This window comes from Odocoileus virginianus, chromosome 12, assembly GCF_023699985.2.
Source record: "Odocoileus virginianus isolate 20LAN1187 ecotype Illinois chromosome 12, Ovbor_1.2, whole genome shotgun sequence".
NCBI lineage: Eukaryota > Metazoa > Chordata > Mammalia > Artiodactyla > Cervidae > Odocoileus > Odocoileus virginianus.
Window position 1 is genome coordinate 31931788 of NC_069685.1, and position 72089 is coordinate 32003876.

The 72089-nt window shown below is 39.3% G+C and overlaps 1 protein-coding gene across 2 annotated transcripts; it reads right to left on the reverse strand.

Annotated features, from left to right (window-relative positions):
* Positions 1-29848: 29848 nt before the first annotated feature.
* SPRY1 (sprouty RTK signaling antagonist 1) lies at positions 29849-37832 on the reverse strand. Of its 2 annotated transcripts, XM_070474869.1 has the most exons (4): positions 37668-37832; positions 36698-36929; positions 36039-36335; positions 29849-33274 (listed from the first exon to the last, which is right to left on the reverse strand). In XM_070474869.1, exon 4 carries the CDS (start codon positions 33217-33219, stop codon positions 32260-32262), a length of 960 nt encoding a protein of 319 aa, XP_070330970.1. In that variant the 5' UTR covers positions 33220-33274; positions 36039-36335; positions 36698-36929; positions 37668-37832; the 3' UTR covers positions 29849-32259. The 2 variants fall into 2 exon arrangements, with proteins under 2 accessions (XP_070330970.1, XP_020745101.1); XM_020889442.2 differs by lacking the exons at positions 36039-36335; positions 36698-36929; positions 37668-37832 and adding an exon at positions 35050-35854.
* Between the last annotated feature and the right edge of the window lie 34257 nt (positions 37833-72089).

A 72089-nucleotide genomic window follows, 5' to 3' on the forward strand; every position in this document is an offset into this window, starting at 1 on the left:
TCTGTTGTTCTATGTCCGGTTCTAACTGTTGCTTCTTGATCTGTATACAGATTTCTCAGGAGGCAGCACTCAATAAACAACAAACAACAACAAAAAACACTTTGGCTTACTCTAATGACTTTTGTGATTATATACATAATAATCAGTACACCTGTTCTGTGGCCTTTACTACCAAGGTTCTATGCCCTCCTTAAGGTCAACTTCATCAATAATTCGCTAGTGTGTTACTTTTTTCAATGAAAGTATGCTTTTATCTTGATCTTTATATGTCATTCCCTATAAAAGTCAAAAGCAGACATTGCTATGTTAAGTATGCAGAAAGTCCGCTTTCTGGCATGGCAGCAAGATAATATAGTTTACAGCTTTAACATACATTTAAATTTTTTATAGCATTTCTGTACTAATATTTAACTAATAAATATTTATGGAACACTATGATTACATATAGTTCTTTTGTTTGTGTGTTTGTTTTTGCCTCTGTTGCTATACTGGGGGTAGTCAGGAATATCACATATATCTTACTCAGTTTTAACAATAGTATAAGTTAGGGGAACATTTTTAGTTTTTTGAAGAGATAATCAACAGAAAATCTTGGTCTGATAAATCCTAGTTGTGTCTACTCTTTTTCACATTTTTAAAAAAACTAAAGTCCTCTCATGAAGAATTTATTATTCTAATTATGAAACTATTAGTTTCTATAACATCTCCATTAAATAAAGAAAAAGAGAAGTATCCTTAATTCAAACAGAAAGGTTTTAAAGAAAATAAAGTAAGATAAGCAGTACAATGATGCTGTTGTCTGTAAACCACAGTAATAAACAGCATTTCCCTTGCTACCCACCCAAAGGCCCTAAAGGAATCTTCCAATATTCTCCCTGATCATTCATGCAATCTGACCAATTCTCAGAACAGTATGGAGCTAAGGATGCCCTTCTTTGGAATAAAGGTGAAAGTGGAAAATGAACTCAGAACCATCTACTATTCTTTTCTAAAAGTTCAAATGTTACCACTCAGACTTACCATCAACCCTCTAGCATATTTAGAGGTCTGCCCTGCCAATAGAAATTCAATAGAAAATTGAAGCCAAAAGAATAGCTGATTTTCAGTTCCCTCAATAGTGGCTCAATATCCTTCTTTCCTTGGTCATTCCCCACTCATTTCCTAGGCTTAACCTGGGAAACTCACCAAATGGCAAGTTATCCGGCCAAATGTTTATCCTGTCTACTAATAAAACTGTTCAACAATATCCATTGCTTTTAAAAATTTGGAGATATACACACATATACACACATATATATATATGTATCAACACATTCTCAAAATTATTGATCAGTAAATTTTGCATGTTTCATCTTGACTTTTTTGAAAGATACTTAGTCAATAAAGCACAAATACCAAACACTGGAAAAGATAGGACACACTAATTGTCCTTCCTTTTGACATCCACACACACAATATTTAAGAAAAGGACCATTCTTATAGCATGGAAACAAGGCAATTAGGAACCCTGGAGTTGGTCTGGGTCCTTCCAGAATATTTGCATGACTGAGAGTTCCTGCTGCTTCATCTATAAAATGGAACTGGTAATACTTACTCATCCTGCACTTTACATCTTTTACTTCCTTTGTGGTGAAGGCTGATAGACATATTTCCACACTGAATACAAAGATCGTCCCTTCATTGACACTGGAAAACAGCTGCAATAACTTCTCAGGTGTCATCGCCTACCACTATAAATCTCTGAAACAAGCAATGGACCAGACCACCTGAAGTAAAGCAGAGAGGTGGCGTTCATCTTAAACCACCCAAACTGGAAGGCCAAGAGTTAAGAACAGTATGGCCATTAGCATTAAGAATCACCTACTATAAAAATTTAGGGTTGCATGGGTTGTAGGAAGGGCAGGAGTGAGGAAGAGAAGGCATTTACCCTCTTCATGTTTAGGGTTAGGAAACCTCAAATTTTCAGATATTAGTATGTTTGTTGTTGTTTAGTTGCTAAGTCTTGTCCGACTATTTTGCAACCCCATGGACTATAGCCCACCAGGCTCCCTTGTCCATGGGATTTCCCAGGCAAGAATACTGAAGTGGGTTGCCATTTCCTTCTCTAGAGGATCTTCCTGCCCCAGGGATCAAACAGAACCTCCTACATTAGCAAGTGGATTCTTTACCACTGAGCCGCCAGGGAATCTGGAGAGTATGTTAATAAACTTCAAAAAGAATTCCCCAAATTTACCAAAGCTCTCCAGCAGAATATTCACTCCTAGAGTGAAATTGAAAGTTTTAAAACAAAAATTTTTAACTCACTCATTCTGTTAGTTCTAGCAGATATTCATGCGGATTTGAAATCAAAAGAACTGGAGAACTATTATGAAAGATGCAGCATCACAATTTCCTCTATTTAATCCAGGAAACAATTTAAGTCATGGACATTTTCCCTAATTTTTAAAATAAAAAATGAGTTAGCTTTTAGTGATTAAGCACATTCTCTATTTCATGGTTTATTACACTTGTTACTTAGAATAATTGGGACCTTCTGGAAAATTGCTCTCTGAGAAATTCAATAGTATGTTTGATTAATATTTTAATGTAAGACTATACCTTCCAGTCAGCTTAATAGTATATTAATATACTTAAATACTACACAGTGAAATCTTGAGGTAATCTATTCCTCTGATATGTATGGTTATTAAACAAGGGTGAGTTAAATATGTACAAGTGGATTTTAAAATATACCATTTATTTTTCAGCTTACTAAAGAAAAGATAGTTTTGCAACTAGGATCTACCAGGCTACTTTATATAACCCCCAATCTCCCCACCCCCACCTATTCCACCCGAGGCCTGAGCTATACTAAAATTTTGCAAAGCCTTGCATTGTTCTCTCTGACACCGGATCAGCCGACACAGAAAAAGCAACTGCCAACTCGAAAGCAATCCGGTGATAGAGCCTGGTGCTATCTAATCAAGGGCAAAAGGTCACTTCCGAACAACTGGGCAATAAAAGATTATTTCTAGTGACAAAACCGAGAGGCCCAGAGGTGGGAGGTAGAAAGTGGGAAGGGGCTGGGGAGGAAGGAGGGCAAAAGGGCTCCTGTCTGTGGGAGGAAGTGCATTGACTCAGGGCAGCAGACAGGAACCATCTGGCTCCTTTAAGTTCTGTTCTTCAAGACAAGAGAGAAAGTCCCCTTTAAAGGGGCCAGTGACTCTGGTCTGTGCAATCCTAACTTTTTAATAATATAAAACCAGCTTTCCCAGGCATAGAAAAATGAGAGAGAGAGAGAAAGGCAAGGACAGAGGGAAGAAATCTTCCAAATAGAAGGTGACTTCTCCTCAAAGCTAACTAGAGAATGCATTGCTTTTCAGCTCCTATCAGTAAATAAACCCTCTCGATAAACTACTAAGTCGTTGATCCAGCAACTGGCGCTTAATTATTACTGAAGTTAACCTGAAGTTGAAACGCACACCCAGAGACACATCATTTGTAAAAGAAAATCAAACCCTTGTTTAATGGTGCGGTTCGACTAATGTCTTTCTTTGCTCTCCCAGGACAACTAAACTCATCCTTCTTCTACTTTACCACTCACCTCCCCTCTTCCCAATCCCTCTCCCTTATTTTTATTGAAGCACTTTTGGAAAGGGTGCAAGAAAAGTCAAGGGCCCTATTACATTCAGCCTAGAAGCCTCAGTGTGAAAAAAAGCTAGAATTATAAACAGTATGCCCCATTTTCCCCGCCCTCCCAAAAGAGTCAGTACCAAGTCAACTTTGTCCTCAATTCCCTCATCTGTGATTTTTTTTAAACACTGAGTAATTACCAACTGAAATAGAAAGTGCACAGGCTGACAGACCAATGCTAGCTGTGTGGCTGCAAACATGAGATCCTAATGACAGTAATTCAAAATCCACAGGACAGGAAGCCTAAATCATTTTCAAACTTTTTTTTTTTTTTTTGGAGGGGTGCAACATGGCTCACAGACCAGTTGATCGGAGACAGTTCTGGGTGGGCCTCAGGATGATATTCATATTTCTAAATGTGAACATCTTTCAAAAGTGGCTGTGTGCAAGAATTGGGATTTGGAATAAGTGTCTGCCAACTTCTCCAGCAGTAGTGTTAGAAACAAAATCGAGCATTTCAATTTTGTCTACTTCTCCTAAGACAACTAAACCTTCATGCCACCCACTAGCTGAAAAACTGGTCTACAGAGGAAATTTCATGTAAGTAGGAAACAGAAACGTAGATAAGAAAATTGGAACTTGTTTTTCAACATCAACATAAACATGAGAAAAATGTTACAAAAATATATTGAAATGACAGTATGAGAAAATTATAACACAAAGGTATATTTATGAAGATTTCCTCTCAAGAAGAACTACCATAGGATAATTTAAATTATAAGTGATGATGATGATGCTATTGGCGGCAGTGGTGGTAATCAGAAACTTTTATTAACTGTCCACTGCATATTGACCTCTTACCAGTAGGTATAACAGGATTGCCATAGAAAGTTACACCAGATTCATTCCTCAAGGAGCTTATAATTTAAAAGTGGGTGGGATAAACCCACTTGGAAAACATGCCAAAGAATATATAAGTAAGCCTAACAGTAATTGTTTCTTAACATGTAAGGGACACCAGAATATAATATACACTGGATTCGGCCAAATTCCTTTAAGGAAGACCTAGAAGGTGAATTTCCAACAGAGTTTTTTTTTTTTTTTTTCTGAACAGAATTTTAAAGTAGAGTGGACACATGTTTTGGCAAAATGAGGAAGACATTGGTCTTTTCTAGCCAAGGATATTTAAAGGGGGAATGACAAAATCTGAGAATGGTTAACAGGATGTGATGCTCTGAACTGAAATAGACAAAATAGATGATGATGGTTTAGACAGGCAGGGCTTGCAGCAGAGATGGGCACCTGAAAGTGTCTTGTTTAAAATTCAGGGGCTTCAAATGCAAATCAAAGCCAGAACACATCCATCAAGATGGATTTTTTTAATTAGAAGTGTTGATGGGGATACGGAGAAATTGGATCCATTATATACTATTAGTAGGAAAGTAAAATGGTACAGTCACTATAGAAAAATATATGGCGGTTTCAAAAAAATTAAACAAAATTAGCATATGATCCAGCTCTTCAGCTTTCGGGTATATACCCAAAATAATTAAAAGAAGGGACTCAAACAGAATACTGTACATCCTTGTTCATAGCAGAGTATAAAGCTTCCATTGAAATAATGAAAAATTTCTGGAAATGGTAATAGTGAGGATTGCAGAAAAATGTGAATGTACCTAACATCCCTGAATGGTATGCTTGAAATGATTAAACTGGTAAGATTTATGTTATTATTTTAGCACAGTAAAAAAGTTACATTAAGATAAAAAAATTTTTTTTAACTGATCTTCATTTAATAGCCATGTGAGCAAGGCCAAGATATTTATTCTTTGAGATCCAAATTCCTCAACTATAGAACAGGGATAATGGCATCCACAAAGCAGATTTATAAATACAAGAAATAATGTGAAGTGCCTACCAGTTAGAATATGAATTAACTAGGCTTCTTGCTTGCAAGAAAAGGAACCACAAATGAAGTAGCTTAGGGAATTTATTGGCTTATTGAAGCAAACTTCTAGAGGGTCAAGCCCGGAAGCTGGTCCCAGGAACAACAGGAACTAAAGACTCCAATGCAGCTGGGTTCTTCTAACCTAGCCTGTCATTTCTGCATGATAATTTCTCAGACTACTAGAGAATATGACTAATGGGATTCCAGGCACACATTCTCACACCTTCACAACTGGACAGAAAAAGGTCTTCCTTTGGTCCTGCTTGGAAGACTCTGATTGGACTATCCTTGCTCACATGTCCATCCCCTGCACCAATCACTGTGGCTAGGGAAGTGAAAAGCTCCTCCCTAAAGGCACAAATTAAAGCGGAAGGATGGAGCCAGCCTCTGGGAGAGTAGATGTGAACCAGGTAGCCTTCTGACTGGGTGACTATTTAGCAAACTCAGCAAACGGTAAACCAGATTTTATACATAACATAAACAGAAGACACCTTAGATACCTGAGCAAAGATAATTTTATCTAAGAAATATGCATTTTATTGCATGAACTAATCAATTAAGTTGCTCATTTATTAACACTATCTTGAGATGCATTGCTATATATAGGATAATTTTCTGAATAACTGAAATATTCTCCCAAGTATTAAGATTTTTAGGTTGAATTTTGTCTATTCTTTTTATGATGAAATATAAAAACACATTTTTTATAAATTTGAGATCATTTGTTATGAAAATAAAATATCCTACTGTTTTGTAATACACCAATACTCTTAGGAACCACTTTGGTGCTTGGAACTGCTTAAACTCTTCACTTGAAGGCCCAGAGGGCATTCTTTGATCAATAGCTGTTCTTTCTCTCTACATTTTCCTGCTTTAAAAAAATCTCTTCCTTTCTATCATCCTTCATCCTGCTTCTAATTGCTGAGTATTGAACATCCAGATAATTAGTGACTATAAGTAAAATCAGACATTCAGGGTGTATTTTATAGGGAAAAATGAATTGGCTTTGCTCCAAAGAATTATTATAGGTGTTTGAGGATCTGTTCTTCAGGTTCACAGCAGTGTTTTAGAAAATTAGAAGCCAAACTCTGCCTGAAATCCAGGTAGTTCAAAACACTGAGTCAAGAGAATTAAACCTTATAGTAGAATCAAAGATCCCTGAGGCACTGAAAGTTTCTAATCCGGTTATTGAAACACATTTTAAGAGAATTATGTAGGGAATATCCTTAAGCTTTAAGCTTGCATTTGTAAGAATTCAGAAGACGTATGTTAGAATATTTGCCAAGTGAGTTTAATTGGCCCAAAATATATTGGTTATTGAATTTCTTAACCAGATTTTCTGAAGAAATATTAACCAGATTAAGAAAATCTTGACTCTAAGACAGATCATTAGAGTTACTGTCAAATTAGCTACTAAAACAGAGAAACTGCTCACAGTCAATACAGCAGTCCCTATTGATATTGATTTTTACAGTTTCCCTTTAAGGAGACTTTGATTCGGCTGTTGACCAAAGTACTGATGTCTGTGGCAACAATGTGTCTAAGGGAAACGACCAAGAGGGACCCTGAAGAACATGTGTGTTCTCTACACCTGTTTTACTCATAAACATAATGTGCACGCCCTAGTATTTTCAGCAGCAAATGGCAAAATACCTAAAGAATCAAATCAGTGATTGCACATTCTGAAAAGAGGAACTGTGTGTTGAAGGGAAGGTTAAGGAGGACAGGAGAAATTCCAAAGAGCTCTCTTTCTTATTTGCTCTTTCTGAAAGCCTAGTGGGCAAAAAAGATATTATTTTGTCATGTGATTAAAAGAGGAAATAAGTGATAAAACACCAACATTGACCCATAGGCAAAAAGAATGCAGTTCCTAAGTTCCTACATAAACTAACTGCCTGCCATTCAAAGAGGCGAAAACCCACAGATAAAACCTGTGCCCCTGCCAAGGCATTAAGTCTCTGCAGCTATGTAAACTGCAAAGAGTTTGCAGAGGAACAAATCCAGGACATAACCCCCTTGAGAACTACAAAAGGGATGCTTGTCCAGACATTCACATTGCATCATGCCACTTCACAACTTAAAATGAGTCTAGAAAAAGAGGCATGATTTTGGCATGGCCCGATCCTGTTACTTTCATTTCATAAGACAAGGCAAGCATATCCTTATTTTCTGGTTTATATTTTATCTGCTTGAATCCATGTAGTGAGACATTTGACAAACCAGTTAAATCAAAATAAGCCAATCAATGCAGGGCAGCCAAGTAACTTACAACTTCCAAAAAAAAAGAGTGGTGGGGTGGTTTTGCTATAAGCTGCAAAACTTATTAGCAATCAAAGCCTGATACTTAATGCTAGTGGCTTATCTAAGCACCTTTTCTTTTCCTTCTCTATGCTAAGTGAAGTGAGAGTCACTCAATTGAGTCTGCCTCTTTGCAACCCCATTGACTTACAGTCCATGGAATTCTCCAGGTCAAAATATGAGAGTGGGCAGCCATCCCCTTCTCCAGGGGATCTTCCCAATCCAGGGATGAAACCCAGGTCTCCTGCATTGCAGGCGGATTCTTTACCAGCTGAGCTACCAGGGAAGCTCTCACTGATAATTGGCTTCTAAAAGGAGAGAATTTGAAGAACTTTTGTGTGTGTCCAGTGTATTCAGTTCACACTGCTCTAGCTCAAGTTGCAAGATATTTTAACAGCACCAATACTTAAACCCAAACCTGTTACAGTGAGAAACAAGAATTTTGCAGATAAAAACATAGGTAGGTAGGTAGGTAGGTAGGTAGACGATAGATAGAGGATGACTACATAGGTACGTAGACTGACAGATAGATAGCTAATAAATGTGCCTGTGGCCACCATGAGATTTAAGGTATAATCTTTCACTCCTAGATCTTTCATATTTACCCATGAGGCCAAATGTTTATAACTTGTGTATTTAAAGTAGCTGCCACATGGAAAGAGCCAGATCTGACATTCACAGCATTAATAAAACAGTATCTAAAGTGTCAAAACATATCCACTATATGAATGTTTTTCCCCTGGTGTTCTAAGTTTACCTAAATTTTGCCAGATTTAATACAATTTTAGTTTCAGGTTAGTATATATTTAGACTCAAATTCTATTTTAGGTAAACTTGGGAAATGTTACCCCACTATTATTTGCCATGTAAAACAGTAAAGGAAATAGCAAATTATAAGATTTTTAAAATGTAATATAAGAGATGTATTGTATTCTTTTTTTTTCTTATTTCCTTGAATCTGTTATTCAAAAGATTAGAGGAGAATTCAGAAGACTGAAGGCACAACTTTCTTTCCACCAACTTCATTTTCCTGCCTTCTCTGGTCTAACTACTTATACTGATGAGAATACAAAAGGAAAATACATTACTCACCATCTTAGTACTTCAACAATACAAAAAACATTTAGCTCAAGAACCTTTCTCCTGCTCAATAATGAAGAAGAGTTTTATCAAGATAAAGAAAGTCACTGGCGAGGAGTTTATAAACCAGAGTGTCAGAACTAACCTACAGTAAGCAATACATTGCTGACTGAAAGAAAAGTGTTAGTCATCAGTCGTGTTGGCATCTTTGTGACTGCATGGACTGTAGCCCACCAGGCTCCTCTGTCCATGGAATTCTCTAAGCAAGAATACTGGAGTGGATAGCCATTCCCTTCTCCAAGGGATCTTGCAAACCCAAGAATCGAACCCAGGTCTCCTGCATTGCAGGCAGATTCTTTACCATCTGAGCCACCAAGGAAGACCCATCCTACAATAAGTAATATGCTGCCAACTGAAGGCAATCTGTTTGCTTTGAAGGTCAGGAGCCTTGATAGGGCTGACAACCTCTTATGAAAGTTACAGAGCTGCCTAACAGATGCTTGCTATGAAGCCACTGCACTTGTCTGCATACAGCTAAGTCACCGAAGTACCTCCAGATGAAAGAATTCTCCCTGTAATGTTTGAAGAATTACCTTCTGTCCTAAAGCCATACTGTGTTAGTTAGGTAGGGCCGCTATAACAAAATACCACAGACTGGGTGGCTTATAATAATAGAAATGTATGTTCTCACAGCTCTGGAGGCTGGAAGGCCAAGCCCAAGGTGCTGGCAGGGCTGGTTTTTGGACCTCTCTCCCTACTTTGTAGATGGCCACCTTCTTTCCTTGGTCCCGGATGAGACAGTCACAGAGTCAAAGAGAAACAGACAGCGAGAGAGCAAGAGCGCTCATGGCTCTTCCTCTTCATTTGACACAAGTCCTACTGGATTAAGGCCCCACTGTTATGACTTCACTTAGTTTTTATTGCCTCCTTCTAGGATCTGTCTCCAAATACAGTCATACTGGGGGTTAGAACTTCAGCATAGGAATTTGGGAAGAATACAATTCAGTCCATAGCACACACCTTAGTCTTAGAGATTTATGGGTGACTAACACTACCATGGGCATGAGTTTCAGTTAACTCTGAGAGTTGGTGATGGACAGGGAGGCCTGGCGTGCTGCAATTCATGGGGCCGCAAAGAGTTGGACATGACTGAGCAACTGAACTGAACTGAACACTACCACAGATCATGACTTGGTCCACAAAGTTTCAGTTCAGTCGCTCACTCATGTCTGACTCTTTGTGACCCCATGGACTGCAGCAAGCCAGACTTCCCTGTCCCTCACCAACTCCTAGAGCTTGCTCAAACTTATATCCATTGAGTCGGTGATGCCATCCAACCATCTCATATTCTATTGTCCCCTTCTCCTCCTGCCTTCAATCTTTCCCAGCATCAGTATCTTTTCAAATGAGTCAGTTCTTCATATCAGGTGGCCAAAGTATTGGAGCTTCAGCTTCAACATCAGTCCTTCCAATGCATGTTCAGAACTGATTTCCTTTAGGATGGACTGGTTAGATCTCCTTGCAGTCCAAGGGACTCTCAAGAGTCTTCTCCAACACCACAGTTCAAAAGTGTCAATTCTTTGGTCCTCAGCTTTCTTTACAGTCCAACTCTTACATACATACATGACCACTGGAAAAACCATAGCTTTGACTAGACGGACCTTTGTCGGCAAAGTAATGTCTCTGCTTTTTAATATGCTGTCTAGGTTTATCATAACTTTTCTTCCAAGGAGCAAGTGTCTTTTAATTTCATGGCTGCAGTTACTATCTGCCATGATTTTGGAGCCCAACAAAATAAAATCTGTCACTGTTTCCATTGTTTCCCCATCTATTTGCCATAAAGTGATGGGACCATGATCACTAAGATGCCATGATCTTAGTTTTCTGAATGCTGAGCTTTAAGCCAATTTTTTTTACTGTCCTCTTTCACTTTCATCAAGAGGCTCTTTAGTACTTCTTCACTTTCTGCCATAAGGGTGGTGTCATCTGCATATCTGAGGTTATTGATATTTCTCCCAGGAATCTTGATTCCAGCTTGTGCTTCATCCGGCCCAGCATTTCTCATGATGTACTCTGCTTATAAGTTAAATGAGCACGGTGACAATACACAGCCTTGATGTATTCCTTTCCTGATTTGGAACCTGTCTGCTGTCCCATGTACAGTTCTAAGTGTTGCTTCTTGACCTGCACACAAATTTCTCAGGAGGCAGGTCAGGTGGTCCCATCTCTTTATGAATTTTCCAGTTTGTTGTGATCCACACGGTCAAAGGCTTTGGCATTAAGTTAATAAAGCTTAGGCCCTTGTAAATTCCCTGGAGGGGAAGAAACAGTTCCTTTCACCAAAATATGGCTTAGTTTTATATCGCTGACTTTTAGTGAAGTTGGCTATGAGAAATAACCACACATACTCTTTCTACCTTTTTTTGAGGATACTGCCCATTCCCAAAATTCAATTCCTTCTACATAAGCTCTGGGTAAGTATTGCCTTTTAAAACTTAGTGTTGGGGGGGCAAAAATTGTCTTCCATGAGAATTTCCTATAATTCTTAAAAATCTCAAGAACCTCATACTACAATAGTTTTATTTCTTCTTCTAATCTGGCAGGAAATTTTGGATCATAATAGAAGTTCAAACATATCAAATCTATTAACTGCTTGTATTTGTAGTCATCCTCTTTTCTTTTTTTTTTTTTTTTTTCCTGCTTTTTAACCCTGATTCTCTTATTTCTCTTTTAGTAACAATTCTCTATTTTTTTTTTCTTTTTGTTTTTTTTTTAGCTGACTCAAAAATACCTTTTTACGAAAAAGACAGTGTTTAAACACATTAAAGTAAACCTCTGGAACAACAAGCATAAGATTAAACCATAAAACCATCATAAGATTAAACCAGATTTTTTTGTTTTTAAATCAGATGGCAGCTACTGAGTTTTGTTTAAAAAAAAAAAAAAATTGAAAAGAGAGTGAGTACCAAAAAAGAAAATCCTGACTGCCTCTTGGGTTTTCACTCATCACACCCAGGAAAATGAATACCTAGCAATGAATATGAAAATAAAATTTGAAAAGTAGCAAAACTCATTTAAAAGTGGAAGGCAAAGCTTCCAACAGAGTAAATGGATAATTTTGAGTCATTATATGCAAATTAACTTTCACACTAGTTGGTACTCTTCAAAGTGAACTTTTATCTTAGCTACTCAGAGTTGCTAGGAGATAAGCCCTACCCTACTGTTAATGTGAGCCCACTGTTTTCCACCCTGGACCTCAATCAGATGGTAGTCCACTGCTAGACAGTACAGTTTAAAGATTAAACAAAAGCAGCAACAGAGCATCCAGGAGGCAAAGGACAGATGCCCTTTCTGAGTCTGCACATGTGCTAGGATATGACTTCAAGGCCTCTCTCTGATAAGATTAATGCCTAAGGAAAAAAGCTGAGCATTTTAAGGTTTAGAAAGAAACTGTAGTTTCTGGAAAGGGAGTTTGTGGAAGGAGAGGTCAAAGAAATCAGAAACAAAAATACCTAGTTCTTTTAGTGTGGTACGGAAATAGTGCCTTCAAATATCATGCTGCACTATGTTATACAAATGTTTTGCACATGTTGTGTGAAAGTCTAGAGGATGCATTCTCAAAATATCAGCAACATGTGTTAAGATAATGTTTAAAATCTATCAATCATGTATGGATGTCAGAAAACAATATGCTTTGGGATCTGTTGGACAAGAGAAAACTAATGCAAAGAACTGAATAAGGCCTTCCAAAAATTCTTCCCAAATAGGACAGACCTCCATAAAAATTGTCCTGTACTGTGGTCTCAATTAAATGAGAAAAAAATAAGTGAAGTGACTTACATATTGATAGGACAGTGATAGTTGGTCTCTGGAAAAATAAGTTTTTACAAAGTAAGTGAAAAAGACCAGGCTAAACCATATATGGAAAATTAGATCAAGATGGAGACAGGGCACAAGCATCTACCTTCCCTATGCAAAACCCTCTGAAAGAATAGGCGAGATTGTATGGGAGAACAACTCCTGAAGAATGTTAGAAAATGAGAAAAGGTACAATTTGTAGACAAACAGTTGCTGACAAGAATGCAGAGCAATAGGAATTCACATGTATTGCTAGTGGGAAAGCAAAAATGATATGCTGTTGCTAAGTCACTTCAGTCGTGTCTGACTCTGTGCGACCCCATAGACGGCAGCCCACCAGGCTCCCCCGTCCCTGGGATTCTCCAGGCAAGAACACTGGAGTGGGTTGCCATTTCCAAACGATATAGCACTTTGGAAAAGTTTGACAGTTCCTTTTAAAGTTAAATGCACACTTTCTGCTGTGGACTGAAAGTTTTTATGTGCCCCTAAGATTCACATATTGAGGCCTAGTATGCAAAATGATAACTGGAGGTAAGGCCCTGGGAGGTGATTTAGTCATAAAGGGGGAATCCTCATGAATGAGATTAGTAAGTGACTCTGTAAAGGCGATTCCGGAGAACTCCCTCACCCCTCCCACCACGTGAGGACACACGGAGAAGGTGGCCTTCTGGAAGAAGTCCTCATCAGACATTGCGTCTGCCAGTATCTTGATCTTGGACTTCTATACTCTGGAACTCTAAGAAATAAATTTCTGTTGTTTATAAGGTACCTAATCCATGATATTTGGTTATACCAACCCAAATAGACTAAGACAATAAGTAAGTTTATTTTTCCATATTTCGTGACAGAAAAGCCAAGAATCCCAGAAAAACTGCTGTTCGTCTTCTTAGCAAACTCACATTCCACACTCTATCTACTACCACTGTACAATAATGCTTTTATTAACATGTATAAGAATAAATGTATATCTTCCAAACTAGAAATTCAAGAAATGGAGATTACAGAGAAATGCTAGTAACCTTTCATTGAGGAGACGTCAATCACAAAATAAGCAAAGAGTTTAAATGCCATATTTGGCAGTAAGAACTGAAATGCAAGGACCCCAGCCTAGGATTCCACTTGGTAACCTGGGCTCCTATATGAAAAAGGAAAAGTGCCTAGTCATTTTGCACTTCATACAAGGAAAAATCCCAGAAGAGAAAGAGAACTTTGACCTCTTAAAAGTGGTAATATATGAAATATAGAGCAAGGAGGTTACTAGTGCTGAAATTGTGATTCCCCTCCTCAACCCCACCCTGAAAATCTTTTGCTCCTGTAATTAAGAGGAAAAAAGAAGAGACCAAACTGGAGGCAATAGTTTGTCTTGTTTGATACCAGGATCTCGGAACCTGGCCCTCTGCCTTCCCCGCTCGTGCTTACTCCCTCATCCCCATCCCAGGAAATAATCATTTTCTTCTCCAGAGACTCAGTATTTCAATTTGCTTCTCTAAGAGAATTTAGTGCATTTTAATTCCTTTTTATGGATGTGTACAGGTTGGGCTTGCAAAACATTTTTGCTGAATTGCCCAATTACTGAAAATTATTGTATTCTGTCTTTTAAAATAATCATACTCTATAACTTTAATTTGTCACGTAGTAGAACTTCCTCTCTAGCAATCTTAAGTTTTACCAGTGATTTATGCAGGTTTCTCAAGTGTCTAGTTTTCCATAATATGTTCCTTTTTAGCTTTTTTCTTTAAGTCATAAAATAATTATAAGTAATTGCACAAGAGCAATACATAATGCCAATTTTTTTTTTTATTCTTAAAGGAGCAGGAGAGATTCATTAATTTTTCTTTATTTACCACACTATTAAACACTTCAGTCCTATAGCCACCATCAGCACTAAATTCTAATTCCAAGTGATTTACTGAGCCTGAAAACCTCGCCTCTCCCTTAAATGTCCCTTTTTCAACTGAGAACACAAAACAAATTTGCCAACATGTAGAGTGCTAGGCTACCTGTGTTTAGGAAGAAGGAAAAAAAATTTTTTTTAAAGCTGGGAACCTTTAAAAGTGAACAGCTTAATTAATCATTTGCATTATTCAATACTCTGTTTTAACTTTTACCCTTCTTTTTGGAGGGCAGGCACGAGGGAGGTTGTATATTCCTTTGGTTCACCAATATTGTGGTTTTAATACTATTACAACTTTAAAAAGTTACTGTGCTTCTGAAGCTTCTGGTCAGGGGGTTTTTGTCCCTAGAGTTTCAAAGCTTAGGGCAAATGGTTTTCTCTAACTCTGCTTAACTCAAATATGAAACAGGAAACTGTGATGTCGTGTCTAGTAAACCATCAAAAGCACTCTGTTTAAAACAGAGAAATTAAGTGAGCTCACTGCTGCCTTCAAATACCTGAATTTTTGGCAAAACACTTGACCTATCTAGGAGTCATTGTAAAAGGTTAATTAAATAAAATCAAAATAGGGTCGTCACTTCTTCCTAAGGGCATCAGTTGTCTCAGCAAACGAGTTCTTTCATCATGGAAAATGAAACATGTCAGCCTTCGAGTATGAGACTGATGAACACTGAAGAAATCTACCTTGCTTACAACTCCAAAAAGGCCTTCCATCTGTGGAACAAAAGAATAATTGAACTTGAACCTTCCAACAGTGCCATTATGGCAGCACTATTTTTATATTGATAACTTTGTGGGTGTACAGAGAGCTCATCACAACTGTGTGCGACGGGGCAGTCCTTTAGAGCACTTAAGGAAAACAAATATTTCTCTGAGGCTTTGACATGATAAACATACAAGTTCACTATCTAAACATTAAGTCATACTTTAAATGGATACTTTAAGTAATCACTTCCTACACAATCAGAATGAAATATACACTGATTTTAATGACAGTGATAATAAAGTTGGTTACATAATTCGAAGCCGATCACCATGGGGAAAATGATGAACATTAATCTTTAGAGACGGTTTCTTAAGGTAAACTATTAGTCCCGTTAACGTGACTAACATAAAAAGCAGGAGATGGGGAAGAGAGGGGACAGCAACCTAGCTCTCACAGCAGCACTGTGCTTGATTTTTTTAAAAAAGTCCTTTCTTTACAAGATTATCTTGCTGTAGTTATTGGCAATATCAAATAACTACAGTTTATTTTAAATAAGAATCCTGTATTTCTGCTACTGAGCCTTTACCCTTCCCTGGCAACCCCAATTTTCTTAGTTCTCTTTTGCTTATCTTATCGAGTATCTTAGTTTTCCTCCAATAAACATGTGTAGCTGAGTAAGAGCTGGAAAGCTGAAAAGGACAAGCTGAGGTTTTCTCCTTCTCAACTCTCTGAAAAAAGGGCTCCACTTCACTAAGGAGACAGAAAGGAGGGAAGTAAATAAAGTAAAAAACAAATTTTGGTTCATTTCAGAGGGACTATTTTCTGAAACATTGCTCTGATCTATACCATATTTTGGAACCAATGCCTCTGGTCTAAAAGATTCAGTGAGCAATAGAAGATAATAAAGGGAGATCAGTAGAGGCATGTGTCTACTTCTAATTTTTTTTTTTTTTTTTTTAGAAGGTAAAGAAAATAGGCGACAAGAATATGCAGAGAACTGTTAAAATCCCTTTTAACTAAGAAATAGGTAGCAGGATTGTGCGTGGTTTTTGTTTTCTGCCTTTTTCTTTTTCTAAATTTTCAAAAAACGGTGTTACAATAACACATGTTACTTTTATCAGCAGAAAAGAGGATTTAAGCACTTTCCTATTTCCGGTTGCCAGGTCAGCCTCCTGATCCAGCTCTTAGTGGAGATCAAGAGCTTAGAGTTTTTCCTTAAACCCACACCCCTGGCACAGTCTGCACTCCGTCTGGGCGTTCAGCAAGTCTGGACTGACTAATTAATTGATGTAGGGCTCCTTCACCTTTGTACACCTCTGTACTTAAACACTGTTCTCCAGGGTGTCTAAACACACTTAGAAAGAGCTGCTCTGGTTTTAAATGGTATATAAATTCTCTACTAAAGCCACTTCTCCATATTCATCATCTCTAAAGAGCAGATGAGTAAGGTGACATTTTCATGTTGTAGCTAGAGCTGGCTTGGAACAAAAAGTCACTGAGTTTGGGTTTGGAGTTATGTTCACTCTAAAAATAAGTTACTGGGGGATCTCAGACATGACCCAGTCTTTAGATTTTTATCAAGAATGCTGTCCACACATCACAATTATAAAGTTTAAGTATTAAAATTGAGATTTTTTTTTTCTCCAAAGAGAAGCCTCAACCTTCTTTAGGCAACAATGCTGGGAAAGAGAAGGCCATAATCTCTTTAAGGACAGGGCCCCCACTGTCTTTTTTATCCTTAATGCTTCTGCCAATATGTGGGGGCAGAGTAGGTGTTTATAATTGTTGAAGATTGAATAAATCAATTAGTCTGTCAACACAGCTACAAACTTACTATGTCACGAGGTAGATATAATACATTTCAGGGAGAAGGGTAATCTTAAAAAATACTATTTATTCAGAGTAGAGTATTAAAATTAAAAAAAACCCATGACTACCAAACATATAATAAAGGGTAAAATACACTGCTTTCTACAACGTATTAGGTAGCTAAGACCATTTCATAAGACGGTCTTATGTTAATGATTAAACGTGATGGCAAGTAAAACTTCTTAAGCTGACATTATTTTAAACAAGCAGGTGGATTCTAGAGTTGAATTTATAAAACATAAAAAATTATCTTGAATAAGTATCAACAAGTGATGAAAACTGTTCACCTCATAAAATAGACATGGATATAATAAAAGCACCCTTAACTAAAATGCATGGTTTAAAGTGACAGTTTCTTTTAGTATCTCTAAGGAGTGCTTTCTTGCTTACCTGTCAGTGTTTTAAAATTATTCCTTTTTCTTCTATTTTTTAAAAGTTTTGTGCTCAGTCATATATGTGACCCAGATTTCAATGCCACCTTGTTGATGCTAAGACAGCTTTTGTATCCATAAAACCACTGCACAGTGTCTAAATCAGGAGCTGAATATGTTCTTCTACCTTTTATCGGCTCTAAAAAATGCAGAGCAAACATTATCTATTGTTAATTACCTGTAAAGTAGGGCTTTAGCCACTTCCCCTGTTTCTAAGAGCCCTGAAGTGAAACCTAAAAGAAGTCACCCATTGTTTTCCGCTGTGCAAGGGCCAGGAGCAAACAGGGCTCAAATTGCAGCTCTGAAAGGCCACAGGAAATTGGCATACCACTAATCTGCACTCAACTATTCAAAGAAACAAAGGCTGCATTCCTGCTGAAAAACTCACCAGCAGAAACCCAGGGCAGATCTGTTCAGTAAGGACCCCAGAATAAATCTGCAGAAATAAAAGTTTTAATTAGAGTACCATGAGACCTGGCTCCAGTTTCCTAGCTCTAACATGCATCATTTAGGTTTCTACCTACTCTTCCCAGTTTTCCCCAAAATGAGATTACATAATTAGAATCCTTTCCACTTAATCATTTGAGCAGGGATAGAGTAGGAGGGGGACAATGTAATCAGAGGCCAAGGGTTCACTACAGACAGCTGAGTTGTGGTTAACTAGTATTCTAAAATAATCAAAATCCAAAGCACTTAAAATTTGCTTTTGTGTACTTGGGCTATACATATTCCTTGTAAGTGCAAAAACATTTTTTTCTAAACCTTGGGAATGAAATGCGACTAAGAAATTGGTCAGATTATCTTTCATAAAGCACAGCACAATTTAGAATGAGACTCCATGTAAAATTCAAGGATAAAATTAGTGATTTTTTTTTTTTAACTGGCTGCTTCACCACAGTTGAAGTCATGAGTAGACGCGGATGCCTCATCGGCTGGTGTGGCACACCCACTTGTTCTTTCTTAAAGGTTATCAGAAAGGCTGGGGCTTCAGTGGTAAAGAACCCACCTACAGTGCAGGAGACTCAGGTTCGATTCCTGGGTCAGGCGGATTCCCTGCAGAAGGGAATGGCAACCTACTCCACTGTTTTTACCTAGAAAATCCCACGGACAGAGGGCCTTGATGGGCTACATCCATGAGATCGCAAAGAGTCGCGTCGTGGTCCGGGCACGGGTTGGAAAAGAATTTCCAGACGTGAGGCAGAATGAGAGGAGAATAGTTTCTTAGAGTGGGAGACGCTGTTAGAACAGCAGGCCAGCTCAAGGGAGAACCGAAATTAAACAGGGGTCCTTAGTCCACTTTTACACCCAGGGTATGAAGAGTGGGATAGGGGTCTTCCGGGTCATTTGCTGATTGGATGAGGCACGGATACTGGGTGGGGGGAGAGTAGGGCAAATACCTTCTCCCGATGGGGTAGGAGGGGAGACAGGTTATACTGTTCCATGAATAGTTACAACATGGGAGAGGGAAGGACAATAAGGGTCTGGTTTTTCTGTTCCTGCATTCCAAGACCCTCCTTGGTTTTATCTGCTCTTTCGTCCTTGGGTCACCACAGGTCGGACACGATTTAGCAACTCAACCACCAAACACCACATCAGAAAGGTCACAGAGTGAACTAACAGAGTCAGGGGTGTTATGTTCTAGTCTTAACTTTATCAAGAAACTGGAAAATCATATTTCCTCCCTAAGTCAAACTTCCTTACCTATAAAACTAGGTGAACAATTCAGTCCCTCCTTAACTCACGAGTTTGTTGAAATACCAAAAGTTTGTATGCCTAGGTACTTACAAAAATATTATGTGCCATGTACAATTTGAGATATTACTGTATTGGGTAAAAACAATGTTTTAACTGAGTGATAGGTTATATGGTATTATTATAGATCTTCGAAAACACATTGTTGTTCAGTCACTTAGTCATGTCTGACTCTTTGCAAACCCATGGTCTGCAGCAGGCCAGGCTTCCCTGTCCTTCACCATCTCCCGGAGTTTGCTCAAATTCATGTCCATTGAGTTGGTGATGCCATCCAGCCGTCTCATCCTCTGTCGTCCCCTTCTCCTCCTGCCCTCAATCTTTCCCAGCATCAGGGTCTTTTCCAATGAGTTCTTCCCATCAGGTGGCCAAAGTACTGGAGCTTCCAAAAACATATATAGTGTAGCCATTATACATTTGAAAAAAGGGACATTTTGAAGAGTTTTGTGCCTATGCAAATTGAACAAGAAGTTCAGTATCTAAGAGAAAGAGTATTAGCACCTAGGAAGCTGAGCAGGGTTCTTACCTCCTCCGGGACCCTCAAGTCAACTCAGTATGAGGTCAGTCGTGTCCAACTCTTTATGAGCCCATGGGCTGTAGCCCACCAGGCTCCTCTGTCCATGGGATTCTCCAGGCAAGAATAATGGAGTGGGTTGCCATTTCCTTCTCCAGGGGATCTTCCGACTCAGGGATGGAACACAGGATCTGCATTACAAGTAGTTTGTTTACCGCTGAACCACCAGTAAAGGTGGAAGCCTTATTTGTTAGCATATGTAAGACTAAAATGGCTTAAAGCAGATTACAGACCATATCAGAGTATATATTTTATTAATGTAGTAAATATTCCGCTGGTCAGAAAAACAAGACTTAAGACTCAATTGTAAAATGCAGGAAAATATATCAATAAATATGTACTCAACGCCTACTATGGACAAAGCACCTTTGGGGTACAGGTGAATCTACAACATAACTTCAAAGAATTACAATATCAAAGGAGAGACAGGACATAAACTTTGAACAGGGGCAGAAAATGCCACCCCAATATATGCCACCTTAGCGTAAGGATTATATTGAGCTAGAAGCACTGAAAAACAGCAGGTACAAGAGGGGGCTGTGGCCTGCTCTTTTCTTTCTGGAAGCAGGAGATAAAACTCACATATGAGGGATTCCCTCACTGTACCAGGAGGAGATGAACATTCTTATCATCAGAGATGGAGGGTGGAGGCCGAGAGAACTCTGTACAAACAGACCTTGTTGAAAATATCTCAACTTCCTTTACCGTTCATATATTTTAGTTGCTTTTCTGTAACTCTCTCTCTTTGTTCAACCACAGTATGAATGCTTAGGCTTGGTTACAGCTCTGGGTCTTCATCTTCCTATGGGGTTCACAGGTACATGTAAAAATCTGTATGCTTTTCTCCTGTTAATCCATCTGATGTCAATTAATTCTCAGGCCCAACAGGAACTTTAAGAAGGCAGTGGTAAAGTTTTGCCTCTTCTTTAACACTGTAAACATTAAAAGTAATGACCCTTTTACACAATGATCTTACTATAGAATTTCTAGGAGAGATTATTTAGTCAGAGAAATAGGATTTAAACCTAGTTATGAAAGAGTAGAGACTTCCTGAGTGACTAAGATGGTGAAGAATCCACCTCCAACTCAGGAGACAAAGGTTCAATCCCCGGGTCAGGAAGATCCCCTGGAGAAGGGAATGGCTACTCACTTCAGTATTATTGTCTGGAGAATTCCATGGACAGAAGAGCCTGGCAGGCTACAGTCCATGGGGTCCCAGAGAGTTGGACACAACTGAGCGACTGACACTTTCACTTTTTTTTTTCAGGAACAGAGTGAACCAATTCCACTGGATAGAAGATTTATGTTGTAGGAAAGAAGGGCAGAAGGGCAGTTTGGGAGTCTGAAAGCACAGCCACAAATACTTGGTGCATGCATTTTAACTTAATCCTATAGTTAATGTAAAGGGTGATGAGAGGAAAAGAGGATAGGGCAAAAGGGAAAGAGAAAATGTGGGGCTTCCAAGAGACATACAGTCTGATGAACTGGAAAAGATTAATTTTTAATACAGTTATTTGTTATGGAGTCATGCTGTAGGCCAGTAACATCATATGATAAATGACACAAATGTTTCCAAGTGTAAATCATCATATTCCAACTTGGCAGTCACCAGCAGACACACATTTTCCATTGGGTCAAAAGGACCCAAAATTTTATTTGAACACAAAAATACAGTTCTGTGTTTTTTCCCCTTGAGAAACGGTCCCATAGGTAACATATGAACAGCCCCCGTCGTGAAATCACCACCCTCTGCTCAGAGCAGCCTGCGGTTGAGTTAGTCATGTGCTGTGCCATAGGAAGGAGGTGACAGTTACTGCTTGGATATGTTTGTAGGGCATAACCTCAAAGGAACTTCCTCACACTCTATAGTAGAAAGGAATAAATGTTTGTTTTGAAAGATAAGCATGGGTAAGTAGGAAAAAATGCTCAAGGGCAAATACTTTTGAAAAAAAAAATGCTTTATGAAAGAATGTTGGGTTTTGTTTTTTTCAAGAAAGGCAAGTTCAAGCAGACCATTTTTTTTTTTTTTCAAGAGTACTGCCTGCTTTTCTTCTTTCCAAAATTCACCAGATTTTACAAACCATATGAAGCATATTTTCCCTAAGGGTTAAGAGATTCCTCCTAGTTGAAGTTTTTACTTAAGAAATTAAGGCACTATATGGTACCTATTCCAGTGCCAAGGAGGGAAAAAAAAAAAAATCCCATTATCTACACAGGACATGAAGAAATGTGGACTTTACACACTTGACCTTTTTTTAACTAAACTTTTGAAATCAAGCAATGCCAACCTCCCTCAAATTCAAGTTGTTCTGCTTTATAATGATCACTTCTCAAAAAACCATTTCCAAGTCTCTACATGTGCCACATACCACCTATAAAATGTAGAAAATGTTTAACTGCAATACTCTCATTTATAAGCAATTCAAACTACAGGAAAAAAAGAAAAATGACCAATTTCAATCCCCAAATTGTTTTGTCCTTTTTTTGGTATAACTTCTGCAAGAATCTGGATTTTACTAACTTGGCCTGTTGTTACGGTTTACTCTGTGCCCCGTGGACTGCAGCCCACCAGGCTCCTCTGTCCATGGGATTTTCCAGGCAAGAACACTGGAGTGGGTTGCCAAGCCCTCCTCCAGAGGATCTTCCTGACCCAGGGATCGAATCTGCATCTCCTGCATCGGCAGGCTGATTCTTTAATAAATTAAACTCCAAGTCTTCAAGTATAGATAAGGTCTATATAATGGAAATAGCATATGACTTTTAAATGCAGTTTTCACATCTTTTTCTCATTCAGCTGGCTCTACTTCCTACTAGCAGTTTATCCTTGGGTAAATCATTTCATCTCTCCAGGGTTCAGATGTCTTTACTTTTGAGTGAATGAAGGAAAGGAACTAGTAGACTTTAAGGTCCTCCCAGATTTGACTTTGAGTGGCTTCTCTAATCCTATTCCCAATCACCTAATAAACATATTCCCTAACCACCCTTCTTCCTTTGTCCACCATCGCCATTACCATTTCTCACTTTGACCAACAGAGAAAAATATAGGGAATAAGGAAAATCAGGACCCTGAAATTACAAGCATTATTTTTTGAAGATACTCCAGTGATTTAAAATTTAATGCCTGGGCCAGGGTGTGTTGGGGTTGAGTGGGAGGGAGTAGGAAGAGTTAATGTTTTTAGATAATTGGGAGAAAATGGCTGACTTGCTGAATTTTCTATTTTGGAATTTGGTATTTCTGACAACAAAGTTCAAATATTGTATATAACTCACTTTTCTGAGTGATACATAGTGAACTCTGTGTGGGGAGCCAGGGTGGAAGAAAGAATTAATAATTTAGTTTGTTTGATTTGCAAAGCCTTTGATTCTCTTCTCTGCTTTCTGGCTTCCTGCCTTTGGTCCACTTCATCACTCATTAACTGTTCTGGGAGAGATGTGTTGTAGGCGGAAAAAAATCATTCCCAAATCTGTACAATTAGTGGAATGTTCAATGTAGAAAATTTTGGTCTCCTTCTGCATTTTATTTGTACAAATGTTCTCTCTGCCTACGTTAGCAGTTATAAACCAGTCATGGACCAGTTATGAGTTGGTCCTGTGATGAGTCACCTATATCCGTCTTCACTCCTCTTTTTCAACCTACCAGTCGTCTCAAACCTATCCTTCCTTTCAGTCTCCATTGTCGCAGTCACACTAATTATCTTGATCATCATATTTAATGACCTAGCTGGATTCCCTCTTCCATTCCAGTCTATCCTCCACAAGGCTGCCCGAAGAATCTTTCTGAAAGTCTAATCTGCTCATGTCACTCTCTTGTTTATAATCAGGCCTCTCTGTGACTCCTTCTCACTCACAAGATAGAGCTCAAGCTTTTCAACTTGACGTCCACACTTTCCATGACTTGCTCCTATCTTTCCCACAGACACCTTACTTTCCAAACATTCTGATTACTTGCCATCATGCCATGATTATTCCCACTAACATGCCTTTATATTGATCTGAAATGCTTTTTCTCTCCTTTGTCTGCCTGATGAATTGCTACTCATCTTTCATATCTTCTCTATGAAGCCTTTCCTGACTTGAAGACAGATGTGGCTGCCTCCACAGACCCAGTTACCAACTGATACAGTAACACCAATCACATGGTTAAAACTTTATGCATTGCCAGTCAAAGACGGGGATCCTCAGCATCAAAAATATCATTGTTAAATAAGTGATTAAATGTTTGATAGAGCCAGGCAATTCTTATTTTCTCTCAAAAATTGCCAATCTTGTGACATTTGAAATAGTATCAAAAACCCTGCAAAAACAGAGTCTCAGTTTGGTCATTCATCTAAGCATCTTTCCTTCTCTGAAGTTTTATGAATAAATCTAGCAAGACGATCAAAACAAATATTTATTGATAAATTTAGTTTCACTTTTTTTTTTTTAATCTGCCCTAATTGGATTCTGTTCCTGGTAACTACTAAAGAGCAATAGCCAAAAATGGACAAAGGCAGATACAAAAAGGAAATTACAGGTAATTCCAAAAGCAGGTTTATAAACCACAAAGTAGAACTCCACATAGTCTGTAAATACCTCTAACATCATCAGTTTTCTTTACAAAGAAACTTTCTCCTCTCTGCATTTGGAGTAGAAGGCAGATTCTGGGTGGCCCAGAAGAATAAAATATATTTCTATTAAGGAATCAAATTCACTCACAGCTTCTATCACAAATCTGCAACATGCAGACTCTGGGAAACAGACAGGACTAAGGTCTTGGACCCAATCCCTTTGCTTTCTGAAGTGCCTCTGAAGTGTGCGAAAGCTTAAAGAAGGGAATGTGGAAAGCAGAAGGCCTTTTGGCTCTGTGTATTATTTTGACTGAATTGACTGGTCAATCAATTTTCATGAAGATATATTTCCTTTATTCAATAACAGATTTTGTTAACAGACCATTTGTGTTATAAATGGAGCACGGCCCATTTGAAAATAAATTCTACTGCTCTAGCTCATTCCTTTTTAAGAAATCTTATATTTTATCAGATCTGAATTACTTAATTTATAATCCATTAGCCTAAAAACAAGTTAAAGTGTTCAAAAACATAAATGTCCAAAAATAAACACAGCCTCGAAAATTTCCTCTCCACCTCTGGCATTTTAATACCTAAATTAACAACTTTTCTAACACATTGGCCTCAGTTTCCTCCTCTTCATCCTTTACTCGGAAAAATCTCCTTTCTACCTCAGCTACCTTTGAGCACAGAGAAACTCCAGATACCCTCAGCATTTGAGGTAATGGTATCAAGACCACCTTCTAAGGTCTTGATTTGAAAATTCTGTTCTCAGCTGTCCTCCTTTGCTATTTCCATACTCTCTGTAAGTCTGTATTTCATCCTCATTGGAACCTTCAACCAATTCTTCTGGCCAGTCATCTCAGCAAATATTCAGATCACTACCCTAAGATTTGTGACCTCTTTCAAATTCACCATTTCTTAACGGTCTCTTGTTCTCTGCCTTAAATGAGTCTCTAACCAGCTGCAGACAACGTCTTGATAAAATCTGAATAAAATGCTTAGTGGCTCCCCAAAATTCCAGGTTCAGTGTGAGCTGAGCTCTCTGCACTGCTCTTCACTTCATCAGTTCCTATTGACCACAAGTTAGCATCCCCACCTCTAGCCGTTCCAGACTGCTCTCAGGAACCACTTTCAGTCCTTTAAGCATCTTAACTTTCAAGAGAAGACCATCCTCCACTTGCTGTGCTTCTTCAACTTCCCTCTTCTCCCTCTTAGAGTTCCACTGCGTCTTTTTCTTCCTGCTCATCTTTTATTCTTTCCTCTAGAGGAACCATCCTTGCCAAGGTTAAAGTGTCCTCATTGTGCTTCCTCATCTATCCCCTCCTCCCTCTTCCAGTAGGCCTACAAAAAGGCGCAGGTTTTCTTTATTCTAAAAATTGTCCTCAGCTTGTTACCTGCCTGAGTTACTGTCCTATCATCTCAAGACTTCTGGAATAGTCTAAAGCTGTTACTTGCATGTACTTACCACCCTTGAACCCCATGCAACCAGGTTCTTATTACAATTTCACCTAAACACCACCCACCAAATTTAGCTGGGAGCCTGCAGTTTTTGACTAATTCCTATCTTCAAAGTCTCCTTTGGCCGCTAACATGTGGTCAAGAGGATCTGATGAAGTGCAGAGCAGTCCAGAGAGTTCAGTTCCATCTTTCAGTGCCTGTGCTTCTTTGACCACCTCTCTACTGGCCCGAGGTGCCCCACATGCCCTCTAAACGTAGGTTCGTTCCTCAGGGTCTGAGGCTCAGCTGGTAAAGAACCTGCCTGCAATGTGGGAGACCTCAGTTTGATCCCTGGGTTGGGAAGATCCCCTGGAGAAGGCAAGGCTACCCACTCCAGTATTCTGGCCTGGAGAATTCCATGGACTACAGTCCATGGGGTCGCAAAGAGTTGGACATGACTGAGTGACTTTCACTTTCACTTTCAAGGTTTTATCCCAAGCCTGTTTTTAATTTCATTCTTTCTCTTGGGAATCTATGCAACAGAATCCCTATCACCCCAATGTGGATGATGGGTCATCACCCTCCTCTAAAATTCTAGACTTTTTTTTTTCTCAGTGAGCTTCTGGCAACTCAGCAGCATTGTAAGAGTTTATCCCAATAGGACTCATAACTTTCCCACCCCACATACCTCCTAAACTAAGTCCACCCAACTCTTTCAACAGAACTACCATTTGCCTATTCTCCTTGGTCCAAAAACCTCAGTATCATTTTCAATTTTTTCCTCTATCTCAAAACCACAGATAACTGCCAAGTCCTTTAGATATATGTCTCACATTGATCCCTCCTTTCCCTTCCTATTAACCTCCAAGTTAGTTCTGACCCTTAATACCTTTCTACTTGGCCTCCTACTTTAATATCTGCCATTTTAATCACCTGTGATTCTTCTACACGTACCTATAATTTAATTCAGAGCCTCTTGACTGTGGCTATGCTGTAGAATCATCTGGGGTGCTTGTAAGATAAACAAAAGTCAAAGCCCCACCCAGGGCACAGGTTTTGTTTGTTGCTATTTATAAATGAAGTTGAGAACTGCTGCTAGCCAAACAGGAACTCAGTTTTCTCAAATACACACCTTACTTTCTTACATCAAATTTATTCAGCTAGTTTTGTCTGATTCCTTTCTAAATAAGGCACTTACTTCTCTGCTTGGACTACTATTAGTATTCACTACTATTAGTCCATTGTGCTTTCACAAATTTGTTAAATTTTATAACTTACAAATTAACCTGAAATTTTGGTTTAAACTCTTGTCTTGTTCCCCCAACCAACCTCTCCTTCCTTTCAATCTGTTACACAGGTACATATGCAGCAAGCAGTTTTTTATAAAGTTTATTTTAGTTTGGCAACTAGATCATGACTAAGTAAGGTAAGTAAGCTCTGTGAACCTGGCTTTCTCATCTCTAAAGAAGATGTAATAGATGACCTCCAAGTTTCTATCATTAGAAGTATGATTCTATGGTTATTTTATCAAAACAAGCTCTTGGACTACTTGCTAGTGAATGATAGAAGCTTTAGTACGCTTTCCCAAATTGCCCAGTCCAAAACAGTCTCTAGGTTTTGCTGTTACTGGCATACCTAGTATGATTCAGCTATCTGATTTTAACACCAATCTTTTTATCAGTACAAAATAGAACATTTAAATCTGCTTTTTAATCACTATAATTTTGATATAACTAGAATAATGCTAAGAGCCATCACGTAAGTTCTTAAATCTAGATGCCAGGTTACTGTTAGCTTTACAAACTGATCAAAATCAATTTATTCTATTATTACCATATAAACCTGGCCAGAGGAAGCACACAATCTCTTTTCAAATGAAGTTGTTAAATTTAATAATAACATATGAAAAATAATCATGGCAATGAAGTCATTTGCTACATATTCCTGATAGCTAAGTGTAAATAATATACGAAGAAAAACATTCCATTTCCTAAGTTATGGTCAAATATATTCATTATGAAGGAAACACTTTCTGGTTAAAAGAAATGGTAAAGGCTAATGTGCAACATAAAGGTACCAGGCTTGCTGCTAAGAAATGAAGAAAACCCTGTATCTGAAGAGTCCGTTCTATGCTAGCTATCATGAACATTTAAGCCAGGCCTTTGTTTCTCTATTCTCAAGATGACGACATGAAGCTAAAAAAGCAATTACAAGATTGCCTGATAAACTCACCCAAGGAGATTTTGAAATTAAGAATATCAAACTCCTCCCCTGGAGATATCTTCTGATAGAGTAGGTCTGAACTATGACACAGACTTCTGATTTTTAACTTATTAACTAGTGACCTATTTACTTTCATATATGGTTGAGAAACATAAAGTATATTCTGATATCTATTTCTAGCTCTAGAATTCTTCTCCATATGGAATAATGCACATGGTAGGGGCTCAATACATGCAGAAAAATGGCTTGGTAATAATCTGAGGTAATATGAGAAGAATCAAAAACTTGTCAGTTAAATTCATGGCCATCTTATCTAGTGAGGGCAATAATGAAAAAAACAGCTCTCCAACTGTCAACTGGCCAAAGGGGGATTTAAAGTTTTGTCTTCAAGATGTTTAAAAAATGATACCAAACTCTCTTGCAATATATATACAGTCGGAGGTGGGGCAAAGTTTAAGACGAGAACTGTCTAGACATTCTTTGTTTCCATTTTTCAATGTTTAAAAATGGGATTATGCCTTTTTGCTAAAGAGTTATACATAAAACTACCATGAAATACATCACTCAACAAAAAAAAGGAAGATTCAGGAAAAGGAGACAATTTCAAAAATTAAATCAATCTTCTGCAAATGAATCCTGAGTTTGATTTCAATATTAACTTTAGGGTAAAATCATGATTAGTTAACTTATTTCCTTTAACTTTAAAAACCACTGTTTTTAATTTTTTTTCTTAGTCATAACTGGAAAGTTCTATGATTTGTATTTTGAAAACTATATAATAATTATCACAGATTATAATTTAAGGATTCACCTCAAGCCTTCACAAAAAAGTATATCTACTTTTTCATAGTCCATTTTTCTGCTGAATTACATTTTATTAAACTGTTGACAGGAAATTACTCAATTACAGAAATCCTCTACTGGTTTTATTCACAATTAAATTATCCAAATAAAACTTCTTTGAATGAAAAGAACAGCACTCAGAAAACATGCTGGAAAGGAACTACTTAAAAAATACTCATTCTGTCAAGCTTTGGTAGTTGAGGAAGAGGGACAAAATTGTGGAATAAAAGGGAAAGGTTAATCTATCTATGTGGTATTTTTAACTTGGCAGTATCAAATAAATGGCAGGGGTATTATAAGAAATGTCAGCTGTGCCAATGCTTTCAAAGCCTCAGCACTTTAAAATGATCATCAGTATTCGGTTCAAACACATTGGACTCATGAGCACTGATGAAAACACATCCTAATATTTTTTCTTCTAGGTTTAAACCATCACAAAGGAGGAAGTTTTGAATCAAAGTGTTATTCTTTGTCTCTGGCAGGCATGTTAGAAGTCTGAACCCCTAACATTTTGCTATCTCCAAATATGGGCCTGACATTATGCCAGAGTGCATATAGAACCCTAGCAGCAGCAGACTGCCATGTTAATAATTTTAATGTATTCCCCATATAGCCAGAAGTTAAAACTCCACAACATACCTTATTCTCATAAAAGTTATAAATTTCTTTCAACAAAAGCCATAGCTTCTTAGTCTGGTTAGTTTAACTACAGACAGCTCTTACACCAATTTCTGATTATATGAAGGGTCTAAACAACAGAAAAAAGTTACACAGTATTTTGAAGGAGTCTATTTATATGTTTCATTAAGGAGCCAAATCTCAATGAAATATTCAATATTCAGGGACCAGGGATATCACCACATAACTTGAATACAGGAGGAAACAAATTCACATTTTAAAATACCATAGATTATGAAATTTTAAAAATGTTCCTACTTTCAGAGCATAGAGAAAATACTTGATTAAGCCAAAAGTCACAATGCCAACTAATAGGTTTAATGGCTTGGTGGAAATGCATTAAAAGTTTCTATCACTTATGTCTTATTTAATTAAAACAAAATCAAAGCCTATTTACAAGGGATAAATAGTCCAAAACTAGTAGTCAAATCATGCAAGAGACAACAACCAGAACAAAAAAGCTGGATAAGAGTTTTGACAGCCTAAATCCTGGGTTCAAATTATGTCAACATCTTATTCTCAAATGCTGATTATTCAGGTTTGACACATCACTTAGGCATTCGGAGGAGTTAGTGAAAATGAGTCTGAGGAGTTATGTGAACAAAATTTTATCGGACCCAAAGATTCTATGTCCTGACTTCAGCAGGCTAAAAACTAAAAGCATGTACTTTTTTAATACAAAGTTTCACACCCTCACATTTCTAATTCCAAGAGACATGACACAATGTTATTTGATCAGGGCACATTAAATACTTATTAAAGGAATGAAAAGGATTGGAATGTTTTTAAAACATCTGTTTGATAATGTTAACTATCCCCTTGATGCACTCTTAAATTCTATAATGTCTTATTAAAGTGACAGTGCCAGAGATTGCTAGTATGGCTACAGAACTAATTTTTTAAGTTTTGCTGATGAAAATTAAATTCAGACTAATCCAAGAGTTAAGTTAAACATTATTTAAAACATACAGGTATGTCCCATTCCAAGAAATTGATATACACAAAACCCCTTGCTTACAAAACAGCCAAAGGAGGGACGGAATTGTTAATATTAATCACAAAAAAACTTTTTTCACTTTGTAAAGTGATTCACTTGGGCATTTGTTAAAACAGAATTTGGAATACAAAATCTTGATTAATGAATTTTCCAGGAAACATCTAGTTCAAGATTTGAGCTCACCTACATCTAGATTTGGTATATTAAGGGAAAGAAAGAAAATGGGTATGCATGAAGAAAAGAGTCAAAGCAAATGACAAAATCACAACAGTACACGCTAATAAATGAAGAAATCAACAGACAGTTTCATTAATTAATATATTTTCTGCATTATAGTTAACATATGTACTTTCTTCGTGTCACCTTATTTTCCGTTACGTATTGATATTTTGTTATATTCAGACATGAGTACATTTCAACAGTCTTTTGCAATAAATATCATAAAATAATAGAGATTCGCATAATAAATATTCTTTACAATAAAAAAGTTTAACAGACTTTTGTCTTAAAAATAGTCAGAATTCAACTTTGTGATTTATACATAAAATATACAAAAAGCACCACAATTTGTGGTTAAGGCAATGAAACAGAAAAGATTAGAACTACCCAGCTGTTAACTAACCAAGTGGCCAAAAACCAATAAGGAGCCAAGATCACTTCAGGCAGCATAGTTCTGTGACATCTATAGATTGATCAGATATAAATATCAACTTCAGTTATCCAAGTGCCCTCAATGACAAGAGTAATTTGGTGAAAAGCAAGGAGTACAGAAGGGAGGGAGTCGAGTCCTTCACAAATATGAAAGCTTGAATAAGGATGAGCAAGATACAACCAATATATCTCCAATGTGAAGACTTACATTGTAAAGCAGACCTAAAATAACACAGAAAAAAAAAACAAAAAACCTGGCATCTCTAAAATAAGATAAGGCCAAAACTGAGGGGATAGAAGGTTGAGGAGAGAGGAGAGGGCAGTGGTTAAAGGAGAATTTTAACATTGTAACAAAAACAGATCTCCCATGCTACTTAAGTGTCCAATGCTATGAAGATAGCCCTAATTGGAGACAGGTTTAATATATAGCTTATTTAAGCAATTAAACGGCTGCTTCTTTAAACACCAATTTCCCTGTTCCCAGAGTACCCAATCAAAGACAGCTCTAAATCACTGTAGTCTGGGTGTACATGTGTGGATATGTTCACGTGTACAACTTTGGAAAGTTGCTTGCAGAACAAAAAGGCTACACAAAAGCCCACTGGCTCTCAATACCCTCTCAAGTGGATGGCAGAGGCTCTTGTCATAAGGGGGAGCCAGATGCATTTCACAGTCCACTCTTACCGGACCATCCATTAGAGAAGAGTACAATCCATGAGCCAAACCTTGGAAAGAAGGGGAGAAAGGTGGGAAACAGGGGAAAGCTGCAAAGAAAATAAAACCAGTATCTGACAGCATCTTTTTTAACAGCCACAGCTTGAAAGCAAGAGAAGTTCAGGAGGTCCAACCCACCTCCAAAAATCATGATGGTTTACCCAGACCCCGGGAGGGGCAGCTCTCCAGCTTACAATAGACTGTGTTGGAGTTCTTACATCTGCACCCTGGGCGATGGATCCAGTCATAACACCCCCTGCACAGCTTCAGGCATCCCTTGGCAGGAGGATAACAAAGTAAGCAAGGCAAAAACAGAGACATGGCTCCCATACACAGGTACCTAGAGCAGCACTGTGACTGTGAACAAGAGCAAGGATTATCCGAGTAGGAATCCCCTTCATCGTCGTTGGAACAGTGGTAGAAGATGCCCTTGACCAAGCACATGCAGGTTCCGTACTCCACCATGCTCTCCGCCGAGCAAAGGCACTGCCGGTTACAGGCCAGACAGGACGGCAGGGTCCTGGGAGCTGTGCATTCCCCACACTTGCACTTCCCACACTGTTCACAAATGAACTTGTGCTGCGTCAGGTCCTCTTTCAAGGAACCCTTTAAGTCATCCACAATCAGTTGCTTGGGCTGGGCCCGGACCGCCCTTTCAGACCTGTGGCCAGGGGCGGGTCTGGCTGGCGGGGCCCTTCCTAACAGCCCCTGCTCAGAAGAAGCGCTGCTGTTGCTCCCGGAACTGGCCGCGCTCGCAGTGCTGGTTGATCTGCTCAGTACGGGGCCTCTGGCGTTACCCGAGAGCCCCGCATGTCCCAGGTGGCTGGCAGGCCTATGCTCATAGTTGTTATTCACATTAATCGGTATGATTTCGTGAGTCCTCTCATGCTTTTCTTGTCTTGGTGCGGTTCGAGGGGCAGGTCTTTTCACCACGGATGGCCCTTCTGTGTATTCATTGCTGCCTCTGATGGCCTTGATCTGGTCTAAGGACAGAATAGCAGCAGGCTGAATCTCTCTCTCATAGTCTAGCCTCTGACGGTTATCCAATGCAGGCTGCTGGATCACAACTAACGAACTGCCACTGCCATGCTGATTTTGGGGATCCATGTGTAGTGATCTTGATTTCTGGCAATCAGTGGAAACCTGGCATGCATCTGAAATCCTAAAAGGAAATCAAAGATGAAAAAAAAAAAAAAACAGAGAAAATAAATGACTAGAAACACTGGGGGGTGGGGGGGAAGAGGTGAGAAATCCTGTCAAGTCACAAATTGCCTAAACCACCTGGTAATGATCTCCCTCATCAGCGGATTACAATGATGCTGGGGTCCTGGCCAGAGTCCAATTCTGAGAGAGGCTTAGGACCACATCATAGAAGAAGAATGTAAGCAAGAGACCCCATGCCATAAGAACTGGAAGTTTTTTTCAACTTTTAAAAAGCAGAATCAAGAAGTAATGTCTTCCTGTTTGTGAATCTAACAAACAAAATGGAGTATGCCCTTGTGGGGAACACTGAGAATAAGCACTAATAAACAGCTCTCATCTAAAGAAACTCTGGGTATTTTCCATAAAAGAAAATATCCATTAAAAAAAAAAACAACTAAGAATGGCTATGGTGCTGTTGTCTTTAGTTATCTGTTTGCTGTTATAAGCATTAGATTAGTGTTCAGGAAATTAGTCAAGGTATACTTCATGCATTAAAAAAAAAAAAAAAGACACTCCAAACTGAAATGGAATCTCCAATTAAGAGGTCATCTTCAGTAGAAACCAGAATTTTAAACCTAGCTCGCTATTAGTCTACAAGATGTAAAAGTGAATGCAGACAAACACAACAGTTCTTGGTGTTTTATAGCCTCTAAAGCACACACACAAAACTCAATGTACAGTTCTGTAAATGTTGACCATTCACATTTGATTTTTTTTTAAGTTTAAATAAGGATCACTCACATAACAAGGTAACTTTCACATACAAATAAGTGTCTAGCCTTTAAAGTAATATGGGGAAATCCTGGCCATTTTAATTATCTGTATTTCCTCTAATTTAAAAATCTGTATTTACATGCCAGATCTTGATTTTCAAAAGCACTGCCAATTCTGAATCAATGTGCTTCTTGTAATAAAGTATAGCAATATCCAGGTAAAAATCTGTTTCAATACCAATGATAAATTACTTCTAATTTATAATGTATTCTTCATAAAACTGTCTATTAAACACAAAAAACGTTTTTGTTCTCATAAATGGTAAACCAGAATATTTTTCACACAAATTCCTCCCACAATCTACAGATCTGATCCAGTTCAAGAATGCAAAGGAAAAAATGCCTATTCTCCACTACCATGAGCCAAATCTCATCAGCTTCAGGAATAAGGCAGAAAGAAGTCCATTTCATCTATTAACTTCACTGAATGGCCCTGGACAATCTTACATGTTAAGTTCTTGGCGTTACCCCCGCTCATTCTCCCAACTCGGAGCCTCAAGTTTCTAGTTTCTTCTACCTCCTCTCCACCCGAGGAACACGGTCACTACCTGCTGGGTTTAGTCCTGGAGTCCCAAAGGACTGTTAAAAAGATTCCATCGTTACACTGCAGTATCAGTCCTCCTCGCAAAGCACTTCCTAACCCAGCGCTTCTAAAGCAAAGAGTATCTAGAAGTAGTAAGTCAGACTCCACACGAAAGAAAAAAACGTGGATCTGAAGAGAGTAGAAAAAGCACAAGGCACGACTTTAATCTGAGTCTTAAATGCTAGCTGTAACAAAGTTCCTCTTGGCCGGTAAAGGAGGCCACCAGATAAAAAGAAAAAGCAAAGAATGTCAGCCACCTCGGATCTGAAGCACAGCCCCTTTTCCAGCAGTGACAGCCCTGGATCTAGCCCCAAACACGCTCACACGCTCTCGGCAGACTCTTCTCCCCCAAGAAAGCCCCGAATCGAAGTCGAATACCTTTTCGGACAATCCCATCACATTCTAAGGATCACCGTGGATTTCCAAAGCCTTTTGGCGTATGCCACCAAGGATGCTTACAAATCAGGAAAAGCCTTCGGAGCGAATGCGGGCGCCAAAAAGCAAGCCCAAGGCAGGGAGGGTTATAAATAAATATCTGTCTACACTTTAAAGGAGAAGCCGGATTCCTAAAGAGCCGGGGCGCAGCAAGCCGGGGGCCGGGGCGGCGGAGCGGTGTCGCCACATCGCCGGTTCCCGCGGTGGAGCTGCGCCCTCTGCAATCCGCGCTGAGACGAGCGGGGAATAAATAGTTGACGGAGAGGAAGGAAAAGGAAAAAGTTATGAATGAAAACAAGTTTTCTCTCTCGCTCCCTCTCTCTCCCCGCTCTCTCGGGCAGGAGGAGGGGAGGAGGCTGAGGCTACCATTACCTCAGGAGGGCGGACCTCCGCACTTTTAAAGTGGCAGTGCCCTCTCCCGCCCCCGCCGCGCCGCCGCGCTCACAACAAAAATAAAGTGAGGGGTCCCCAGCGACCCGGGGGTCCGCTCTGGCACTCGCGCGCGAACATGCCGTTCGGGAGGCCCCCGTCCGAGGGATCCTCAGATCCGGAAAGCCCGCCGCGGGCACCCGCCGAGCAGCTCCGCGGTCCTCCTCCCGGGGACCCTCCCCCCGCCCCAAGCCTCCCCGAATGCATCTTTCGCGTGGAGGGGTTTCCCCGAGAGGACACCCCGGGTCCCCGCGCCGCCGCTGCAGGCGACTGAGGACCGGGGACCCCGCCTCGCCGTCCCGCGCGGAGGCGAAAGGTCGCTCTCCGGGTTGCCCAGCTCTGAGCGCCCCGCGGGCGGGCCGGGCCGCGGTGGCCCCACGCTCCCTGCCCGTCGCGCGGTCCGGGCCTCCACGCCGCTCCTCGGGGCCCGCACCTGCCGCCCGGCCCGCCCCGCCCGTGCACCTCCCGCCCCCGCGGCCCGAGGGCGGCCGCCCCACACTCACCTAGGCCGAAGCGGGGGCGGGCGGCCAAGCAGTGCAACCCGGCCTGGGTCCCGGTGCGGGCGACTGCTTGCACTCGCCGCATCAACCGCGGCGGGGAGGACGGGGAGGCATGGTACGAGCTGCGGCCGGTCGGCCCGCGGCCTCTGCCGCTGGGCAGGAGCGCTCCCCGCGGCCCCCTTCCGGCTGCGGGGGACAATCCTCTGGAGACTCGGCGCGGCCAGGCGCAGACCTCTCACAGCTCGCGTGCGCCGCGCAGCTCAGTAACATCCACCTCCGGGGTTCTTCTCCTGTAGCCCCCTTCCAAGAGTCAGGAAAAAAAAAAAAAAAAAAAAAATCCCTTCAGGAGGGCTCTCCGGGTCTCTCCGGAAAGCGAGCTGGGGAGCGGCGGGGAGAGGAGCGCGTGACTGGCCGGCCGACCCGCCGCTGTGCTCGGACCAGAGTTCTCCTCGGGGTCCAGTCGCTCCTCGCGGGAAAGGCGGGAGTGGCGGCCTCCTGACGCGTGAAAATCCACGTCACGGACGTTTGAGGCTCCGCGGCGCCCGGGACGGGGCTCGAACCGGCGTCCGCGGACGAGTCACGGAGCCGCACTGGGAGTACACGCCTGAGAGGCCCGACCGCCGCTCCCCGCGGGTGGGGGTGGGTGGGATTTGGGTTTTTACCCGCTTTTTTAGGGGCGGTGGTGAAGGGAGCGAGGTTTGGGGGTTCTCCTCCGGGGAGAAGGCGGGGCGTCGTCCCTCGGCCCCCGCGCAGGTCCAGGCACTTTCCCGATCCCGCACGCCGGGCAAGTGGGGGCACGGCGTCCCTGGGAACTCCGGTCCTGGCAGTCAGCCTCTCCCGGGCAGCGATCACTCCCAGTCCTCCGACCCTCCTGTTCCGCGGCCGAAACGCCTGCTACAAACGATTAGAGATAAGAACACGTTAATTTCCCTTTCTTTCCAGGCACTTGGACTGGCCGCGCGCTCCGCCGCCCGGGCGAAGAGTGGAGCGGAGCGGGCCGCTCGCCAGCTCGCCCGCCGCCCGCACCCATGTGCTGGCTGTTGCTGCTCCCTGTGATTGACAGGCGGGCGCACAGTCGGCGTGTCAGCAGCGAACCAAAGTAACATGCAGTCTTGCACGTTTTTGCCGAAGTGCTTTTGCCCCTTGGAATGCCTAAGAGTTCAAACAACGTTCAAGCGACGCCTCTGCGCATTGGAAATCAATACACAGAGACGGGAAATTCAGGTTTTAAACAATTGCTTCTCGGGATTCGGTCGCCAACAATGCCTAAACAAACATGCATTTGGTCCACACACCGAATGCCAGCCCCTCTTTGGCAAAAAAAAAAAAAACCCACCCAGTTTTTCACACATCCGACTGTTTCAGACTTGAAACTTGTTACTGCTTGGCTGGGGGGGAGGTGGTTGTGGGGGTGGGGAGGAAAAGGACCCTGTTTTTTCTTTTAGTGGTAGCATTTACTTTAAGAGCATTCGTTTTAGCAGTGGGAATGCTACTGGTAATTTGAAATGCAACCAGTAATCTTAGATCTAAAGCGAGTTCAAAAAAATAATCAGTTCCTTGCAAAAGCCAACATTTCTCACCTGATCTTTCCTTAAAATGTCTACGGAAGGAAAGGAAGGAAACAGTTCTTACCTAAAGCAAAGATTGGAAATTGCTTTTCAGGCACATTTACAGCAACTGTAGCTGTTCCTTTTCCAGGGCTGGGAGTTGTGTCTGCGGCTATCACTCTGCAAACCACTGCGTGCCTTACAGAGCAGTCCCACTCCGGCTCCGCAGAATTTCAGCTCTTCGCCTCCACCTCCACCTCCACTCCAGGACACGCCTCCAGTGATATCATGTGTCAATCATACGGGCTGCCTGAAAACCTGGAGCAGGATTTCCCCAACAGTCGTTTCCTCTTTCCTTTATGAGTACCCACTTGGATATGTTGCCCTGTACACTCCCCTAAAAAACATCCTCTGAAAATGTGGATTGCCACAAAAAATCCTGCAAATGCCTTTTGTCATAAAAGAATACCTTGAAATTTAGTTAGCAGTCTTCAGTTATCAAATCTCAGCAAAAGGATTGGTGAACTCTACCCTTAAAAGTGGAATTACAAAACAACTTTGAAGACTAAAAGATTAAAAAGTTGTGTATCAAGCCCTCACTACTGATCAGTTAGTGAGATAATGTATATTGATATAAAAAAGATGATGATATGCCACTACAGATCCAATTTAAAGCAAAGTTCAGAATATGTGAAATCTAAAACGTGGCGCGCTTTACTGAAAATGTAGGTAACAATATGTGATAAAGGTATGATTTCCTCCTGTAGATTTTATAATAATTGCTCTATCTTGATTTGTGATGTAATTTCCCCAAAATCAAAATTGTAAAAATCCCAGACTCTCTTCAATTTTGTAAGATATTTATATAATTTTGAAAAAATAAGTTTATTTTTAAAAATCAGCTAAATAGAAATCAATTAAAATAGAAATAATTTCCTAAGAGGTTTTATAATTCTTAAGTATATATGATGTGCCACTGAAAAAAAAAGCATTTTAATCAGTAGGAAAAATGCTTTTTGTTTCCTTACAGACTGTTGGATTTTAGACATTTATTATCAAAATCATGTACTTCATGCTGCTGTGAGGGTAACAATATGTGAAATTTGAGTTTCCACCGAGATTCTTAAAAGATACCTAAAACCCAGAAGCATATAGTAAGTGGAAAGGGAAATATTTTTTGCAGGTCCTACATATAAGAAGTAGCTTAAAGTCTTTGACAAAATAAAGCAAACAAAACTTCAGTAAAAAATCATATAAACTTGAGTATGGACATTTCAATAATTTTTAAATATTCTTCTTTACAATAGTAAGTAATTCTTTTGAAACTTTTTTTTTCTCTATTCGAGATTTTCTAATATTTGAGTTCTTTAAAATAATTAAAATTCTGTTTGGAATGGCCTTTCAGGACACTAGGGCACTGCTAAAACCATTAACAAGAAAGCATCACTAGAAAATAACACAGAACAAAAATTAAACCAAGAAGCTACCTATTCACTCTTAATAATATAAATTGTAATAAAATAAACTGTTTCAAAGGCTAAAGTCAACATTATTGTACATATTTTCTATTTTCATATATCTCATATTTGGAGAAGTAATAAACTTTAACCAGTGGATAAGTTTCTTGGACAATTTGAATGGGTTTGAAAGAGTCAAATCAGAAATACAATATTCCATGATGGTATCTTATTTGGTTTTTCAAAACTGTCTTCTCTGCTATTACCACAATTTGGGGAAAAGAGGTCAGTTCACTGGTATGATAAAACCAGGAGAGGGAGCACTGAACATTTTATTTCCATAAATCCTACAATATATTTGAAAATTTCTGTTACAAATAAACTTCAAATTATTTCAACCAAGGTGTATTATTAAATTACAATTTTTGTGAAATTATTTTTAAATTATGCTAATAAATAAAATCCATAAAATGTTATCTATAACACCATCATCGTGGATCATGTTCTATTTAGAAATCAAATAGTATGAACAATGACCCTCTATATCATTTAGCACTGAAACGGATCAATATGTTTTTCTCTAAATATTATAGTATAAATAAATATAGGTATAACCTTACCACCCTGGAGCTAGAATAGGGGTCCCCAACCTCCAGGATCTAATGCCTGATGATGTGAGGTAGAGCTGATGTAATAATAACAGATATAAAGTGCACAGAAAATGTAATGCTCTTGAATCATCCTGAAACCATTCCCCGCCCCCCCACCTCTTCAGTCCATAAAAAAAGTTCCTTCCACGAAACCAGTCCCTGATGCTGAAAAGGTGGGGACTGCTGATCTAGAAGACATTTAATAAAACCTGCCCCCTTTTCTGATTGCCTACAACACCAAGTCTGTGGAAATTCTAAAATATTTGCTTAAAATAGACATTGTTATTTATTTAGAAAGTTTAATAGAGTGTGCCATGGCTAGAAATAGTTAGTGTATGAAGTTTTCTGGAAAAGGAAAAACAATGTAAATATCCATGAGAAAATCGTACAATAATTTTCAGTTTACTATATTAAGATCTAAAAGAATAAGGCAGAATGGAAAGTGAACTCATTTATTCCTCATTTTCATGCAAAAACAAGATTCGCTATTTCTTCTACTGATTTGACTTTTGAGAAAACAACAAAGTAAAATGAAAAAAAAAAGTCTGGTAACTCTTGGCAACTGCTAGTGATTTAAAAAAGAAGAAAAAAGTGTAGTACTAAGGCTTAACTTATTCATTTATCTACTTTATTTGCCAAAATAGCAGAACCACAATGTGTTCCAAGCTCTTGAAAAATAATATCTTATTAATCTTTCCAATGTTTCTGTGAACTCATGATAATAAATATAATGTTTGATCTTATTGAGAAACAAACAAAATAATAACAGAAATTGGTGAGTTACCCCCTAAGTGTCTAATAAATTAATGAAGAAACAAGAATGGAAACTAAGTCTTTACTTTCCTTTTAGGGCAATAGTCACTATATTACTATACTTCCCAAGAAAAGCTGGCAAGGATAAGCCATTTTATTTTCAGTTTCCTTTCGTAAACAATCTTTGTAGTTGACAGAAATAGACCAACCTATTCTGTAAATTTTCCATAAACATTCTTTTCATTTTCGTAAGTATAATTCTCATCCTTCTGCCCTATTTGAAATACTAATGTTTTGTGTTGGTTTCAAATTCTGTAAGTGGGCATATCAACCAGTACATTGAATAAATTACACTGAATGATTTGTAGAGTTTCTGTCAGCTCTATAATTCTACAGCTAACCGTTTGTGTATTTTGTCACAAGTGATTCTATTTTTCTACAAGTTGTAAAAAAAAAGAAATAAATGCATATAGCAGGGCTCTGAATTGGTGCCCTTCATTACTTACGTGTCATGTTCCTTCACAGAGAATCAAAGCGACAGGAGTTCAGACAAACTGCATCACTACTACATATCAAAGATTTTGCTAATTAAATCCACATGGTAAGACGTCTAAGGAAACATCTTTGCCCTAGTACAAAACAAGTCTTCATTTCTTATCTACCCAGTTGAAGAATAAATCCTGTCTTGTTTCCTCTTCCATGTTATTAAATGCTCCCTTCTGAGCCTTGACTTGCTCTTCATTTCCACAAGAAAACAAGATTAGCCATCTCTTCTGCTGATTTGATTCCTGAATCTAGGAGGAGAGTGGCTATTATAATGATCATGTGGTATTCTCTTTGATTCTGTTCAACAAAAGTTATTAATCTCTCATTTCCACAACTATCTACTGCTAACTTCATCTTCAGAGACAAATACACAAGAACCTAGGTTAATTTAAACCTTGAACTGACCCCAAAGATAGAACAGGAAGAAAACAAAGTCATGTTTTCATTAAAATGAAAACAACTTAAAACATCTCCTGGGGCTTGCCTGCTTTAATCTTTATTTCCTATTGAAATAACCTATGCGAAAGGCTATAGTTTATCCTTTGTTTGGGAAAATAAAAGTAGAATATTTATTTGATCAAATGACCCTAGGCATGCCTTCTATAAGAATGCTTAATATTAAAAAAAGAAAACAGAAAAACTTGCAAGACTTTTGTTGTTTTTTTTTTTTTAAGAATTTATACTTTCTTTGATTTTCAGCTCTCTTGGAATATCTTAATTTCATTTATAAAAACTTCTCACATGGTTTATCATATTAGATTACATACACAAATTAAAAAATCTGAGTTTTGATTATTATCATTCTTCTGTATCATGATCTATCATATTTGTCCATAACGTCCCCATGTCCAATATTACAAGAATGAAAATGGAATGGTATAGAGAAAAAGAGAACCTGATACAGGGTATGCTGATATGAAGTTCAAGTCCCAGCTTTGCTACTTCTAGCTTGGTGACCTTCACTTAGCTTCTCTCAGCCTGCTTACTGATCAATAACCTGAAGTTAATACTTTACCTTCCCAAATTGTAATTCTGCTGTGGACTCAATGTATATGCAGTGCTTTGTCAGTTATGAAGTCTTGTATAAGTTCTTGTCATATAGTGTGTTATTGCCTTAAACCCACTGCATGATGAAGAAATGTTTCTTTCCCTGAAACATAGGTGCTTCATCCTTAAATAATGAATTTATTTGTCTTACAATTGTTTCAAGTTAATTCAGTTTTACTTTTGTTTTTCTAAGGCTGAACTCAGGTTTAAATAATTGTATTGCTCTGTGTGTGTGTGTGTGTGTGTGTGTGTGTGTGTGTGTGAAGTGGGATTCTGGAGCAGCTATCTGCTAATAACTTCAGATTAAGGGACTTAATGAGCCCTGATCACCTTAACATTTCTCTAGAATTTTTAATTGTTTATATTTTGCTTCCCATTAAGATAAATGTCATTGCAAATATTAAAAATCCCTTCTATAAAATTTATAAACTCTGTAATCATTGAGTAAATTTTAAAAATACATATATTTTAAAGTAATTGAATAACATTTAAAGAGTTGAAAATAAGTAGAAAAGTAAAAAAAAAAGTTGATACTTCTATATATTTTCAAAAAGTAAGTTTACAAATGCTTTTTTTTCATAATCTCTTAGAATGTTAATTTTGATAAATACAGCAGCTTCGATAGCAGATATAGTTCCTGTCAATTACCAAAGTACTATTTGAATATTAATGTTTTATATTATTTTTAAAAATTGATAGCAGAGATATTTCATACAGCCAAAGCATTTCAACTAAACAAACAAGAATCCTGGGAAGCGCCACCTATTATTGAAAATAAATCATTTCAAATTTCAGCTAAAACTTGAAAAGAGCGGTTGAATCTTGATTTGGGGTATTTGCATTGGTCTGTGTTTTACATTTTTCCCCTTATGTTGCAATATTGCCATATGAATCAGCATGCTAGTTTTCAATGAAAGTGCAAAATATGCTTTATATACACTGGATACTTTTTGAAGAATCCAAAAGTCATTAAAAAACTGTGTCTATCTGAAATTATAGTATCAGTGGTGAAGAAAATAAAGTGATACTGATTTTTAACCAACACATTAAAATTAATAGATCCAAAAAGATGTTTTCCTACTCAAAGTATTTACTTTGAAAAGCTATACACTTACACCAATGGTGCCACAACTGGATAGATCTTTCTTTAAAATCCTTGATTATAAACATCATCTGGGCCTAAACATCACATTCGCTTGAATAATCTCAATCTTTTATAGCAATATTGTATATGGCTTAGAGTATATATCATAAATAACATCACTATTAGAAAAATATTTCCCTTTTGAAGATGGATTTGGATTTTAATAACCCATAAGTTAATAGGAGCCATTTGTATTGAGATGAGTGCTCAAGCTGAGTAAAAGTCTAGGAAGAAATACGAGGTGTCAACATAAAAATAACAAAACTGTTCAAAATTGTTAAAAGATCAAAATTGTTAAAAGGCTGCTGTGGGGAGAATTAACAGTGAAAAGAAATATTTTTTTATGTTGACACACAGTATAAAGTACATGGTGCTATAAAAAATAGAGTCTTAATTATAATAAGAAAAAGAAGAACCTCATTCTAGAATAAATAGAAGTCATAAGAGAGAAAAAGAGAAAGACAATGTACCCTTAGGACATGGCACATGGAAACACCAGAGGGTGGAAATAGGCAACTGGTGCATCACATTCACAGCTGATTTATGGGACTGGCACAACTGGGAACAGAGATATCTTTTATAAAATCACAATGACCAAAATTGAATAAGTAAGGTAACAACAAATTACAGAGGGACTTTAATGCCATGATGAGGATTGGAGCTTGATCCTAAGGAAAATGAAGTTTTGGAGGAAAGGAGTTACCTGATGAAAGAATCTATTCCTAGAAGAGTCTTCTGACCATGTGGATTGAAACAAGAAAAGGCTGGCATCAGAGGACTGCTTAGAGCTGAGTAGGGTAATCCAAGTGGGTAGCAGGGAGATCGTGGGTCAGGTGGCTGAGGAGAAAGAGGAACAGGGTCAGATGTAACATAATATATTCATTGTATGCCTACTCATTAAATATTAGAAAAATGGACTGACGTTATGCCCACAAAACTTTAACAAAACCTTGAAGAATGGTAAAAATTCCTGATTTGATCAATCATACCAGGTGGTGCTAGTGGTAAAGAACCCGCCTGCCAATGTGGGAGATGTAAGAGACACAGATTTGACCCCTGGGTGGGGAAGATCCCCTGGAGGGGGGCATGGCAACCCACTCCAGTGTTCTTGCCTGGAAAATCCCAGGGACCAAGGAGTCTGGTGGGCTACAGTCCAAAGGGTCGGATGCAAAGAGTTGGACACGACTAAAGCAACTCAGCACAAGGACCACACTTTGGAAATAAGTCAGTCGCATAAAGAGAACTGAACACCTTAAGTGTATTGGATTTACCCAATGTCATGGACTTTCAGAATGAAAAAAGGAATCCATAGTTCATCAGAAAAGTTAGAGAGGTATTACTCATCTCTTCCATTCTCTTCTGTTCAATTTTGCAAGAAATGGGAGGAAAAGAGAAAAATGTTTTCATGGAGAAAATGTGTTCATAAGGCATCATTAACATTTATGGCTGTATCTGGCCAATCCAAAGCTGTTGTATCATATAGATGTCAAGCAGTATGTATCCTCCATGATCGAGTTAATTAATAAGGTCATAGAAATAACTGAAAAAATTTCCAAGTCAGAAGAGTTTGTAGATACTAGTAAAACCTGATCCATGAAAGATGTCAGGTACTATTTTTATAGAAAACTGAGATCAAATATTTATAATAGTAAGTAAGTTCGAGATGCTATTGTGATTTTAAAACCTTTTTCTAAAAACGGTACAATCCATTATCAAACCGTATGTCATAAGTGAGTCATGGACTTGCATTTCTTACAAAATCATTTTGGTTTATACATTTATTCAACAAACATGTATTAGTACTGTGCTAAGTGCAGAGATACAAAAATTCCTGGGGAAGCCTTGGCAGCTGTGTTCTCTACCACGTGACTCTTCTATAGACGATTGGATTAGGGGTTGACTCAGGACATAAACACAGCAGTGACCTAAAAGATGTGCAAGGTGAGGGGGGAAAAAAAGACAGGTTAGAGAAAAGAATGAGCAAGACTGGTTATTATGGAGATAATGAGGCAGTTATTTCATGCACTAGAGCTACAAAGTCATGAAGAAAAACACAACAAAGGACCATGAGTGAATAAAAATAATGAGCAAACAAATATTATTAGGTAATAATAACCAAAATCACATTTCGTCAAGTCTAAGATGTCATTACCTATATGATTCACTTTTATTTTATGAACTGTTATGAAAGACAAAATGCTATTTAACATATGAAAATTATTTTCTTATCACTTAGAGTTACACTATTGAAAGGGTTTTGAATGATGGTTTATACACAGCTTTTATCATAGTTCATTCTTGTGCACATATGAAAAAGAAACAGGAAGCAAAACCAATTGACTAGGGTTCCTAAAACTTCCTCACAGAGTCAAATTCTTCTGAATCACTTTCTGACTCTGTCGTCACGCTAGTGTTCACCACACAACATCATTTGCTGACCATCACAGGCCCTGGCGACAGTTCTTAAAAGAAAGCTCCACCGTGGTTTTCAGGATTTCTTCCAAGCCATTAACACTTTACTCTGCAAGTTTTGATGCTGGAGCATTTTTTGTCTTATCAATGAGTGCCAACAGAAAGTTTTCAGCTGACAGGAAGGATTCTAGTTTTGCCTCAAATGGTTCATAAACAGTTTCCCAAGTCAAGCACGGGTGAGGTGACAGCTGTCCAGCCAGGAATAATAACCACATTTGCACATGAACAGACAATAACCACCTCATGACTTCACTCCTGACTGGCAAGCAGTCATTGTGAGATGCAGCATGATTTCAGAAGTATCAAAGTGTGGATGAAAATGTGCATCTTGAATTGATGAATTACAGTGGAGAACATTTCATCCTTAAAGTAATGATCTTATGCTCTCCTTGTACATCTGATGCATAAAGAAGTTCAGTGATTTGTCTCAGATTACCTAGTTGGCAAGTGGTAAAACCCAGGATGGTTGGATGGCATCACCGACCCGATGGACATGAGTTTGAGCAAGCTCTGGGACTTGTTGATGGACAGGGCAGCCTGGCGAGCTGCAGTCCATGGGGTTGCAAAGAGTCGGACCCGACTGAGCGACTGAACTGAACACAGAATCAAAGGTGAGGAAGTTAGCTGTAAGAAAGAACAGCAGACTGGAAAGGATAGCCTAATTGCTATAGTAATAGGACACCTCACTGAATATCTGCCACCAGCATACCACTGATGTCCCCAAAGCTCCTTGGTTTTTAAGGTTGCCTAGGGTTTCCCAAGTGGTGCTAGTAGTAAAAGAAAACAAAACAAAACCACCTGCCAATGCAGGAGACATAAGAGACGAAGGTTCGATCCCTGTGTCTGGAAGATGCCACGGAGGAGAGCACCGCAACCCACTCCAGTATTCTTGCCTGGAGAACCCCATTGACAGAGGAGTCTGGTGGGCAGCAGTCCATACAGTGTTGCAAAGAGTCAGACATGACTGAAGTAATGTAGCATAGCATAGCATCACCACACTAAGCATTTCCATAAAGATCATTAGCTCTCTTTTTAGCATCTTGGCTTGGGGTGGCCTGACTGTGTCTCTGCCCCTTACAACTAGTGATCTTAATAAATGTAAGCATGGAAATCTGGCTGCGAGAACTGGGACTATTAAATAGAGAAGGGCATGCTGAACTTAGATTTGTTGGGTGGCAGGCAAAATTGGGGAGGTGGGAAAGGAGCCAGAGGGACGAGATTCTAGAAGAGCTAGATATGTGTGCCAAGGTTCAAAGGGCAGAATAATTAAGGCGCATCTGGGGAATAGCTTAAGGTATTCAAAGTTGCTAAAGCAGAAAGTAAGGAACTGGAAGAAATAAAGAGAGGGTGGGAAGGCAGGGATCAGAACACAGAAAGAAATTGTATGCTACCCTGTAGAAAAGTGGTTCTTCAATTTGCTTTTGAAGTGATCTACGTTCTGCTCCCCCCCCCAAAATGCTGTAGTGTGCACAATGTTAGTCACTCAGTCGTATCTGACTCTTTATGACCCCATGGATGGCAGCCAGCCAGGCTCCTCTGTCCATGGGATTCTCCAGGCAAGAAGACTGGGGTGGGTTGCCATGCCTTTTCTTCAGGGGATCTTCCCGACCGAGGGCAGATCAAACCCAGGTCTCCTGCATTGCCGGCAGACTCTTTACCGCCTGAGCCACCAGAGAATACTGCACCAAACAAGGAAGGATGGAACAGGGGGAGGAGGCTCTCCAAAAGCAGCTTCATGCAACACAACTGAAAGTCTATTTCTAGAACTGAAATGTACAACCAGAGGAGGAACCTGAGACAGACCATCTTGAGCATAGTAAAGAGGATGGGGAGGCTTAGTTGAATCATTGCTCTCAGCTGCTGGGAAGCCACTGCAACCAAGGAGAGGAGAAGCTCAGAAACAGGGAATGCCACGACTTAGGGTTACACTGCAAGGGAGCTTTAAGTCAAGAGGGATTTCTTATAACAAAGAGCAGACAACCTCACAAAACAAAGCGCCATTAATTATACACAAAGCAGAACTGGGAAGACACAGAGTGACGGCAGATGTCTTTTTCTTGGCCTGTTTTCTGATGGGTTTACATAATGAGATGATAATGGATATGTAAGTTTATTTCCTGCTATATTAATGCTACAAAATAATGATATTCTATAATACCTTATACATTATATATGATACATAAATTGTGTGCAAGTCTCTCTGCTAAGAATTCTATATGCATTATCTCTTTCAATCTATACAAAATTTATATTAGTTAAGTATTCTGATTATAGAGGAAGACATGGATGCTCTGAGAGATGAAATAATGTTCCCAAATCTACACAGCTCAGGTTTAAAAATAGACTTGTCTTGACTCTCGAACACCAGCTCTTGATTCCATTATTTTAAAACCCTCCAAAAACAGTATTTAAATAAATGCCAATATTTTACTGTAAGAGTATATTACAATTTACTTAAACATTCCAGTTCCAGTTCAAGAAGAAAAAGCACAGATTTCCATGGTAGTGGGTCTCAACTCTGATGTCAAGATTTCCTGAGACTGATGTTTACTAACTCTTGGGGGCTACCTCCCCCATTCCTGCTTGGTAAGTCACTTGAAGTGGAAACAATGACATCACTGGGAATGGGAATTCTCTCACATCAAAGACCATGTATCTGGAGCTCTGGCATCCCTGGTTTTTCCTTTATACTCTGCCCATCATAGGGGATTTTCAGGAAATTTCATACGTTATACACTTGTGAGGCAGATCACAAGCACAACCCACGCTTCTGAAGATAGCATTCCTGTTCAGGGGCCTTTGTACATGTGTGTGTTTGTGGCTGAAGTACTAAACTTAAGATTCCAAATTTACCTTTGAATTCAATACTATTTTTGTGAAACTTAATATAGGAAACAATCAGAAGGTTTTAATCAAGAGACAAGTGGAAGTAAAAAAATGCTCTTCTCCTTATTAACCAACCCCTGCCCACCAAACACACTCACACATATACACACAGGTTCAGTTCAGTTCAGTTCAGCTGCTCAGTCATGTCCGAATCTCTGCGACCCCATGGACTATAGCACACCAGATTTCCCTGTCCATCACCAACTCCTGGAACTTGCTCAAACTCATGTCCATCGAGTTGGTGATGTCATCCAACCATCTCATCCTCAGTCTCATCTGCAGACAGTTAAGTATAAAAAACAGTGCGACATTGATGATTACATAAAGGAAATATAGTTCCCAGGTAGATGATATGAAATAAGTGAAATTTATCTGAGTATGGGGTGCAATTCCTGGGGTGATATCCTCCTCAGGTAAATAATTTGCTTGCCCTTTCCATTTAACAGATATAAGCAAGAGAGCATGATATATACACAAACACAAAATTGTGAGCTGCTATAAAAAAATTTTCCACGTAGCACTAAAATGTATGAAAAATCTGTGTTTTCTGACTAAAAGGGACACTGTAAAAGCCCTTTCTCTTGTGTCATGTCACTCGTGGTGTCTTTATGAAGAAGTGACCACAGAAGTGGAGTGTTCAGCATCTCCTGTGACAGAGACCTCCCCCGCCCATCTTTAAGTGCCTACATTCTCACCAAAGCAAAATCATAAAGCATTTAGAACCATTGCATTGGCCTTGAAATGTTTATATTATGTCATTTGTTAAGCAAGAAGCATTTACCACCTCTAAAGGATTTATGTTGAATAATAAAGACTCTACTATGTAAAATGATTGAAACTGAGGACAAAGCAAATGCCAGGAGATGTTTTTAAATGAGTGTGTGGTTTTACTTTTTAACATGCATTTGTATCTCATTCAAGCTTTATCTTTAATTTTATACAGAAAACCTCATTATTACAGTGTGGATTGGTGTCTGAGTTGTGTTGATTTTCTTTCCCTCTTGATACAGGTGAGTCTGTGTGGTCATATGTACTCTAGCACTTTGGGTTTGGGGGATGAAGGAAGTGAGGGAGGGAAAGGGGAGAGCAAACGAAATGTAGAAAGAGGAAGAAGGGTGTCTTAACTGGTAAAAAGTCTAAGCAGTAAATTACATATAAGAATAAATGTGGGGGGACTTCCCTGGTGGTCCAGTGGCTAAGACTCTGTGCTACCAGGGCAAGGGGCCTGGGTTCGATCCCTGGTAGGGAACTAGATCCCTCATGATGCAACTAAAGATCTCACATGCCTCAACTAAGAGCCGGTGCAGTCAAATAAATAAATAAATAAATATAATTTTTAAAATACTAAAAAAAAAAAAAAAGTAGGAACTTCTCTGATGGTCTGGTGGTTAAGACTTCACCTTCCAAAGCAGGGTGTGAGGGTTCAATCCTTGGTCTGAGAGCTAAGACCCTACATGCCTCATGGCCAAAAAACCAAAACATAGAACAGAAGCGGTATTGTAACAAATTCAATAAAGACTTGGGGGAAAAGATGGTTCACATAAAAAAATTTTTTTAAATAAAGCAAGCACAGGTAGGTTTACGTCTTGTACACTACATGTTAAAAATTGAGGATCCAAAATGAGTAAATGAATCTCAAAGTAGCTCACACTCCCACAATTCTGTTTCACCTTTTATTTTGAACAATGAGCTTTTATGGAACAGGAATCACTATACCCAGGTCTGAATTATTAAAAGCTCCAAAATGGATTCTGAATTAATGGGACTTTTTTTACACTGTATGAGGAATTTGACACTAGGGTATGAATTTTATTAATGAGTAATGAGTAGCCCTGCACTCAATGATAATGTGCCACTTGATGGGTATATTTTTAAAAGGCCCTCTCCAAACATCAGTAACCGGGCTCCTTCTCAATTCACTGCGACAGTAAAGATGGTGAACATACATCCTTATTCATAAGGATGGTGAACATCCTTATTTTGCTAGAGGAGACTATGGGTTGAAATGTTCATTATGTAGCAGTGTCATGAAAAGTTTGTGCAGCTATGTTGGCTTAAAAGATACTAGTTTTGTCTACATTGGAGTCTTAAGAGATATTCAGCACCAAGCTTTCATTTCATTTATGGACAGAGTCGGTAACTTAATAAGCAATTTTTGTTAAACAGTTCATAATTTATCACCATTGTTATCTGATGCAAATTCATAATATAGTTTATTTCAGACACGCTTTATGATCATTTTCTATGCTCATTCCAATGGTATGAAGTTAAGTTGAGGGTCCCATCACATTTTACTTAAAAACTGAGACCTAAAAATCAAAGTGACTTCAGTGAGTCTTAACTAAATAGGAAGGTTTAGGAAAAAACACAGTAATTGAGCTTCCAGTCTGTTGTTCATCTGCTCAGTCATATTAATGTTCTTTAACAGTGGATAGATTATATTTTACCAATATAAGGCCATACAATACAATTTAAATACAATATTCAAAATGACGATCAAAGTCTCTGTACAAGCGAGTAACCCATCTTTTATCCTAAGGTCAACCAAACGGAGTAGTGACTCCACTGCTCTTTCTAAATTATTAAAAATGTCTCCAACTCCAATTTTATTAAGATGGATCAGAGACCTAAATATAAAGCCAACACCGGAAAGCTTCTAAAAGAAAATGCAGAATATGACCCAGGAGAAAGCACTGATTTCATAAAGAAGACATGAAAAGAGCTAAAGGGAAAAAGGTAGATTTGTTGTTGTTCGGTCTCCAAGCTGTGTCCGACTCTTTGTGACACCATGGACCACAGCATGCCAGGCTTCCCTGTCCCTGTGAGAACCCCATGAGCTGTCTAAAAAGAAGGTAGATTAGACTTTGCCAAAATTTAAAAATTCTCATCAAATATACCATTAAGAAAATAAAGAGACGTCCCTAGTGGTCCAGTGGTGAAGACTGTGCTCCCAATGCAGGGGACATGGGTTTGATCCCTGGCTTGGGGAACTAGATCTCACATGCTGCACCTAAAGATCCCACATACTGAAACGAAGATCAAAGATCTGGCATGCCACAACTAAGACCCAGCACAGCCAAATAAGAAAATAAAATAAATAAATATTTTTAAAAAGAAATAAAAAGGTGAGATGCAGATGGGGAGAAGATACTGAAATACGTATATCTGACAAAGGACTTGTATCCAGGATATGTAAGGTACTGTGAATATTACAAAAATAACCATATTTTTAAATACACAAGATACTTAAATATACCACAAAAGAACATGTATGATGGTCAATAAGCTCACAAAAAGCAGCTCAACATCATTTACGTATCGAGAAAAAGGAGATAAAAACCACAAACAAGATACCATTTCTCAGCTACCAGAACAGCTAAAGTTGTAAAAGAGTGACAGCCCAAATGGTGGTGATGAACTGAAACAACTGAAATGTTCATATGTTGCTGGCAGAATTGTAAAAATGGTGCAGCCCCTTTGGAAAACAGTTTGGCAGTTTCTCATGTACACATACACACATATATTGAATGGCCAAACAAGTCTCCTTCTAGGTATTTTCTAAGATGAAGAAAACATATGTCCATACAGAAGATTTCTACATGATTATTCATAACAACTTAATTCATAATAGCTTCAAACTGGAAATGACCCAAATGTCCATCAACAGGAGAATGCAGAAGCAAATTGTACATAGCCATTCAGTGAAATACTATTCAATAATAAAATGGAATGGACTCATACATACATCAAAATGGATCAGTTTTAGACACAATGCTAAGCAAAATCGCTGGGCACACAAGGGCTCTTACTATACGATTCCATTTTTATGAAGTTCTAGAACAGGCAAAACCTAATCTGTAAGAACAGAAATCAAAATAGCAGTTGCCTGTGATAGGGAGTAGGGATTGATTGGCAAACGACATGAGGAAGGCTTCTGGGCTGATAGAAATGGTCTATTTATTAGAACAGTAGTTACACTGAAATACATTTCTCAAAACTCAATAATTATACATTTAAAATCCATTCATTTCACTGTATGTAAATCTTACTTCAATAAAAAGAAAATGATTCTGACTTCTCTCCAACATCTTTCTTTAATTCAATTCAGCCTTTATTGAGTTTCTACTGCATACAAAATTCTACGTGGTGGCCAAGGATACAAAAGTAAGCGAGACTAAGACCCACTCCCTGACTTTCAGAAATTTAAAGTCTAAGAAAGAAGATTTACATTCTGGTGAAGGAGAGAGACATGTAAATTTTACCGGAAAATGGTGGGACCTGGGTAGAGCTGTGGGGCAGAGTTGAGCTAGGGGAGGGAACCCAGGCGCAGAGGGGAACCTAGACAAGGTTAGCCCCCTCCTGCACAAATGGTGACGCCAGAACCTTATCTGGGGAGAAAAGAGGAAGATAGAGGGAAAGGGCTTTTCAGGCAGGGGAAAACTCAAAATTCTGGAAACAAGAAATGATATGGCTTGAGTGAGGAGCTAAAAGTATTAATGTGCCCTGTTAAATTGCTTCAGTCATATCCAACTCTGTGTTGACCCTATGGACTGTAGGCCACCAGGCTCCTCTGTCCATGGGATTCTCCAGGCAAGAGTATTGGAGTGGGTTGCCATTTCCTCCTCCAGCGAAAATTATTTAAGTATTATTCCACTTAGTTGATGTTAACATTTCTGATAGTCTCCCTAATATATGGGCCAAGATGAGAAAATTACTCTATATTTTTAGTGTCTAAGTTCTATGAGGTTATTTTGTTTTTGATTTTGTTTTGTAACAATGATATTATCTTACTCCAGAACTGATCAGCATTGCCCCCACCTCTGCATTCCTGAACTAATCTTTACTCCACCCTCAGTCCTGCTTGAGGTTTCGGCTCTCCTGCAATGCAGTCATTATGAGATCCAAAAGTGAACATTATGCAATGCCCTCTGCAAAACTGTTTGAGGCTCTCTGCACTTGACTGCTGTGGCAATGCTTGCTCCTGGTTTTCTTCCTTTTGGCTCCTTTCATGGCTTTGCTTCGCTTAAGCTTTAAATGTTGCCTTTCTTCCAGCTCTGTCTTAAGGAGAATGACTATAATATCAATTGCCCAAGCTGGGTCACTTTTGAGAGTGAAAGAGATGCACTTAAGAATTAGACCTGGGCAATAGGTGTTAACTGGGACTATCCCAGGCAAACTGGGATTAATGATCACCTTATTCCTGAGCTGTCTTTTTTTTTCCCCACACCACACTCTCCCCTCAAGTGATCTCTACCAGCTTCTTTATCTTATTTATCCAATGATAGTTAAAATACCTCCAGCCTGGACTTCACTTCTGAGCAGCAGACCCATATAGATAGAGGCTTATTCCACTTGGATGTGTTATAGGCACCTGCAACTCAGTAACTCCAAAACAGAATCTATGAACCCTCTTCTCATCCACACTCAAAGGGTCTCCTCTCATCGCACTTTCTAGCTCTGGAAGAGGCAATTCCGTCCATCCACTTGCCCAAATCAAAAGCCTTTTTCTCTCCCGTCATTCAATTAAACATGAAGTTCTGATAGCTCCTACTTCCTCAGTTCAGTTCAGTTCAGTTGCTCAGCCGTTTCCGACTCTTTGCAACCCCATGAATCGCAGCACGCCAGGCCTCCCTGTCCATCACCAAGTCCCGGAGTTTACTCAAACTCATGCCCATCGAGTCGGTGATGCCATCCAGCCATCTCATCCTATTCGTCCCCTCCTCCTCCTGACCCCAATCCCTCCAAGCATAAGGGTCTTTTCCAATGAGTCAACTCTTCGCATGAGGTGGCCAAAGTATTGGAGTTTCAGCTTCAGCATCAGTCCTTCCAATGAACACCCAGGACTGATCTCCTTCAGGATGGACTGGTTGGATCTCCTTGCAGTCCAACAGACTCTCGAGAGTCTTCTCCAACACCACAGCTCAAAAGCATCAATTCTTTGGCACTCAGCTTTCTTCACAGTCCAACTCTCACATCCATACATGACCACTGGAAAAACCAAAGCCTTGACTAGACAGACCTTTGTTGGCAAAGTAATGTCTCTGCTTTTTAATATGCTATCTAGGTTGGTCATAACTTTCCTTCCAAGGAGTAAGCATCTTTTAATTTCATGGCTGTAGTCACCATCTGCAGTGATTTTGGAGCCCCAAAAAATAAAGTCTGACACTATTTCCACTGTCTCCCCATCTATTTCCCATGAGGTGATGGGACCAGATGCCATGATCTTAGTTTTCTGAATGTTGAGCTTTAAGCCAACTTTTTCACTCTCCTCTTTCACTTTCATCAAGAGGCTTTGTAGTTCCTCTTCACTTTCTGCCATAAGGGTGGTGTCATCTGCATATCTGAGGTTATTGATATTTCTCACGCAGTCTTGATTCCAGCTTGTGCTTCTTCCAGCCTAGCGTTTCTCATGATGTACTCTGAATATAAGTTAAATAAGCAGGGTGATAATATACAGCCTTGATGTACTCCTTTTCCTATTTGGAACCAGTCTGTTGTTCCATGTCCAGTTCTAACTGTTGCTTCCTGACCTGCATACAGGTTTCTCAAGAGGCAGGTCAGGTTGTCTGTTATTCCCATCTCTTTCAGACTTTTCCACAGTTTATCACGATCCACACAGTCAAAGGTTTTGGCATAGTCAATAAAGCAGATAGGTGTTTTTCTGTAACTCTCTTGCTTTTTCGATGATCCAGTGGATGTTAGCAATTTGATCCCTGGTTCCTCTGCCTTTTCTAAAACCAGCTTGAACATCTGGAAGTTCACAGTTCACATATTGCTGAAGCCTGGCTTGGAGAATTTTGAATATTACTTTACTAGCGTGTGAGATGAGTGCAATTGTGCGGTAGTTTGAGCATTCTTTGGTATTGCCTTTCTTGGGATTGGAATGGAAACTGACCTTTTCCAGTCCTGTGGCCACTGCTGAGTTTTCCAAATTTGCTGGCATATTGAGTGCAGCACTTTCACAGCATCATCTTTCAGGATTTGAAATAGCTCAACTGGAATTCCATCACATCCACTAGCTTTGTTCGTAGTGATGCTTTCTAAGGCCCCCTTGACTTCACATTCCAGGATATGTGGCTCTAGGTGAGTAATCACACCATTGTGATTATCTGGGACGTGAAGATCTTTTTTGTACAGTTCTTCTGCGTATTCTTGACACCTCTTAATATCTTCTGCTTCTGTTAGGTCCATACCATTTCTGTTCTTTATCGAACCCATCTTTGCCTGAAATGTTCCCTTGATATCTCTAATTTTCTTGAAGAGATCTCTAGTCTTTCCCATTCTATTGTTTTCCTCTATTTCTTTGCATTGATTGCTGAGAAAGGCTTTCTTATCTCTCCTTGCTGTTCTTTGGAACTCTGCATTCAAATGGGAATATCTTTCCTTTTCTCCTTTGCTTTTCGCTTCTGTTCATTTCACAGTTATTTGTAAGGCCTCCTCTGACAACCATTTTGCCTTTTTGCATTTCTTTTCCATGGGGATGATCTTGATCCCTGTCTCCTGTACAATGTCACGAACCTCCGTCCATAGTTCATCAGGCTCTCTGTCTATCAGATCTAGTCCCTTAAATCTATTTCTCACTTCCACTGTATAGTCATAAGGGATTTGATTTAGGTCACCTGAATGGTCTAGTGGTTATCCCTACTTTCTTCAGTTTAAGCCTGAATTTGGCAATAAGGAGTTCATGATCTGAGCCACAGTCAGCTCCCAGTCTTGTTTTTGCTGACTGTATAGAGTTTCTCCATCTTTGGCTGCAAAGAATATAATCAATCTGATTTTGGTATTGACCATCTGGTGATGTCCATGTGTAGAGTCTTCTCTTGTGTTGCTGGAAGAGGGTGTTTGCTATGACCAGTGCATTCTCTTGGCAAAACTTTTTAGCCTTTGCCCTGCTTCATTCTGTACTCCAAGGCCAAATTTGCCTGTTACTCCAGGTGTTTCATGACTTCCTACTTTTGCATTCCAGTCCCCTGTAATGAAAAGGACATCTTTTTTGGACATCTCCTACTTCCTACATCTCCTTAAAGCCCTCCACTTCCTTCCAGGAAGATCACTGTAGCCCCTACAACAAATGTTGTCTGCTCTTACCCGGATCAGCTTGTATACTGGTGCCAGTCAGCGTGATCTTCCAAAAACACTAATCTGACCACTCCACCCCTTAACATAAAAACTATCCAATTGCTTCCCACTGTCCACAAGCTCTGACTTGTAACTTGGCCTCAGGTCACAGTGATCTGGCCCCTGCCTCTCTTCAGTCACTTGGTGTGCTCTATGCTGCAGCCACCTTGGAAATCTTTTAGTTCCTTGAGGTTACCAACCTTTCTCTAACCTCAAGAATCTTTGAACATTATTTCTTCCTTAGTTCCATGCTGTTTCAACACATTGTACCTCTTAGCATAATTTGACACAATTGTAATTATTTATTTTTAACTGTTTGTTTAAAATCTGTCTTGCCTTCTAGACTGCTTAAGCCTCCACTACCTGTATGTTCTGTTCACCACTACATCTCTAGCATCCATATAGTGTCTGAGACTCAATCAATGTATGCAATTAAACAAAAGTTATCTCTCCCATGGGAAAAAACTAATTAATTGACTGAGGGAGAAAATTCAAATTATTTCTGTTTATTACAACAATCAAATCAACAATGAATAAGAATTGCCTATATATTACTTTATTCAAATACATTTGCGTGTCTCCTGCCTCACCAACAAAAGAGGATGAAGAATATCAAATATATCCCAATCTCATATTATTTACTTATTTGTATAAAGTTAAAACATAAAGGTAGAAAATGAGATGAACAAACATCTAAATTCCAGGTTTTGGATTTTTACAAGTAGGAAGAACAAGATGTAACACGGTGATTTAATAAGTCAGCTGTTTCCTTTCAGATTAGAGACAAATCACGAGGCTAACTGCTTAAGACAATTTTTCAATCAGACATTGCTAATCCCGTTGATATCTAACATTCAAGAAATCTAGGCAAAATCTAACAGTGGAGTTCTTTGTGTGTGTGTGTGTGTTTTCTTTAATGAGCATTTGACAAAAGCAATGAGGTGGGGGAAACGTTCTTGAAGGTACAGAATCCAGTGTCACTTGCTTACAAAGCAACCATTGGGATACCAGGTGACTGACCATCTGTTTTCAATCTTGGGTCAAAATTTCATATAATCCAGGATGTAATTAAATCCCTGGTATGTACAGAGATATCTATTTCACATATATAATTCCCTAGATGTTTAATTATGAAGTAGTTGTAATCATTTGCACAAATCAGTTCATATTATGTTATTCTGACATCGGGTTTACATGTTTGGAAGGAAAGGTATGGGGTTGTGATGGGTGGAGGCAAACATTTTCTGTACATTTACCAGCAAGGCTGGCTCCCTATCTTGCCTCTTCTTCCAGGATTAAGACATGAAGAGGTAATTTTGTCAGACCTACCCTAGCTAGACCTGCCTGAGTTATAAAACATTTTCTTAAATTCTTTGTTAAAATAGGAAAATAATTTTCTTTAAACCATTCATTATATGTGCTGTGTGCGTAGTCGCTCAGTGTGTTCCAGTCTTTCAGACCCAAGGACTGTAGGCTCCTCTGTCCATGGGATTCTCCAGGCAAGAATACTGGAGTGGGTTGCCATGCCCTCCTCCAGGGGACCTTCCCAACCCAGGAATGACCCCAGGTTTCCAGCATTGCAGGTGGATTCTTTACCATCTGAGCCACCAGGAAAATACATTACTTACTTTAAAAACAAAAACCTCTTAGATCTGGGTAAGAAAATATAGGTTGTATTTTTCATGTGATACATACATTTTTCATTGATAACATATAATTTCTTCTTGCTACATATCTTAGGTGATATCCTTTTTTACCATAGCATTTCAGAGTTTTCTCTTTTTATTATACACAAAGATACAAAATCAAACAATATAACTGTGATTGTAGTAAAAGTAATAAACTGACATTTTCCTGTTTGAGTAACAGGAATAAGAAGTGGAAATTGCATGAAAAATTCCTTTGCAAAGACAGTATCATCCAAAAGTCTTATTACACATTATGTATTAATACATTATTCTTATGTCTTGGTAGTAGAGCTAGAATATCAAATTGGCAGTGTATTCATGGACACACATTTCTAATTCCTGTCTCTAATGTACACAATGGATATCTCTTTTAAGAATAAGTGTCTATTTTAGTCTACTATAAGTGGTCTTCCGTTGGGGTTTCCCTGGTGGCTCAGAACGTAAAGCGTCTGCCTGCAATGCGGGAGACCAGGGTTCGATCCCTGGATCAGAAAGATCCCCTGGAGAAGGAAATGGCAACCTGCTCCAGTACTCTTGCCTGGAAAATCCCATGGACAGAGGACCTGGGAGGCTACAGTTCATGGGGTCTCAAAGAGTCGACACGACTGAGCAACTTCACTTCCTTTCTTTCTTTTCTTCACATTATTTAGCTACAGTAACTTCATTAAAAAGACAAAAAAGAGACTGACTTAGGTTGGTCTAGAAATGAGGAGACCAAGTCTTTAGTCTCTAAGGTAAAAGCAGAAGCCAGAATAAAAAACGATTAGATAAAGCATTCCATTTCCAAGAGCCATGGAAAAGAAATCAAAGCTTTATCGTTTTTCCGTTCCATTCTTGAAAAATTCTTTGTCTTTTTTTAGTTTATAAACATTATTTTTATATTTCTCTACCCACCACCTCATCTGTAAAATCAGAATTCTCTTAGTATTCTGGTGAATAGTTTCCTTGTCTAAGCATTTTATCTTATTTGTTTTATACTTTTCTTCTGCTTCTCATCAGTCAGCTAACAATTAATTCTAAAAGAATTTATTGAGTATCTACTACATGTCCTGTAGTGAGCGTTAGCTCCTGCATTCTTTACAAAGAGGTTTTTTTAAACCCACTGTGTCAGGCTGCTTCTCAGAAAGGTCCTGGAATAGCCCATTAAGTAGTGTGCATTTCATTTTCAAAGTAAGGGAGCAAGTGAAGGCTGTGTAATAAAGAATTTGGCTGACCTTTATTTCCAGTTTCCTGGAGGTAACCTGTAAAACCTGGGATTTCCTGAGTGATAGGAGTGTCTTTGTTATTCATGGTGGGCCCCTGAGTTGGTATCTGATATTTTACACTAATGAGGTGGGTCAGGGTAGGGCGTGGGTGCTAGAAAGACCAATCATGCGATGAGGGGATTGGAACTTTGAGTGCTGTGGCATCAGCCCAACCCCTGTGGAAGGGAGGGAGGCTGGACATCAAGCTCAAACACAGGACAACCATTCAATTAATTACAACTACTTGCTAGTGGAGGTGATGGAATTCCAGTTGAGCTATCCCAAATCCTAAAAGATGATGTTGTGAAAGTGCTGCACTCAATATGCCAGCAAATTTGGAAAACTCAGCAGTGGCCACAGAACTGGAAAAGGTCAGTTTTCATTCTAATCCTGAAGAAAAGCAATGCACTCATCTTACACGCTAGCAAAGTAATGCTCAAAATTTTCCAAGCCAGGCTTCAACAGTACTTGAACCATGAACTTTCAGATGTTCAAGCTGGATTTAGAAAAGGCAGAGGAACCTGAGATCAAATTGCCAATGATGATCAATTGGATCATCGAAAAAGCAAGAGTTCCAGAAAAATGTCTACTTCTGCTTTATTGACTATGCCACAGCCTTTGACTGTGCAGATCACAAAAAACTGTGGAAAATTCTTAAAAGAGATGGGGATACCAGATCACCTGACCTGCCTCCTGAGAAATCTGTGTGCAAGTCAGGAAGCAACAGTTATAACCAGACATGGAACAACAGACTGGTTCCAAAAAGGGAAAGGAGAATGTCAAGGCTGTATATTGTCACCCTGCTTATTTAATTTATATGCAGAGTACATCATGAGAAATGCTGAGCTGGAAGAAGCACAAGCTGGAATCAAGATTGCTGGGAGAAATATCAATAACCTCAGATATGCAGATTACACGACCTTTATGGCAGAAAGTGAAGAAGAACTCAAGAGCCTCTTGATGAAAGTGAAAGAGGAGAGTGAAAAAGTTGACTTAAAACTCAACATACAAAAAACTAAGATCATTAAGATCATGGCATCTGGTCCCATCACTTCATGGCAAATAGATGGGGAAACAATGGAAACAGTGACAGACTTTATTTTCTTGGGCTCTAAAATCACTGCAGATGGTGACTGCAGCCATGAAATTGAGATGCTTGTTCCTTGGAAGAAAAGTTATGACCAACCTAGACAGCATATTAAAAAGCAGAGACATTACTTTGCCAACAAAGCTCTGTCTAGTCAAAGCTACAGTTTTTCCAGTAGTCATGTATGTATGGATGTGAGAGTTGGATTATAAAGAAAGCCGAGGGCCGAAGAATTGATACTTTTGAACTGTGGTGTTGGAGAATACTCTTGAGAGTCCCTTGGACTGCAAGGAAATCCAACCAGTCCACCCTAAAGGAAACCAGTCCTGAACACTCATTGGAAGGACTGATGCTGAAGCTGAAACTCCAATATTTTGGCTACCTGATGCAAAGAACTGACTCATCTGAAAAGACCCTGATGCTGGGAAAGAGTGAAGGCAGGAGGAGAAGGGGACAACAGGGGATGAGATGATTGGATGGCATCACTGACTCAATGGATATGAGTCTGAGTAAACTCTGGGAGTTGGTGATAGACAGGGAGGCCTGGCGTGCTGAAGTCTATGGGGTCGCAGACTTGGATACGACTAAGCGACTGAACTGAACTGTGTTTGTGTGCTCAGTCATGTCCAACTCTTTGCAATCCCATTGACTGTAGCACTCCTGGCTCCTCTGTCCATGGGATTTCCCAGGCAAAAACACTGGTGTGGGTTGCCAAGATCCTCCAGGGGATCTTCCGGACCCAGGGATCAAACCCGAGTCACCTATGTCTCCTGCATTGGCAGGTGGATCCTTTACCACTCGTGCAAGCTGGCCATGCCCTCAAAAAGGCCTAAATAAAATCTCTGAACACCGGAGCTCAGGTGAGCTTCCTGGACTGGCAATGCTCCGTCTGCGTACCTGCACACACCGATGCCAGGAGGGTAATATGCACCTGAGGACGGGAAAGCTCCACAGTGGGAACATTCCCAGCCCCAGATTCCACCTTATGCATGTCTTTCCTTGGCTGGTTCTGATTTATATCCTTTTACTATAATAAAAGTGGCTTCCCAGGTGGCACCAGTGATAAAGAACCCTCCTGCCAATGCAAGAGACAGATGCAGGTTGGATCCCTGGGTGGAGAAGATCCCCTGCAGCAGGGCATAGCAACCCACTCCAGTATTCTTGCCTGGAGAATCCCATGGACAGAGGAGCCTGGTGGGATGCAATCGATAGGGTCACGAAGAGTCACACATGACTGAAGCAACTTAGCACAGCACAGCGCTATATAAAACTATAATCATAAGTGCAGCACTTTCATGAATCCTGAGTCATTCTAGCAAAATCACTGAACCTGAGGGGGCCAATGGAAACCCCAGAATTTGTAGTCAGTTGGTCTGAAGTGACAGTGGCTTGGGTCCCTGAACTTCTGACTGGTATCAGATGTCTTAGGCAGATTTGGCAGTCTGGAAGATTGTACCCTGAACCTTGAGTTTGGCTGACTCCAGGTAGGGGTGAGAAGCTTAGACCTGCGTCTTAGGCAGATCTATGAGGGAGGGGGGGAGGTGACCAAGTGGAGGTTACTGTAATTTGTGGGATAAATGGCATGTCCCTTACTGATGTCCCCCCAGACCAAGTCGCAGGCAGTCTCAGGAAACAAGCAGCAGCATTTAAGGTGAACTTTGAGATGGACAGACTCAACAAATTGGAAAAAATGGGGAGGAGGCATACAAACTAAATAACTTGAACAATATTACAGAATGAGAAAAACAGGTAAGTACTTGTGTTGATTTCCTATTGCAACTATAAAAATTTATCACAAATTTAGTGGCTTAAAAACAACTAAGTTGTTTTTAAATGTGGACTGCCCTGGCGGTCCAGGGGTCAAAACTCTGAACTTCCAATGCAGGGGGCACGGGTTTGATCCCTGATTGGGGAACTAAGATCTTACATGCCGTAAGTTGCAGCTAATAAGTAAAATCTTCTTTTAAAAAAACGTATTATCTTCCAGTGCCGGAAGTTAAATGTCTGAAATGGGCCAGCAGGGGTTCGTTTTTTGGCCATTCTGCATTTCTTGATTCCTGGTCCTGCATCACCCTGACTTCTGCTTACATCATAACACCTCCTCCTCTGACTCAGACCCTTGTGCCTCTCTCTCATAAGGACCCTTTTTTTTTCTTATGATAGGCTCACTTGGATAATCTCCTCATCTCAAATCCCTTAACTTAATCACATCTGTGCAATCTCTCTTGCCCTGTCCGATAAAGTATTTGTGGGTTCCCGGGATTAAGTCATGGACATTTTGAGAGGAGGGGCTCACATTCTACCTACCACGGTAGTCCTGTCTAAGCAAAAAACAAAAAAATGCCAATATGACAGGAAAGTAGATGACGGGGTGTACTTGATGAAGAAGCTTAAGACAATAGAAAGGCATTAGAAGTTTTATTAGCAAAATAATGATTTAATTGTTATTATGATTCAGGAAGTACATCCTGTGGTGTAAGCTGGATTAAAAGGGGGGAGATTCAGAGGAGACTTGTTAGAGGGTTATTGAAATAGCCATGCACACTGTGATGAAGCCTGGAACTCCAAAATAAATAAAACAGGGGGAATTTGAGAGAGAGGTAATTCATGAGACTTGGCAATGGAGTGGACATGAGAGAAAGCAAGGTACATCAAAGTTTTGAGCTAACAGGAGGTAATGCATGCATGCATGCATGCTTAGTTGCTCAGTCGTGTCTGACTCTTTGTTACCCCATGGACTGTAGCCCACCAGGCTCCTCTGTCCATGGGATTCTCCAGGCAAGAATATTGGAATGGGTTGCCATTTCCTTCTCCAGGGGATCTTCATGACTCGGGCATCAAACCTGCATCTCCTGTGTCTCCTGCATTGCAGGCAGATTCTTTACCCACCCAGCCATCAGGGAAGCCCAAATAGGAGGTAAAAATAACATTAAAATTTAAATAGAGATTATTTGGCAAAATATATATATATATATTTTGAACATGGTGATTTTGAAATTATATGGAGAATTCCATGACATTAGAGGCCATCCAGCAGACATTAAAATTTGGGAGAGCAGTAACATGTGAACCTAGATATTTGAGTCTCATGCATAGAGCCGGTAGTTGACTGAAAAGAGAGAATCCCTTAGGGAGAGGGCAAAGAAATGAACAGCGAAGACTGACACAAAACTCCAGTATTGAGGGGTTGTTTATACATTTGGCAGGCTTTCATGGTGGCTCAGACAGTAAGGACTCCACATGCAATGCAGGAGACCTGGGTTCCATCCCTGGATCAGGAAGATTTCCCCTGTGGAGGGCATGGCAACCCACTCCAGTATTCTTGGCTGGAGAATCTCATGGACAGAGGAGTCCGGTGGGCTACAGTCCATGAGGCCGCAGAGTTGGACATGACTGAGCAACTAAGCACGCAAGCATACATTCAGGAAAAAATTATTTTATTATAATGCTTATTTTGTTCCAGGCATTATCCTAAGCCCTGAGGATAAAAATAAAATAAAAACTCAGTCCTTTCTTTCGTATACCTTATAGGTCTAGTGGAGGAGATGTTGGGCAGTAAACCCAGGATTACAGCCCAGTGTGGAAATATTCAACTAGTTGTATATGAAGGGTACTAAGAGTGATACACGTGTCTACAATTAGAATCACAGGGTTATGGGGCTGAAGGGGGGAAAGAGTGAGGGAGAGGCAGACCTTCTAGACTGCGCAGAACAAGGGAACTGGAAGTGACCATCTAAGAAAAATGAACATCTTTCAAGTCATGCAAGTTTGAAAAAGACATGAATTTGGAGAACTCTAATAGCCCCGTACTGCTTATGAAAGGAGGTGTGAGATTTACTGTCAAGAAAGAAGAAACCCACGGGGATGGAACCGAGTGCTTGTTTGCAGCGGAGAAAACTTAGCTGATACACTCTCTGGCATATAGCTGATGTTTGGTAAATATTAAATGAGCGCATTAAATTTGTAAAACACTCTTACATACAGTATTGTTTGCAGATGGCAGGCAGATTAGTGTTGTCCCATCGATGTCTGGGCCCTAATCCCTGGAACCTGTGACGATGTTATGTTACATGGCAAGGGAGGTAACAGAATTAAGGTTGTCAATCAGTTCACTTTAACATAGAGAGATTATCCTAGATTATTGGGGTGAGCCCAGTGTAATCGCGAGTGTCCTTAAATGCGGAACAGGAAAGTAGCAGAGGCAGTCAAGAGTGATGTAAGGTGGGAAAGACACCCCGCCACTGCTGGCTTTGAAGACAAAAAGCCATGAGCCAAGGAAGGCGCCTCTAGAAACCGGAAAAGGTAAGAAAATAGATTCTCCCTTAGAGACTCCAGAAATGAACACAGTCCTGCTGACACCTTGATTTTCATCCTGGGAGATCTGTTTGGGACTTCTGACTTCCAGAACTGTAAGCTAATAGAGTTGAGTTGTTTTAAGTCACTGAATTCGTGTTAGTTTGTTACAGCAGCAATCGGCAAGTAAGGCAGTCATCTTCCGTTACAGATGATGGAATTAAGATTATAAGAGGTATTCAAAAAATGAAGATAAAAATCACCAATGTTAAAAATTAAACAGAAAATGTCATTATAGACGCTGCAGCCATTGAAAGAAAAATGAAATATTACTGTGAACGACCTTGTGCTTATAAATTTATAAGAAACAAATCAACATCTCAAAAAGGGAAACTAACAAAATTCAGCCAAAATTAATAGATAATCTGAATTACCTTATACCATTCAAGAAACTGAGTTTATAGTTTAAAATGTTCCAGAAAAAGGAATTGCCATTCTCAGATATGTCCACTGGAAAATTCTACAAAATACTTTAAGAATTAACACCAATTTTATACTATCTCTTCCAGAAAATAGGAGAGAATACTTTTTAACTCATTTTATGAGGCTAGCATTACTCTCATATGAAAACCAAAACTACAAAAAAGAAAACTACAGACCAATATCTCTCATAAGCTCAGATGCAGAAGTCCTCAAAAAAGATTAGCAAATTCAATCCAGTGTAAAAAGAAAAGAACTTTTAAATTTGTTTATTTTTTTTCATGACCAAATGGGATTCATTCCAGATTTGCAAGCCTGGTTTAATATTTGAAAATCAATCAATATAATCCAGTCTAAAGAATAAAAATTATATCATCATATCAATTGATGCAGAAAAAGCTTTTGACCAAATCTAATATTCATTTATAATTAAAAACAAAAAACTTAGGAGTGAGGAGAATTAACCCAATTTGGTAAGGAACATCTACAAATACCCTACAGTTAGCATCAGACTTGGTGGTGAAAACTGAATACTTTTCCTCTATGACTGGGAACATAGCAAGGATGTTCACCCTCACTACTGTTATATCACAGTACTGAAGCTAGTTCTAGCCACTAGCTTTAATCACATATCTTTCACAGATCTGCATTCTACTGTGGGTTTATTTAATGCATTATTTAATAACATCACACTTACAAACATTCATTATTTCTGGCATTGCATCTCACTTTTGCAAAAGTTAAGATGTTTGAAATATATACTTAACAAACTTAAACTAGATTACCTAAGGCTGCATGTGCATTTTTGTTTCCATTTCTCAATAACATGGAAGTACTTAAATTTCACTGGCCATGGGCTCCTTTTCCATATGTTTCAATATTAAAGAAATGTGCTTCTTTATCTAAAGCTCCTTTAGGAAAATTACATGAGCTCTGTGCTTATGACAATGCCTGGCATCAACTGAGCTCTCGGTCAATTTTAGCTGAGAGTCACTCTTATTATTCCTAAGAAGACTCATATTCAACTCATTTTCTCAGCCTTGCACAAGGCAGAGATGATCAGAATGTTAAAGATTCATGGATCCCACTCCCAGAGATAATGATGATGAGGTGAGTCACAGAACCCTGAATTTCTATAAACATCTTCTAGAACCTGAGTACAGATAGTCTACAGTCCACTTCCTGAGACAGAAGGTCAAGCTTGCCTTGTGGCTGAACGTCAATGCCTTCTTAGGCTAGGGGTCTGCTGTGGTCCATCTGGCGTCATTGTTATTGAAGCCTTTCATTCTTCAGTTTACAGTTACAAAGGCTAAAAACTCAACTCATTTATCATAGCCTATACTCCACTCACATACGATTTGAGATTCGTGTTACCAAATTAGTTGATCTACTGCAGAGCCTGGTGCTGATCCTCTATTTTATATGTGTATTTATAAACATACCATTTATAATAATGACTTATTAAAATGTAGGTAAATATAGGTACGCATAATGGAGGGGCTTCCCAGGTGGCACTAGTGGTAAAGAACCTGCCTGCCAATGCAGGAGACATAAGAGACATGGGTTTGATCCCTGGGTCGGGAAGATCCCCTGGAGGAGGAAATAGCAACCCACTCCAGTATTCTTGCCTGGAGAATCCCATGGGCAGAGGAGCTTGGCAGGCTATAGTCCAAGGGGTCGAAAAGAGTGGGACATGACTGAGTGATTTAGTATGCACCCATGTATACTTTATTAATTGTTCAAAATTATCTTAAGACAATGTCTAATCTTCATGTTCCATCAAGAGGTCTCCATCTGTAGTGAAGTTTCCAGTTATTTAAATTATTACTGAGAAATAGCATCTCTGAGTCATAGATAGGGACTCTGATTATGAAAGAAATAAATTGCAAAATGATTTGCTATGGAAATGTCCTTTGCCATAAAAAAATATTGTTAATTTTTACTTTAGTTTAGCATAGCAAATCAAACTTTAAAACTTTACAGTTTAAAATTTATTACTATAAAAATTTTTGACTAGATAACATTTTTACATGGTTTAAAACTGAAAAGCATAAAAATGTGTACATTCACTCTCTACCTGGTTCCTAACCCCCTAAAAAGGTAACCACAGCCACTCAGTTCTTCGGCTTCCTTTTTAGAATTTTTTAATGCTTGCACAAAGAATTATGAATATATATCTATTTTCCATTTAGCCCACCATTTTTATAGAAAATGATAAAATATTCTACACAATGTTTTTTATCGCCTTTTTCACTGAACATTATATTTTGAAAATCATTTTATATTAGCATATAAATAACCTCCTCCCTTTTATTTGCAGCTGCATGGTATACTATTACATAGACCATAACAGTTTATTACAATGTGGATGTTTAGGTTTTTTTCTAATCTTCTGCTCTGAGAAGCAAAAGATAAATTTGTTCATCCTTGCATGAATGTATTTGCAGGAGAAAATCCTGGAAACAGACTGGCAAGGTTTATGGAGTTGTTTTGCTAGATATTTTCAGATTCCCATCAAAAGAGATGGTGCAATTTTTCACACCTATTAGACCTGTTAAAGAGACTTTATTTCCTCAAGACTTCATCAAAATAGTGTGTCATCAAGGTTTTGAATGTTTGCCAATCAGATATGTAAAAAATGGTACCTAGGTGTGGTTTGGTTTTATATTTCTGTTAGAACAGTAGTAGGGTTGAACATCTTTTCAGAATACATTAAATTACAACATACACATTAAATTATGTGTATATTTCTATTCCTGTGAACTAGCTGTTCAGCTATCATTTTGTCTATTTTACTGTATTTTCCAAAGACTTATTTTGAGTGTGTTTATATCTGCTAATTTTTCTGTTTTCCAATTTATTAATTTCTATTTTATTATTATATTCCTTCTGCATTTCTCAGCATATCATGTTGTTGTTAAAGATGCTTAATTTGATTTCACTGTTTATTGATTTACTCATGTAAATCAGTAAAAATTAAGAAGTTTTTCACTAAAAACTGCTTATTTCTATCCCATTTGTTATGATATGAATGTTTTCCATTCCTTGTATTTTCTATATATATTTCAGTTCGTATTTCCTCTTTGAGCCAAAAATTGCAGATTGTTTTAGCTTGTTTTCTGCTTTTAACTTCAAGGTAGTGAACCCGGCGTCGCGCTTCATGCAGATGCGCTCGCTGCAGTACCTGTGTGTCTCCGTCATCGCCAGTACACCCGGACAGACCTGGTCCAGAAGCTGCCGCTGCCCAACAAGAGGAAGGATTACCTACAGGAGAAGCACTACTGACAGAGGCCCGAAGCCCAGCATCGCGCACTTAGGGAGAGAGAGAGAGACTGAGATACAGTTTACAGACTCTTCATCGCCCTCAGAATCTCTTGCTGCCATACTCTTTATTTCAGTTTCATGTGTAAAAGAGTGTCCAGTCCGTTTAGGGGTGGGGAACCGTTCGAGAGGTATCTTGGGTTCATTTTCGTTCTTTACAAAGGGAAGTCTGGAGGTTTGAGGAGGTGTGAAGTCTCTTACATCAACGCGGAGAATAATCACAATGTGAATGATCAGATTCTCCTTACCCACCCACCCCCAGTCCTTTGCTACTATCTACTGTGATTTTATGCATTAAAAGCACATTTCATGTGTATCCAGTCCTTAGTAGAGTTGAATGAAACTTGCAGAATGAACCTGTTACGTCTCTCTTTCAATGGCCCATCTTCAAAGATAGTGTTGAGTCCGCATAGCCGTGTGATTAATCACAAGAGTTTACACCTACACCGAAAATGATTTTTAATTCCATGCTCTACAAAGGTTTATTTAGAATTGTGAACTGACATAACCTTGGGTAATAGAACACAGGTCTGCAACATATCTTTCTGCCACATTCGTTTCTAAATTATGTTTGAGGTTGTGCTGTCTTTTGGTTCTTAGAAGCTGGATTTTTCTGTTGCCTTCATTTTCATCTTGTGGTTCATCTGTTTATAATAAATGGCCTTACATTAAAAATTTGTAAAGAAATGTATACCACCAACTTAAAAATTGTTGTCTTTTCTGTCATTAAACTCTGGTACAAATTGGCATAACGTATAAAGACCTATGGAACTAGAACTATTAAAGAAATAATTAGATGATCTTAAAAAAAATTTCAAGGTAGTAGAGGCTTTTACTGTTTTAATTTCTGGGTTGTTTTCATTGTAATCAGAGAATTTTGTCTATACTCTTTTAACTTTTGGAATTATGCTGAAGTTTTCTTTGTGGACTAATACAAAGTATCACTTCAGGCATAGTTCAAATGAAGATATTTTCTCCATTATTAGGAGAGAAAAAATACATATTATAAAACTATTTACTTATTAATGCTATTTTAAGTTCCTTTATGTCTTTTCATAGTTTTGAACCCTTGATCTTTTAGGAACTGAAAGAAAACAAACCTACTACTAGTATTTTGTCAATTTTTCCTTGCTTGTTCTATGATATCTGCTTTCTGAATGTTGCTACTATATATATAAAGGTCACTACTATTATGGCTTTATTTTGAATTGTACTCTTAACATTTTTTCCTTTGCCTTAAATAATGTTTGTGTCTTGAATCCCACCCTGTCTGATGATGGCAATCAGACAATGATGGTACTTACCTTTTGCTTGTATTTACCTGGCATACCTTTCCTCATTCTTTATTTTCAACAAGTTTTCAGTAACCTTCTTTTAGATATATCTCTTGTATACAGCCTAGAATTGATGAAGTCAGTCATTTGTCCCTCTTTCTCTCATTTCTCTGCTGGTCTTCCTAACTCCCCGCTCCTGTCTTTGGTTAGTAACTGATGCCATGAGATTTGCACATTTTCACCCGGGCCATCATAACACCTGCAAGCCTCTCATTACACCACACTCTGCTGCTCAGTCTCGGTTGCCAATACGCTCCAGGCTATAAGTCAACCTTCTAGATACAGCTTCTGATGTTCACTCATTCATTCAATTAATAAATACTTATCCTCTGCCTAATTTCCCCAAAGACTACCTATCTCCCACTACAACAAGCAGGCAGGTATTCAAAGGAAAAATAAAAGTATAATGTCAAGTGGAAAGAAAGGCAATGTTTTTATTTCCAGCTCATTCTCAAAGATAAACCTTGGAGCTGGGTCAAGCCAGAGACCGGAGAAGGCAATGGCACCCCACTCCAGTACTCTTGCCTGGAAAATCCCACGGATGGAGGAGCCTGGTAGGCTTTGGTCCACGGGGTCTCGAAGAGTCAGACACGACTGAGCGACTTCACTTTCACTTCTCACTTTCATGCATTGGAGAAGGAAATGGCAACCCACTCCAGTGTCCTTGCCTGGAGAATCTGAGGGACTGCGGAGCCTGGTGGGCTGCCGTCTACGGGATCACACAGAGTCGGACACGACTGAAGCGACTTAGCAGCAAAGCCAGAGATACATCCAGATTTCTTTTTTGGTTTGAATCACTTTGCAACAATAATTCAAGCAACCAAAAAGGTCCTTCCTTGGATCACGGAAACTCATGACTAGCAAATCATGAATACGAATATAACCTGCCACAGATTGTGGAAAGCAAGACAATTCGATGCATCGGCCTCTCATTCCTGCTTCCACACCACACCCGGCAGACTCTTTAATTTGCTAGATCACTTTTCATGGAGCTAAACTGAAGGTGCCAAATTTTATAATTCAAATATGCTTCCTATCTAAGGTTTCAAATGTGCCAACTGGAGGAACTCTCTTGCACTCAGGTCTTTCTCTCGCACTCAGGTCTTTTGAGAGGCAGCAGTCACACATTACTTTAGATGGTAAGCAAAATACATTTTTATAAAAATTAGAGGCTTCCCTGGTGGCTCAGGCAGTAAAGAATTGCCTGCAATGTGGGAGACCCGGTTCGATCCCTGGGTGGGGAAGATCCCCTGGAGGAGGGCACGGCAACCCACTCCGGTATTCTTGCCTGGAGAATCCCCATGGACAGAGGAGCCTGGCGGGCTACAGTCCATGGGGTCACAGAGTCAGACATAATTTAGCGACTAACACTTGCCCAGTTAGGAGACTAGTCCTAATATCCACAGCACACACAGAAATGCCATCAGCTGCAACCTTCTCTACAGTCAAGAAAAGATAATCTAAGACACTACCTGTGTCTCTCCTTCTTGCCCCAAAAGCGAATTGAAAATGAACAATGATGTCTTTTGGGAGGCAACAGTCACAGATTGTGTTAGTTGGTAAGCAAAATACATTTTTATCATTATTAGGGGACTTCCCTGGCAGTCCCGTGCTTAAGACTCAGCACTTTCACTGCAGAGGGCACGGGTTCGATCCTTGGTCAGGAAACTAAGATCCCACATGCTGTGCCTTATGGCCAAAAAAAAAAAAAAAAAATTAGGCATTCTTCCAGGGTGAGAGGAAGCAGGTGTAAGGAAAGACTGGAGAATGCTGGTACTAATACTAACAATGCTGAATGGGAAATATATCCTGAGGGCATCTTAGGCTAGGGGACCCAGGCAGACGGTGTACATGGTTGAAGAGAAACAAAGGGTGTTCACTTTGACTTCTCTTTTCTAGAGATACTGGCACCAAGAACTTTTCTTAGAAAAACAGCATGACACTCTGATGAATGGCTGCCCCAGTCAGCCTCAAAGTCAGTTACCTA

What these genes read in the sequence shown, in the direction of transcription:
- SPRY1 (XM_070474869.1), bottom strand. Translation starts at nt 33,219, where the DNA reads ATGGATCCCCAAAATCAGCATGGCAGTGGCAGTTCGTTAGTTGTGATC.